The sequence below is a fragment of the Amborella trichopoda genome, chromosome 13, assembly GCF_054954075.1.
Source record: "Amborella trichopoda isolate Santa Cruz 75 chromosome 13, AtrichopodaSantaCruz75HAP2 v2.0, whole genome shotgun sequence".
Taxonomy (NCBI): Eukaryota; Viridiplantae; Streptophyta; class Magnoliopsida; order Amborellales; family Amborellaceae; genus Amborella; species Amborella trichopoda.
The window spans coordinates 11,346,919-11,419,007 of record NC_142348.1 but is presented as its reverse complement, the minus strand read 5'-3'; the positions used below and the strand labels follow the sequence as shown (position 1 = coordinate 11,419,007).

Here is a 72,089-nt window from a genome sequence, read left to right as displayed (position 1 = left end):
TCGGATTAGACGGTAATGCAGGGAGTGGGTCTCATGGTCATTATCTTTAATATGGATCACAATGTATTCTCATTTTGGAACGAGACCATGTTTTATATGTTCTACGAGGTCAAAGACTAATGTAGGAAAAATCGAACCGGGACGGTTAATCGGACATAAGGTCGGAAGCGGTGCAATCAGTTTAACCAGTAAATCGGCCAATTCAATCGGCCTAATCAGACAAATATGTGGTGGTAAAAAAAGTGCTAAAAAAAATAAAAAAAATCTAATAAAATATGTAAACTATATTTAAGACATTATTAAACAAAGCACTTCCAAATGAAGTTCAAAATTAATGGAAAAATTAGATTTAAATAATCAATTTGTGCTTTAGGGGTATTTTTACAAATTTTAAAAAATGAAAAAAAATATAAAAATAAGTACTAATAGCCAAAACAATTTCCAATCTTCTTCAAAATGATGAAAAACATTAAAAAATGCATTACAAACAAAATCTCTTATTTTTTAATATTTTATAAAAAAAAATTTATTTTTTATTTTTAAAAATACTTGACCTGTTCACCAAAACTAGTACCGGCTAGTTTTGGGCGGTTAAAATTTGCACCAGCCAATTTTTCCTATACTCTCATAGACATACATTAGGACCATATGGACCGTACTATATTTTTGCAACCATATCATATGATCCCTATGCTAATAATAATAACATGACCTTAGGTTATCATCGTTGTCAATGGTTTGATGGGTTAGATGGTGATGGAGATAGTGAGTCCCGTAGGGGTAGGGATCACTGTTTAACCTATACCATCACTGTCCAACCTACTGATCGAATAGTGGAGAGTGGTTCCCAAAAGGAAGTAGCCGATTTGCAGGTACCATCGCCGTGTATCTGTCCAAGCCACTGGTTGGGCATTGATAATCAACTTGGTCTCGCTGCTATAATTGACCAAATGGACCAAAAGCAGGATTTGAAAAGTTGCCGATCCGATTTGAAGGAAGTTGATTGCGAGACAGAATTAGAATTTGAACTCGTTTCTCTCTAATTTGCCTCACTTCGAACATTTCTTTTAATGATTTAAACTCCAAATCATCGAAGAAATATAGAAAATACGACTTTTATGCAACTTTGTTTAGTTTTTTTTTTTTTTTTTCATTCTCTCTCTTTGCTTTCTATTTTTTATCTTTTTTGCCTTGATTTCAACGATCAAGATTGCACCAATTCAGCAGATCTGGATCGGTCCAGTGGCCACTTCAATCGGCAAGCTAGTTTTTTTAAAAAGAAAATATCTCCTTACCCCTATTTTTAACTTCTCTATATCTTTAGACCCAAAGATGAAAAACATTACTTGAAAGCAAATAACCTCTATTTTTCCTATCTGGCATCGCCTGAATCTCTTTGGAGATCAATTTTTTAACCCAATAAAAATTAAAATGACATATTGTCTCTTTCAAATCACGGTCTCTCATTCATATATATATATATATATATATATATATATATATATATATCAAAAAGCATCATCTCTCTCTCTCCCAATCAAGTAGAGATCCCCAAGATTACCATTTTGCTGGCGGAGAACATAGGACGCCATAATCGAAGCAGCCAAACCTTTCTTCATGGCTTTGGCAAGTTGGGTCTTTTCTGGGTCACAATGGTCGCAATTTTGCTTCTTGGGTCTCTCTTTATCAGTGTTTGACTATGTATCAAAGAGGCAGCACCATGGCAGCAAAAACCAGATTTCTATACTTTGGGAAAGTCGGGTTTTTTTGCATGATAGAAAATATTAGTATTTACTTGTTTGGTCTTAATCCTTCGGGGCTTAATAAAAGAATTTTGTGGCTGAAACAACAAGTGCAATTGTTGAATCAGCCAAAGCTTTCTTTTGGTTCTCAAATTTCACTGTTTGGTGGATAGACTTGGTTAAGTGTAACTCAGCATTTTGGTTAGCGAAAGAGAGAAAGCGGTGGCAGAGGTTGAGAGGGGGGCAACAGAGTTGTGGGCCGACTGCTGGTGGCGGAAATGAGGGCTTGGTTGCAGGTAAGATGGAAGAAAGGGGGGGTGGTGCCTGGTTGTAGATTTTGGGCACATGATGAAGGAAAAGAGATGGACGAGGATGGATTTTGGGCACATGAAGAAGGAAAAGAGATGGACGAGGATGGGAAAAAGGGAGCAGCAGCAGGGGGGCCGCAGCAGGGGGGCCGCAACAGGGGATGGATTTGTTGCGGGTCGTGATCATGGCTTGGTTGAGAAGAGGGGTAAAACGCGGATGGTGACTGCAAAGGTGGAATGAATAGGTGGAAATGGGGGCCGGGCCACAGCTGGTTGAGAGGGATGGCGGACAGAAAGAAAGTGCAGTGGCGTGCCTGTTGGTTTTTCTTTGCTGAGTCAATGTTCTTTTTTTGTTTCAATTTGGAAATTTTTCGAATAGAAGGTGGACGGACTTGTCACCGGATTTTTCTCTTCTCTCTTCTCTCTATTCTCTCTTCCCTCACGCCTCTCAATCAGCTGCCGCTTCCCTCAACCGTCGCAACCAACGCACACAACAAGCCCACTGCTGCTGCCTTCTTCCCACGACCCTCCCATTTGCTCTCTCCTCAGCCGCCGCACGCAGCAGTACTCACCCACTCTCATCCTCTGACACTGCTCTCTCTTCCTCGTCCGCCTTCCTCTCTCCACCATCTCTCCATCTCACGCCTCTCTCTCTCTCTCACTCTCTAGCGTTCTTCACCTACTCTCTCTCTCTTTAAAAAAACCGACGGCCACCCCACTGCTGAGAGAGGATGCCATTTTAATTTTTATTGGGGTAAAAACATGCATCTCAAAAGGGATTAAGGGGGTCGCAAGATCGGAAAAGTTTTTTTTTGTTTTCTAAGTAATACTTTTCATCCTTATATCCAAAGAGGTAGAGAAGTTACAAATAAGAGATAAGAAGATATTTTTCTTTTTAAAATTTCATCATACTAGTACAATTTGCTTTTTGGAAATATAATATAATGGCCAAGGTTTTGTATGAGGTGTCCTCCTTATACTGAAGAAGTAAAGCACACCTCTAAATTTTGCCAAGGGAGTTTCAATGTCAGAAAATATTATATTGGCTTGCAAATCTATATTTATTCCTAGTTACGAAATTTGAAATTTTAAAAATAGTATAAAACAAGTAGATCTATAATCACTTGAAAATGTCCATATAACATATTACAATATGCACTATTTTTCGATCTTGAAATTCCCTTATTGTTTATATTCATACCGCTCGAGGTACAAATGATCAAATTGGAAGGTTTCCCAAGTTCGGAACACTCTCTTCTAGAGAATTTTGAAGTGTAACTTAATTCAATAGTATAAAATTGACACCGTATAAATTTGTTTCTATTATTACAATAAAAAAAACATATAAAGAGACCATTTACTTTTGGTACAAAGAGGTCAATCTTGTCCACCAATTTGACATGAGGTGGTTTTAAGAGTATTATTGATTAGATTTAAAGCTCCAACAAAATATTCTCAAACTTTGTGAGACTCGGATGCCATCCAATATAATATCTAATTACTAAAAGTAGTTGTGACCTCCTTGTAACAAGTTTAAATAATCTCATTATATACAATCCCATTATGATAAAAACAATTGTTTCATGTGGCCTGAACCGCATTTCTATTGTTTCATGTGGGTTGGACCGCATTTGTACAATATGCGATCCAGAGCTATAAAGCATCCATCTTAAAGGTGGATGCAAATAGGTCGTCCAACTAAATTCAATTGTAACTAAGGGTCAAAATGTTTTTTTAATATAATTATTATTTTTAGTTTTCAAAATTTATTTATGTATTGATCTTCATGTTAAAGAATACATATTTTCTAAAAATTAGGATAAAATAATATTTAAAAATATATTTATTGCCCAGCCCGTATTTCTACATTATGCGGGTTGGCCGTACACCAACCTGGTCCTTATAATAAACCATAAATATTTTAAAATTTAATGGGTGTGGTTTCTATAAAGTTCCAACCTTAAACAATCCAATTAAAGTGTACCTTCAAATTTTATCATAACATGTAATTTTGGAGTAAAACATTTTTATGATTGTCTCAAAATTTATTTTCATATCTAATTATAAAATTTTAAACTTCAAAAATGGTTAAAATCAAGTTGATCTATAAACCTATGAAAATATTGAAAATGGACGGTCTAGATAATGTATTGCAAGATGCACTAAGTTTTAGACTCAAAATCTTTTTTTTTTTTCATTTTCATATATCTCAATATCAAGATGTTTTTCAACATTAAAACAACATTTTTCAATAGATTTTTGAGGTACATCATTAATTCTACTTTGCAACCTAATATAAACTTTTTTCAAATTTAATTTCTTGGAACATCTTGGGCATTTTGGTCCTAACAAAGATGTTACTAGCTGCTCATCTAAAGACTTATTCAGTTTACCTCCTCGGTCCGAATCCCTCGTGAGTCCATCTGCATCAAAAAGACAAATAAACTGAGAAAAATAATAATATAATTAAACAATCAACAATAACAACTACTGCAAACAAATAGTTCATTCAACATTTGTACATAATTAAGTATAAATTACTTTGCATGGTAAAAACTTTCACCTAATTTAAATTTCATTGTAGTTTTGCTGGTTTTCAGGAGAATAACTGCTTCTTGGAAATTTCCAAGAAATGAAATTTAATACCAAAATTTTGTCAAAATTTTGCCATGTTAGATCATTTTCGGTCGCAAAAACGAAAATTTCGGCGAAAATTTCAGCAGAGTCTGAAATCTAAGACCTCAACTTCAGAACGTGTGAATTTTCGATCACAAAAACACAGAAACCTACAGACGCAGACGATGGAGACAGATCAGAGAGAGAGAGCGAACCTTGAAGAGACAGTGATCAAGACCCTGATGAATTGGAATGAAGGCCTCACGAGCCCTTCTGCGAGCCATTGCTTGGTCCATATTAACATCGGCCATGGACTTCAAGTCCTTGCTTAGCCCTACCATTCTCCCACTATTTTCTGAGATGGCCCTCTGAACTCCAAGAGCAAACCCTCCCAGAACTCTTCTTCTGCTTCTTGAGGCGGGCTGGAGGGTGGAGAGGCCTGATCCGATGGCACCCAGCTCATTTCCACTGGCAAAGGAAGAGATCCCCATTTCTCCGTACAGTGAATAAAGGTCCAGAAGCACAGTGTCTGACGTTTTAGTTGGGTTTTAAAGGGCCCAAATAACGCTTGCACTTTTTTTTGTTTTTCTTGGGAAAAGTTTATATAGAGCCGAGCCTCTAAACAATCAAATTATAGCCTATCTCAAAAATTTCACTAAAAAAAGGTTGTTTTGATGCTCAAATATCTTCAAATTCATATTCTCGACATCAATATATATGAACATGAGAAAAAATAGATTTTAAGTTCTAAAAATTGTGTATTTTGTAATGCATTTTTGGACAGTCAATTTTTAAGATTTTCAAGTTTTTATAGTTCGGTCAATCTACACTATTTTTGAAGCTTTAAACTTTATAAATAAAAATAAAAATATATTTTAAAGCTATCACAAAAATTTTCCATTTTAAAACCATATATTTTGACACTATCTAAAGGTGGGCTCTAATTTGATTGTTTAGCCCTTTTTTTTGGTAATGACCAAATTGACCCCTAACTTTAGTCTAAATAATCGTGATTTTATTTGCTTGCCCCAATATTAGATAATATCATATGACCAATTGTTTCATGCAGGCTCGACGGCATATTGTACACCGCATTTGTACAATATAAAGTCTAGAGGTATAAAACATCCTTCTTAAAGATGGAGGCCTGGTCCAAATGTTTTCTTAATATAATTGTTGTTTTTAGTTTTTAAAAAATGAAAATTTGTCATATTCATGATCTCCATATTAAAGATTATATACTCTCTCAAAATTAGGATCAAATTATATTTTAAAATATATTTATTGTAGGGCTTGCAGTTCTACAATATGCGGGCTGGCCACGCCCAAGAGATAAAGGGTGTGGTTGCATAAGGTTGCAATTTTAGACAATCCAATTAAGGCACACCTCTAAATTTTACCATAAATGTAATTTTGATAAAAAAAGGTTTTAAGATGGCTTGCGATCTATTTTCATCCTAATGATAAAATTTTAAACTCTAAAAATGATTCAAATCAAGTAGATCTATAAACAAATGAAAATCTTGAAAATGGACGGTCCAGATAATGTGTAAATACATTATTTTGCTTATTCGAAATCTTTTTTTCGTTTTATATTCATAAATCTCAATATTTTCAAATTCATACATTTTAAAGTTGCAACCTTATATAAACTTGATAAATATTTAGGATAAAGATTATACGGTTTAGTTTCTTTAGCACCCCCAAACCTAATTATGAGGTTGTGATTTCCAATCGTGCTTACACCACCCAATGACATTTTCCAACAAGCTAACTCCCTAAAGAAAAAAACAGAAAAAGAAGGTAGGGGCCTATCTTCCCCCACTGAATTATCCCAAAATAATTCATTGAATAGTGTATACCATCTATATTTATTTGCTAATTTTTTATTTTAAATTTAATTAATTATATATATATATATATATATATATATTATTGATATTTAATGCATCCAATAAATTATGTTGAACACATGCATTCAACTAGTTCAAGGTTCAAAATATCGTAGACTTAGATGAGTCAAGCAATACGCCCAGTTTCACGTTAAACAAAGCAAAAGGAAACAACTTTGTTTTTGTTGTTTTTTGAAATCACAAAAGCAAACATCTTCTTTTTTTCTTTTTTCTTTTTTTCTTTTTTGGTTCCCTGATTGATTCTTATCCATTTTAACCCCCAATTTTGATTGATTCCAACACCAATTAATCTATGTTAGCCCCAATTTAGGTCCAAAATAAAGCTATTTGGATCAATTCCAGCTTTTGGTGAGATGTTTTTCATCAAAATCTCATGATTTTTCGACCATTAAAACCTGGTGTTCCATTCTTGCATTTTCTCTCTTAATTTTCAAAATTTGAAACTTATTTCATATTATCCGTCTTGGAACCCTATTACATACCGCTATAACAAATTGCAGGATTGAAATGCAAAATAGAAGAAATTAAAAGTCCAAAATTTGAGACTTTCTTGGAACCATAATAGAAAATTTTCGATCTCTCTCATTATTTCACAAATCTGGTAAAAATTGTCAGAGGATTGTTCCATCATATTGATCTACAAAATCCCTAGTATTTTTTTTAAAAAAAATCAAAACCAAGGATCTCACAAATTGAATTTTATTTTTTTTCGTTTATTTTCTTCTTTTGATTTATACCTCCTATTATATGAAATCATATATATGACTTTGAATATTTGGTTTTTATTTTTAATTTTTTGTGGCTTATCTCCTTTTGCCTTGTTCTTTTAGAGAAAAGAATAGCCAATCGGCCAAGCAAACCTGGTGATTGAGCCAATTTAACTCAAGACTAATGTACTTGCCGAAAAAAACATTCAAGACTAGTGGATGACATGTTCAACCTGGTCTGAATTTTTAAAGATGGTTCATTAAATTACAATGGAGAGAAAAAGAGAATATTGTTAGTATTTTCGTTTTGAGGAAGTACCTTACGTTATTTTTAGAATAATATCCCTTTTGTTCAATGGTATTTTGGCATGTGCGGAGCCTTGTAATGATGCGTTGTCTTATGTGTGAAGGGAGAAGTGATAGGTTATTTATCCACATTAAAGATGTTGAAGAGCGAAACCATATTTAAATATGGAAAAGTTCATATAAGGTTGCAACCACAAAATGTAACATATGCACCTCAAAAGTCGATCTTAAAACGTTGTTTTAATGTTGAAAAACTTCTAATTGATCATCTCAACATCGAGATATATGAATATGAAAAAAAAGTATTTTAAGTCTTAGAAATAGCGCATTTTGAAATACATTATCTAGACCATCCATTTTCAAGATTTTCATATGTTTATATATCTACTTTATTTTGACTATTTTTGGAGTTTAAAATCTAATAATTAGATGTGAAAATAGATTTTGAGATAATCCTAATAATTTTTTTCACCAAAATTACATGCTATGATACAATTTGGATGTGCACATTAATTGGATTGTTTAAAGTTGTGACCTTACAAAAACCGCACACTTTAAATAGGTAGATAACCTATTCACTTATGTTCTAAGAATCAATAAGAGAAAAGATCTATGTGGAGCAAATGTAGCATGCGCACACATACGAACATACTTTGCATAAAAAGCCGTAACCTTTTGCCACTACATGTTATGCCATTAAGTACATTAATCCTGGTGGATTGGTGAGTCTTAAGTAGATTAATACCTAGTGGATTGGTGATCTAAGGGCCTTCAAGTATATTGGGCTCCAGTGGATTGGCACACCCAGTGAATAGTGCCGGACCAGACCAGTGAAGAAGCACATTTGAATTGTGTCCTCTAGTGGATTGGTGCACTCGAGTACTTTGTGTCCCTCCGATAGATGTGTGATGATTACTTTACCAGAACCCATAAGACACCGTGTGATTGTGGGTGCACACTTGAATATTGACTTTAGTATATCCTGATGCACGTCATCGTAGCAGATGAGCCATTCTGATGGTGGAGATTTTGTAAGACGCAAATCTTGACTTATGTACATTTGAATAGTTACATGTAGTAAGTTATTGGGCTTCGGTTGTTTTGTGAATCTGATGAATGGTGTCCCATTTGTGAAGATGCACATATGAAATGTGTCTTCTCCGGTAGTGTGTGCCCCTCCAGTAGATGTGTGATGGTTACTCTACTGGAAGCCATAAGACATTGTGTGATTGTGACCGCACGCTTGAACATTGCGGCGGTTAGTTTTTTGTTGCACATCATCACATTTGAGGGTGGAGATTTCCCAAATCTCGACTTAGGGGTACTTGAATAATCACGCGTAGTAGGTGAAACGCATTGTATTGCTTTATGTATAGAGACATATTTCCTCTTGTTTGAATAACAAGCTTACACACCAAGTTTTTTTACTGTCACTCTATCGCTGTATAAAAGAGGCATCTCCGACGCTCTACAACTTGTAATACTTCTACATTTGTATTGGGAAATTAGTATCTTCATTTTTCTACTCTCATGTCTTCTGATGACAAATTTACCTGATAGAAATTTAGATGCATAAACCAAGTTTCAGATAAAGTAGAAAACTCAGCAAGATTTGTTGGTTCTCTTCATAATACTTCGTCAGGAGAAGGTCACTCTTCTTGGTTCTCTTCATAATAAATTGAGCGCAGAAAAACTTTATTGGTGCTAAAGATCAAGGGAGCAGTGGTTGAGAGTAAAAGTGGATACAAAGACTAGAGCAAATTTTCAAGTTGAAAAATAAGGCAAAATGGACACCTTCAAGAAGCCACTTGCTAAAAACCAAGCTAAGTGAATAAGTTAAAATCTTTTTACATAACAACTACAACCATTTCTAACAATATAACCACTGTAAATAAAATCGAATACCAACCCCTTATGGGGCAATTACATATAAAGCAAAACTAGCTTATAAATTACAATTTCATAGCACAAATTGCATAAACTATGTCTCAAAGCTTAAATACATCATGCAAATAATCTAAACAAAATTCTAAAGTTAGAATTCCAAATTAAAATAGGGAAGCCATGTTTTGAACCCCTTGTGCCGTGCCAAGCAATCGGGCCCTATAAGGACTTTATTTTGTCCCTTCGGATTGTACAAAAGTGGTTCAATCTCACAAGAGTGTCTAATCCAAATGAGAAGAAATTACACACACTAAAATTACATCTTAAGATCTCAACACATTGGCATTATCATCCAAAACAGAATGCAAAAGGTTTGAATCGAATTGGATAAAAAAAAAAAGAAAGTTATGGCCAAACTACATACGGTGGTCCCTTGGACCACCAAAACAGTCTTGTATGGAACGATTTTGAACCCCCATAGGTAAAAATGTGATGAAAAAGTTATGAAAATAGAGTGACACTCTGTGACTAAATTATTTGATGGGTTTGAAGCAACGTAATTAATGGATACTATGCATGCTCATGGATTCTCATGTATATAGGCTATTACTCATGAAGGACCACACAATGAATAAGCATGATGAAAAAGACGATCAAATAGGGATTCTAAGATCAATGAAACTTTTCTAAATTCAAAACTATTAATGAAACTTTTCTAAATTCAAAACTTCAGTAACTATAGATGCCAAGGTTATGATCTTATGAGAAAAAAAAATTCAATGGAGTTTACCTTGATAAATGCACACTATGGACTTGAGCATAAGAAATGATGACCACCATCAATATCACTATTAATGGAACTCTAAAAGCTCGCTCTCTTCAATTTTCTCTCACAAAACCTTAGAAGGAGGGGAGCAATAATTTTCCAAAATGGTTCAAGAGTCGAGATAGTTAGGGTTTGAGATATCATGATATGCTTTTATAACATGGGTGTCACTTTGGATTCAATCAACACCCTTGATGCACTAATGCAAAGGCACATCAGAGGCTAATGTACCTAGCCACCCATCCCCATCCAACCACTAGGATAAAGGGATGAGATTTCACACCATTATCACTCACCCTAACCCTAAATTATGCCACTTTACTATTTTTTCCTTGGCCCATGTTTTTGTTTCAATTGTATCCAATATGGCTTTACAAAAATACCCTTAATTTTTTTAATAATGTATTAGACTAGTTAACCACAAAGGCTAAAGGGCAAAGAAGTAATTGGAAAAGCTTATACATGTGGAGATATTCTTCTTTATCAAAGTCAATCACTTTATAGATCTAAAATTTTAAACCAATCAATTTAAAGATAATGTCCCCTTCACATATGTGTGTGAAGATATTTTTCAACTCAAATTTGAAAATGTATTTTCTCTTTAATATTAAATAAATAAATTAATTAAACTTTACACATGCCATGCATGACCCATGTGTGAGTTAATTAAGAGATGTGATAAAAAGGGGCCTTAATTTATAACATTATATAATAAAATATAATAATATATAACAAGACACTATAATACAACCCCTTATAAAACAAGCAACCAAAGGCCAATCTAGTCCCCCGCCTAGGGATCAGTGCCCAGTTGGGCGGTGATCTTAGAGTGAGGTGTGGGGTGCCATGTGGCAGCCCTATGGCCCCTCGGACGCCACATGGCACTACCAGGTCAGGATTAAAGTGGAATTTGAGCTAAACAATATAAAAACCCTTATTTTTTTAGCAAATAAAATTTCAAAAATTTCTCTAAAATTCACAATAAATATTTAAAGTATTTTTGAGAAATTATTAGGTTTTTCTCATCATTATAAAATCGAACAAAAAGTATAGTGAGATCTCAGGCTAATAACTATAGGTATCAGAGTACTCCATTGGTCTAGTCCCGAATGATGTTCCGTCGAGTCTCATATCAACCCAATAGACCTATGTTCCACAGTCTAAAGCAGAGACACATAATTGGTCATATCAAAGCCGTTGAGCCAGAACTTTTAATCATTCGTCTCAATGGATTACAGGTGTACCCTTGTGGGGCGTGATCCAACTCAATTACAGGACTCCTCTGAAAGCACATGTGCATTGGCTCTTCCAAACTCGGATAATGCATTTGGAATAATGGATTCCTGTACGAAATGAAAATGCACATGTCATGCAATGGTTTCGTGTCAGGATACGGACTTATGTCCCATAAGTCTTGACCATTTCATACAGGGCAAATACTTAATAAGTACTCGAGTTTTATTTTTCTCATTTGGATTCTCCAAGCCCTGGCCGATTGTAGCTAAACATGAGGCTAACCCATAAAATCCTGACTAGGAGATGACCCTCACACCTCCTTGAGAAATTGCTTTCTCAACACGTGAACTCTCGATGCCTCATGTGTACTCGGGGTAAAGGAATCTGAGCTTCATTTTGTAAGACGCCAAGATTTCAATCTCTCAATCGCTCCCATTGAATGAGAGACTACTGGAATTTAGGCCTTGATAGGCCAAATACGAAATATTTCCATACAATTGCAAATTCAAGGAGGAGGCATAATGATTTATCAAGAGTATGTTTTGAGGGGGTCTTGGAAGGGGATGGAGTGGCGTGAGAAATGAAATTTGTCAACCATTTTCAGCAATTGTTTTCAAATGATATGTATTTTCTTCCTACTCTTCATGGGTTGAATTTTCAAAAGTTATTTATGGATGAGGCGTGCTCTTTGGAAGGGTGGGCATCGGAAGAGGAGGTCAAATTTACTGTATTTGCCTTGCTTTGGGATAAGGCTCCAGGTCCAGATGGATTCCCCTTAAAAAAGTTTCAAATCTTTTGAGCGGAGATGAAATTTGATCTATTGATGATGGTCATTGAGTTCTTAGATAAAGGAGTTTTGAATAAATCGATTAACTCAACTTACATGACAATTATCCCCAAGAGTGGTTCTATCTCTAGTATATCAGATATTCGCCCAATCAGCCTTTTAACGAGCATGTATAAGATAATTGTAAAGTTCTTAATTGAGAGATTGAAGAGAGTTTTGAATAAAGTTATTATGAAATCCCAATCAGCTTTTATTCAGGGACAGATAATCACAGATGGTGTTCTTATTGCGCAGGAGTACATTCATTTAAGGAACCTCTTTGATGAGCCGGAGGTTTTGCTCAAACTTAACTTGAAAAAGGCATATGACAGGGTGAATTGACATGCTACTCGAAATTATGAGGTGTATGGGCTTTGGGGAGAATTGGTATAGTTGGATAATGAGTGCTCACTTTTCAATTCTAGTTGAAGGAAGTCCTAAAGGCTTTTTTAGGGCTACAAGAGGGTTGAAACAGAGAGATCCTTTGTCTCCATCCATGATTACAATTATGGGGGAAGCCTTTAGCTAGAGTATTGGGAACGCTGTGAATAGGGGTAGATTTAAAGGATTTCAAGTTTCTCCTATTAGGGTTCAGATTTCACATATTCAATATGCTAACGATACTTTGATTTTCAGTGATGCATGTGAGGAATAAATTTTGAATATTAGACGGATGCTTCTTTGCTATGAAGTGGGCCTTGGTCTCAAGGTAAACTTTGCAAAAACGTCAATTAGTGGTGTGGCTTGTGATGATGAGTTGGTAGATCGGTTACCCAATATCTTAGGGTGTAAAGTGGAGGTGTTTCCATTGAAGTACTTGAGTTTACCTATTTCAGATAGAAGACTCCGAAGATCAGTATGGGATCATGTGGTAGAATGCATGTACTCTAAATTGGATTTATGGAAATAATAAAATCTGTCTCTTGGTGGTAGATTGACCATCATTAAATATTCTCTGTCTAATTTGTCGATCTATTAAATGTCTTTTGATGATGCTTTCCTCGATCTTAAAGACTATTGAGCATTTAGTGATGAAACTTTTGTGGGGGTCAGGAGAATTTGAGAAGAGATATCATCTGGTGAGTTGGGATAGAGTTTGCATACCTGTTTCTGAAGGTAGTTTAGGGGTTAGAAGGTTAAAGTTGGCAAACTATGCTTTATTAGCTAAGTGGTGGTGGAGATCGATGGATGGGGTAGAAGCTTTATGGAAAAATGTCATCAAGGAGAAATATGGAGAAGATATGAACAATATGTGGTTGGGAAGTGATAGGGGATCCAAGACCCACTTATGAAACTGGAAAGGAATTATGCAAAATAGATCTTTTATGATATCTTGCTCTAGATGGGAGGTGAGAGATAATTTAAAGGTTCATTTTTGGCATGAGAAATGGTTGTGGAGATGCCTCTGAAGCTTGCTTTTCCCCTAATTTTCAATACATCTTCTAACCTAATGGCTAAAGTGAGTGAGATGTTTCGTAGGGAGAAAAGAAGCTAGGATATCATATGTGTTGGGTTAGCGATGCTTTTATTTTGCAAATGTTGAAGTTGCTACGATTGTTGGATAAGGTTAAATTACATCATGACTTTCATGATGAATTGGTGTGGAAAGTGGAAAGTGATAGTCTTTTTTCTGTGAAGTCGGCATACAATTTATTGTCCCATGATAGGATTAGGTGGCATAGGAGCTCTTTGCGACAAATCTAGTCATGGAAAGTGCCACAAAAGGTAACAGTTTCTTTGTGAATTTCGTTCCAAGGTAAGTGCCTAACAATGGATAAGCTAATTCGTAGAGGGAGAACTATCACAAATATTTGTATGCTTTGCAAGAGAAAGTGATGAGAATGGTGATCATATATTTTCGCATTGCTCTTTCACCGATGATATTTGGTGTTGGTTTCTTAGTCACTTGGGCATAACTGGTATGTTATCTCAAAACCATACAAACATTATTGAATTCTTGTCTTGTGTTGGTTTGCCAAAGGTTAGAAATTTAATCTTTTTGATAGGAAGGGCAGCGGTTCTTTAGGAGGTTTGGTTGGAAAGAAATAAGAGGATTTTTGAGGGGATAGTTTTGGAAATAGTTATGGTTAAGAGGACAATATTGCATACAATTTGGAGTTGGTTGTGTGTGACAAATGACGGCTTTAGGGTCTCTAAGGTGGACATGGAGGTTAATGTGAGGAGTTTGATGTTGCAAAACGTATTGAAGGTGAGGCCTATGGGGAGGTGGAGTCCCCTGTCATTAGGTAGTATGAAGCTTAATTGTGATGGTAGCTCCTTAGGAAATCCAGGTTTGGCAGGTATTGAGGGGTGTTGAGAGATCATTTTGGTGAGTGTATGCTCTGTTTTGCTGGACCTTGTGGTGTTACAACGACTAATGAGGCTGAGCTACTTGCTGCGTTACAAGGATGAAGATCATTAGAGACCGAGGGATACATGATCGTCGCGTGATTGAATGTGATTCATTGAACGTGATTAATTGGTGCATTGCTGCGTCTAGACCACCTTAGAAGTTGAGATCTAGTTGGATGGAAATTATGGATTTTAGTCGAGGGATGATCACGTTCCAACATGTCTATAGGGAGGGAATGACATTGAAGATTTTTTGTAATTTTGATCATCTAATAAAATTTCGGATCATTGTTAAAAAAAAAAAAAAAACGATGCATATTGATTTTTATCAATGGCAAATATTGTCTTAAGAAAATGATTTATCATGCTGTGAATCAAAGTGATTGAAACTCATTTCTGCCCCTTTGGCCCACCACTTCCATCAAATACGACCCATATAACATAAAATAAGATGTGAGAGAGAGAGAGAGAGATATATATATATATATATATATATATATATATATATATCTATCATGGGCAAGCTTTCTATACTTTCACAATGAGGCCCTATCAATTAGTATATGCTTCTCCATATCCAACTGTCCATTCTGAATGGAGGGCTAAAATTGCTCCAATCACAAGGTCACGTCTCTAAACCATTTTATTTTTAATATTTTTATGTAAAATATTTTCACACCAATATTGGGCATCCAATCTTCTTTTAAACTCGCACTTGTAAAAAATATAAAAAAATATTTCCAATAAAATAAAATGACCAAAATACCCCTAAAAGATTCAAGGGGTATTTTGATTATTATATTCTTCAAAAAATTATTTTTAATATTTTTTGTAGGTGCACCCCAATGAAAAGATGACACATACCAAATCTCATATTCATATAAATTGTATTAAAAAAATTAAAAATAAAATACTTTGAGGCGTTGGATCTAAGATCAAACGTTAGTGGCTCAGTTGATCAAAATTAGAAAGCTTGATGATAGGGGAAGCATAGATCTTCCATGATGTAGGAGGAGTATAGAAACCTTTCCCAAATATCATATAGCATGAAGAACATACAAGTGTTTCCTGGAAAGAGAGAGAGAGAGAGAGAGATGTCCCTTGGTGCTCCTGAAATTGCGGTGCTCTTGAATGCCTCAGGAATCACTTTAGGGCACATTTGGTTTGTATGAAAATGATTTTTTAGAAATTATTTTATTAGAAAATAACTAATTTCTTACATTTGGTTCATCACAAGACTAATAAATCTTTTGACCTATGGAATTAATTTCCATAAAAAGTGTCCAAAATCTAAGAAATTGGAATCATGCCTATGTAGGTATGAATTCAATTTCTTTCAAAATAATTGGGGTAGGGGGTAAGTAGGGCTGCCACCGGGCCGGGCTGGCCCAAGGCTTGGCAAAGGCCGAAAATACTTTAGCCTGCTCCAGTAAGGCCCAATCCCAAAAGTGTACTAACCCCCAAATATGTACTATCAAAGCTGGCCCAACCCAACCGAACCCGGAAAAGAATATATTGGACATGTTCTCAACTCAGCCTATTAAGAAGAAGTCCCCCCTTTTTTTTCTTTTTCTTTTTTATGGACCCAGTTTTTATGCGGCCAAACCTGCATATCTAGAAATGCGGGCCTCTTAATAAATCTATTTTTGAGATAGATTTTAAGACTTAAATTTTAAAGACATGTAATCTCTAACATGGAGATCATAAATATGAATAAATAAAAAATTTTAAAAAATTAGAAAAAATAATTATAATAAGAAAAATTTTGGATGGTTAGTTTCCATTGCTTTTAGATAGAACACCTACTAGCATCCATCTTTAAGATGATGGCTTTACACTTTCTGGACCGCATATGTAGAAATGTGGCTCAGCCCGTATGAAACATTTTTCCTTTCTTTATTTCACTTTTCAAACTGTTATTTGTTTGTAGTAAGTCATAAATACTTTTTAGAAAATTTTAAAAATTATTGGGTTTCTAAAGAAAGAAAGAGAGATTGGGTTTTTAGAGAGAGAAAGAAATTGGGAGTTTAGAAAGAAAAAGATATATTGGTTTCTAGAGAGAGATAATGAGTTTTTAGAGAGAGGAGATATTGGATTTTTAGAGAGAGAGATTGATTTTAGAGAGAGAAAGAGATATTGGATTTTCTAGAGAGAATGGATTGTTAGAGAGAGAAATAGATGTTGGGTTTCTAGAGAAAGAGAATGTGTTTTTAGAGAGTAAGATTGGGTTTTTAAAGAGAATGAATTTTTAGAGAGCGAAAAAGATAATGGGATTTAAAATAGAGAAAGGAAGATTAAGTTTCTAGAGAGATGACGGTTTTTGGAGAGAGAGAGAGATTATATTTTGAGAGAGAGAAAAAGAGATTGAGTTTTTAGAGAAAGTGGGTTTTTAGAGAGAGAGATTGAGTTTCTAGAGAAAGTGGGTTTTTAGAGAGAGATATTGGTTTCCTAGAGAGAAAATAGGTTTTTAGAGAGAGAAAAAAAATAGATTTTAAGAGAGAGAAAGAGATGATGGTTTTTAGAAAGAGAACGGAGATTGGGTTTTTAAAGAGAATCAATTTTTAGAGAGAGAAAGAGAAGAAATGAGTTTTTAGAGAAAGAAAGAGAGAATGGAATTTTAGAGAGAGGAAGAGAGATTGGATTTCTAGAGAGATAATAAGTTTTTAAAGAGAGATTGATTTCTAGAGAGAGAATGGCTTTTTAGAGAGAAAGATAGATTGGGTTTTTAGAGAGAGAAAGCAATGAATGAGTTTTTAGAAAGAAAAAGAGAGATCAAAAGAGAGAGAATGAGTTTTTAGAGAGTCAAAGATAATGGATTTTTTATAAAGGGCAAGAAAGATTGGATTTCTAGAGTGCGAGAATAGGTTTTTAGATAGATAAAAAAAGATTGAATTTCTAGATAAAGGATGGGTTTTGGTGTAAACGATTGGATTTTTAGAGAGAAAAAGAGAGATTGAATTTCTAGAGAGAAAATAACTAACATTCGAAAGTCCATACGGGCAGATTCCCAAATAGTTTATCAAACAAAAAGAAGCAATTCCATAAGAAATCTAGATCGTATTACCAAACATTAGAAAAAAAAAAAAAAAAAAAAGAAATCTAAATCTAAAAAATCTTAAAAATTAATTTCTTTCCAAAAAAACTATTTCACGCGAACCGAACGTGTCTTTCAAGAAAGAATCCATCCTTCTTTTTGGTTAGATAAGGGTGGGAATCTGGTTAGATGAGGGTGGGAATCCATGCTGGAATAAAGGCAAAGCCTCCAATTTATCCTATTTTGGGTTTTATACTTTTCTCTTTATATTTGGAAAAGGCATTCATGAGTTAGTCGTTGCAAGGACCCTGACTCACTAAGGTGGATGTGGTAAAAAGCTCATAGGGTTAAAATGAATTTAGACGGTGTAAAAAATTTGTCAAAAATTCACATTTTAAATAATATATATTTTTTTATATTCATGATCATCTTAATTTAGATCATGAATCCCTAAAATTTTAGATTAAAAAATCTATTTGTAAGATAATTTTAGGTGGGGGCCTGCATATGTACAGTATGTGTCGGCTAAACGTACCTCGGGTTTTATGCTTTTTTTTCCAAAACGACTAAAATAAATATTTTACATGTGTAAATTGCCAAAATGACAAAAGTAAATATTTTTAAATACAGCCTGCGATTTTTTTATGCATGTAAAGTGACGTATACCAAGACAATTACATATTTGATGGATGAGAAAATCTTGTCACTACCAATGGATCTTGAATTCTTGATGTGCACCAAAGCGGCAGTTATCTTATTCCCCTCCCAGAAACAAGGAGTTAATTAATATATTATTTTTTGATTTGCTTTAGGTTGATGGACCCATTAATTAGTAGATTATTTTTGGAAGTAAGATGTCTTATTTCATCCAAAAATAAATGTGTAAATTGGTGTACATAAAATCCACTTGGTCAAGTTACTTGGCTCTTGGCCGAGCCGGTCGAGTTAGGTATACCCTAGAAAAGTGAAAAAAGAACTAAAAAAGGGTAAAAATCTCCAAAAAAAAATTTAAAAAACAGAAAAGTTGAAATGATTAATAGAAACATTAGGAGATTAATAAGGTGAAATTTTTTTTTATAAAAGATGGATTATCAAAAAAGTATATTTATAGCATGAATATCTCATAAATTTTTTTAAATATATATATATAAAAGTTCCCAATGTTACAAACTAACAAAATTTCTATGAAGTATTTCTAACCAATATTTTTATTTTTTGTTTTTTTATATTTTTATATTTTTATATTTTTATATTTTTTAAGCATTTATTTGGGTCCAGCAAGATGGGTTCCACTCAAGTGCCAATAGATCCGGACCCAAATCGAGACCCGTTGGGTATACGTGACAGGGTCCCGGTATGGGTCCAATATTTGGACTTGACAGGTCGGATCCAGTTTCAAAACCTGGAACTGAACACCATTTGGGTCCGGGGCCAAGTTCGATTAGACCCAACCCGTACCCATAAACTGTTGGAGATACAATACTTTATGCCCTAATCAGTTGGGTATATTAAGGATCGTATACAATAAGAACTCATAATCATCTTTAGCTATTAAACGACAAATTAGCTTGCAATAGAATGGCTGGTGGTTGTGATGTTGCTAATAATAGAGGTATATGATGGTATAAAAATGACACAAAAAGAAAAAGCTCACAGTGAGGGGGACAATGGACCTGACCAGACTCGAGACCCGATGGGATAGACTCAGGACCAGACGGGTACAAGTATGAGTCCAACTTTTGGACCCAACGGGTCAGGTCCAAATCCAAAACTTGGACCTAAATCTCTCTGGATCTGCGTCCAGGTTCACCTACACTGGACCCGTTGCCTCCTCGAGGCTCCACCAAGTTGGACTCACACTCACTTTCTCTCTCCTCTCTGTTTCTCTCTTAAAAGATGAATTGGTCAGAAAATTCACAGGAAGCACCCAACTTTCTCTCCAATAAATGGGACAAACCAATGATTTAAAAATCGGCGAGTCGAACTAAACTCGCCTGGTTCGACTCGGGAATCGGCACAGCCCGTGCCGGTTCCAGCACAAAATCGGGAACCGCCCAATTCTAAAACAGAACCGTCGGTTCCCACCCGGTTCTATCCGGTTCCCTGTCGATTCTAGCAGTTCCCACCCGATTCTAGCGGTTCCCACTCGGTTCTGTCCGGTCCCCTCTCGGTTCTATCCTCAAAAGCACCTTCACACGTGTGTACGCGTCACACGTGCGACACACACCACTCCTACACGAGCGGTACACACTCCCACATGTGCTACACACACTCCCACACGTGCCACACACACTCCCACACGTGCCATACGGACATGCACGTCCCACACTTGCCACACTTGCCACACACACTCCCATATACATGCATGCACGTGCCCCACACGTGCCACACACACTCCCACACGTGCCATACGCACATGCCCGTGTGCACGCTACACACTCCCATATGCATGCGTGCACGTGTGGCACGTGTGTACCGGTTCTAGTTGAGTTCAGGCCTCAAAAACAGTCACACGTGTGTACGCGTTACATGTGCAACACACACCACTCCCACATGTGCCACACGTGCAACACGCACATGCACGCGTGCGTACACACGTGTGACATGCACATGCACGCGTGCACACTTGCGACACGCACATGCACGCATGCACACTTGCGACATGCACATGCACGCGTGTACGGATGCCCTAGTGTTTTCACACTTGTCTTTATTTTTCAATTACATAGTTATTTATATAGCATATTTGAATACTCATCCTTCGATGTAGGATAATTCCTAAACATCATTAAATGAAAACAGAATGTAAATATATACTATTAATAAGCAATTTTAAACACATATGTTAAGGAGGCATGATAGTTATCATTAATGTTATTTGCTTTGACTTTTCAAGTTCGAATCCCCCCCTTGGGCCGTATGTTTATCCCCTCTTGAGCTAATTTTTGCTCCCCCTTGGGCATATAATAAATTAAAGTGTTATTTCCAAAATTTGTACCATATGTTTATCCCCTATTGAGCTAATTTTTTTCCCCCTTGAGCATATAATAAATTAAAGTGTTATTTCCAAAATTTATACGTATTTTATTAATTTTTACATTGATAACCAAATTTTTTATTTTATTTATTAATTTTACATTATAAATCATGTAATGTACTATTTTTCTTACAGTTGTCAATAATACATTTTAAATTAGATAATATTATAAAATATTTTTAATTTGTTATTATTTATCTTATAAAATAATTATAAAATGTAAGCTCATAATTATAATTTCAGTAAATAATATTATAATTAGTTAGGTTGTAATAATTTTGGATTATAGTTAGTTAGGCTGTAATAATTTGGGTTTTTTTAACGGATTAGGGTTTTTCGTCAAAACGATATTTTAATGGCCATTCTTTCATTGATTTAGTCTACTCTTTATTATAGTCCATTTATAATTATATATTTTATCCATGATAATTCCATGATTTTTTTTTTATGTGATGCAAATTTAATACTTAAGTTTATATAGGGAAAGAGCATATCAATATTCACAAATTGATGAAAAAAATAAAAGTTAATAATGTAGTACTTTCATTTCTTATTGGATTCCTAAAAAACAACATTTATAATGAATTTTAATAATTTTTACATATTTTTTTGAAACTTTAAGCTGATCGATTCAGCCGATTCCTAATCTGAATCTCTAATTCATCGATCCGGATCTTTTTTTGTGATACCCAATCCGGATCACCGATCCGCTTTTTAAACCATTGGGACAAACCAAACCCGAGGAAAAATATCGAGACGTGACTTTTTCGTTTGGAAGCCTTCGTTTTGATTTCCTTTTTTCTAAATCATTATTTGGATTCACACATTTGTAATTGGGGACTCAACCAACGTCCACTCCTCTCTTCAGATGTTATGCACCAATTAAAGAGAGCCTAATCATCACTCATTCTGTCATTCACTGTTCATAATTTTTATCTTTTTTTCTGGTGAACTCCATTGAAGTCCAACCACTCATTTTCTCTCTCTAGGCCCACTGAAAGTTCTACGTGCTAGGAAATTTCCATCCTGATATTTTCTCTCTCTAAAACCACTGGGCCCAGGGGCCACGGTAAGTTGCGCTGATGAGTGACAAAGATTGTCTTTTTGTCTTCTCCAGAAGTTCAACGAACGCACTCGGATAAACCCATGTTTGAATTCTCTCTCTAGAGTCTCTGTGAGAGTTTGGGTTTTTGAGAGATAGAGAGATAGAGGGAATGGCCTTGCTACTGAGGCGCGCCTCGTTCATGAGAGATAGAGCAGAGATTGCAAAAAGAATCAGAGACATATGCGCTGGTGAAGCGCTTGAGATATGGAGCCATGTTGTTACAGAGAGGCCCCTTTTACCATTACTGATTCCTCTGGTTCTCTTGGCTTGGGCACTGGAGCGATGGCTTGTGCCATTCTCGAATTGGGCTCCTCTTCTGGTCACTGTTTGGGCAACAATTCAGGTTTGCTTTCACAATTCTGCAGACTTTAAAATTTAACGTACCTTTTAACTTAACAATTCAGGTTAGATTTAAAAAAACAAAATAAGAGATTAACATACCGTTTCCTTGTTATTTTGAATTTTTTGACAGATTATTGTTCCTTGTTTATTAATTACAGAGATTTTGAATTTGGTTTGGTTAACCAAAACCCATAATTGCAAACTGATTTTTGAGCCCCATTGGTAAATGGCTGAAAATTGTGATCAGCCCATGAAAAGTGTGGCTAACATTTTCCATTTGAGTTCTTATGTGGACTTAATTTTTGATATGTTGTACTAGATCAGCTGAAATTCGATCTGATAAGACAGTTAAACTCAGAAAAAATTGATGTAGAAATCGTCCCAATTTGAACTCAGTTTGAAATTGTATTATTCGTATTGTTGGTGTGATGAGCCGAGAAAATAAGATGTATGTTTTTGCTTAAGTATTTAGGAAGGGAAACAGCAAAAGATAATGTTCTCCTTAGTGGTGACAGTTTTATTGACATAGACCAATAAGATGACACTCTCACTAAAAAATGCTTAACAAAGAACTATTGATTTTCTCCAATCCCATCTCTAGAGAAACTCTATCATCCCCTGGATTTCTGAAACCAATATGCAGGAGAGAGTCGTGGACCTTTTAAAGTCATCGAATGGTGCTTTGTATAGATTGAAACAAGGTAGCATATAGATATTTGAGCCATGTAGATCTGCTCATGACCATCCTTCTAATGGATGTTCATCTTCACAAATATATCTTTTATGACTGGCGGTATCAAGGGCCTTGATAGTAATCATCTTTGGGACCGTTTATCTTTCTCCTCATAACCAAATCCAATGTTCATGTGGCTTCTCCTTGTCAAGGAGTCAAGTCTTGTACCCTCTCATTTCTCCCATATATTCATTTTTAATGGTGTTCACTCGTATACAACAAACAATATTTTCAAAACAAATCAAGAGTTGGTGACTCTTGGGTTTTAGTGGATGTCACCAATTATGTCACTTATGCTAATCTATCAAGTTAGATCAGTATGTTTATGTGATCGCCGCATACCAATGAAATTGAATGGCATGTTCTATAGTACAGCTATAACACAAGCTTTTCTTTATGGGGCGAAATGTTGGGAGCTCAAGAAACAACATACCCATAGGATGAGTCTAATTGAGATGTGTATGTTGAGATGAATGAGTGGCAAGACAAAAAATGATAGAATTCGAAATGAATACATTCAAGAGAACTTATGTGTGGCTCCAATAGGCGATAAGATGAGAGAAAGTAGACTTAAGTGGGTCAGTCATGTATAATGTAGACCCAGTACAACACCTGTTAAGATGCATAAGTTAGCTCAAGTGGAAGGCTCAAAAAGGCAAGCGGTAGGCCCAAAAGGACATGGTTGAAAATAGTGAGCAAAGATATGGGGACTTATATGACTCTTGAAAGAGCAAAATGGCAAACCAGGATTCGTATAGCTGACCCCAAACAGTTACGAAAAGGCTCTGATGATGATGATAATCATGAGATTTTATTGACAAATGACATGGTTAAGTGTGCTTCTTCAAATTATAATTCAATTAGAGGATCATATTTGCTAAAATGATTCGATAAACCGCTCTCACATGTTTAATTGCTTTTTAATTTTGTCAAATTCATCCTTGCAGCAAATAAGAACCCAGTTCAATGATTTGTGATACTACAACTTTCCTAGGGGCTGGATATAGCCCGACATGGTTTTGGTGTTCATTTATAGCAGTTTGCAAGGGGCCGTCACTTGGTGTGACGATAAAAGGCTCGGGTAGCCAGCGCAAGAGCGTGGGTTCAAGTCATGAGAGCTGCCACTTTGTGCATAAGCCAAAAGTTAGGACCATTTCCAGTCCACCCCTCCCAAGACCGTGCTTAGACGGGACCAGCACCAGGTTATGGCCCTTTCTTATAGCAGTTTGCCCATGAGTTGCAAGGAAAAGACCTCAATAGACACCTACAAATGTTAATTGTGTTAGATTGTTTAAGATAAGATTACTGATTTGATTGGATGGATATGCCGATGAGAAATTTGTTCAACTTTGGAGCATTTCCTTTCTTTGAATTTTTGAAATAGTAGTTAGCATGGGAACGATCTATAAGAGTTCAAAATTAAACTTGATTCCCTTGTCTTCACTCATGCAGTATGGAAGATATCAGCGCGAGCGACTTGTAGATGACCTGAACAAGAAGTGGAAGCGTCACATATTAAACACATTGGTTGGTTCTGTTCTTGTTATAATTTTTTTGAATGTTTTGTGATGTTTATGTCATGATTCGTGCTATCTAGAAGTTCTGTAATTTTACCCACCATGAGAAGTATGTGCAGGTGATTTGACTTGATAGTCTTATTGATATTGCAGCCTTTTACACCATTAGAGCCATGTGAGTGGTTGAACAAGCTTTTGATGGAGGTCTGGCCTAACTTTCTTGATCCAAAACTCTCGAAAAGGTTCTCATCTATTGTGGAGGTGTGCTTCTAGTTCTTTACTTTCCAACTATGCTTGTTATGCTATTCTAGACATGCACGAATGTTAGTTAATTTTCATGTATAATGTTCCCGACCAACAGAACATCGTCATTACATGTAATATCCTTAACTTGAAATGAAATCTGTAATTTGTAGGGACCCTGTGTTTGCATTTCTTACTTTTTACTTGTGTCATAGCATTTCTTTCTATGTTATTATTATTATGGAAAAAGATTCTATAACCCAACGATTATGCTACAGTATAAGCCCATTGGCTAAAATATAGCTAGAGAGATTCTTTTGGGCTGCAATTTTGTACATCTTTGATTTGAGAATAATCAACTTCATAACAAGGAAAGAATCAATTGTGAGTTCCTAAAGGCCTAGATCCACTCACTGTCTACTAAATGGACGGCTTGCATTCACCAGACATGGTAGAATCATTTTCCTCAATTTTCTGCTCTCTCTCTCTCTCTCTCTCTCTCTCTCTCTCTCTCTCTCTTACACACATGCACATTTTTTTTTCTTTATGCATATGTGAGGTTTCTTACTTTTTTCTTTATGCCTACGCAAGGTTTAGATGAATGCAAAAACAAACTCTTCTAGCTTGAAGTGGCTTACAATTTTAAGCCTGTGTGCTTATATAATCTTTTAACTCCTATGTTTGCTGCTCTTGTTGTTGCTGCTGCTGTTGTTGTTGCCGTTGAAATTTATCAGTCTTGAATCAAGGTCATATGTCCTAAACATGTTAACACTGCGAAAAAGTGATATTTTCATTTTTTTGACATATTATGATAAGACTGTAAAAATAAGAAAGAAGATTGTGTGCACAACATGCATAAATTGTTTAAGAAAACCAGCCGCCAAATGCCTAGGTGCCCAAAGGGCCCTAGATCGCATGCCTAGACCTGCGTTTCCATTCCTGGCGCCAGTACCTGGGCACCCACCCAGGGCTTGTGCCTGTGTTTGTGGAAACAAAGTAGCCCCTAAAGGCAATTTGGGCATTTTGACCCATTAAATATACTAAAAAGGGTGTTTGGGGTATTCTAAACCCCCAAAGTTGAAAAAATCAAATCTTAACCCTACAAAAACCCCAAATCGATTGATTTAGCATATTTCTTTGAATCGGAAAAAAAAAGAAAAAAAAGAAAAAAAAGAAACGCTTGATGTTTGAAGAAGCATCCAAAAGCTTACCCTTTATTAGTGGAATTGTTTAAGGGTGTTAGTAATTACGAAGATTCTAACTACTGACGATTGAAGAATCAAAGATCTCCTCTCTATTCTACTGTATTTCATCTTGTCTTTTATGTTGCATCATCTTGTATTGGACATTTGGATGATTGATTTCCTACTCTTATTGGAGACTTGTAGTCCACGTGACTGTCTATGTTCGTGTAATTGTGTGTCATTGTATGGTATGAATTGGAGAGTTGGTGACTGATACATTATGGACTTGTTATGTTTTTTCACTAAATTTTCAATAATGAAGTTTTAAACGTGTTTCAATATTCATGCATAAATATTTGCATGAAAAAGTTAATTGGAATATAGATATATATGCAAAAAATACAAAATTAATAGAAATATCTGCCTATATGTGCATTTGGACAGCATGTATATGCATATTCCTGAACTTTTTTACCTCAGAGCGCCTGAGGTTCTGGGTGCCTGCCTAGGTGCTGGGCACTGGGTGCTTGGCTGGCCGCCTAGCATTTTCTGAAAAATTGCATGCATGCACACATAGTTTGTTTTTTTTTTTGTTTTGTTTTGTTTTTTTGTTTTGTTTGTTTTTTTTGTTTTTTTTGTTTTGTTTGTTTGTTTTTTTTTTTTTTGCTTTTGCAATAGCCTATATAAGCACGCCACCCACATATCCACATGGTTGTGGTTTTGTTAGAATTGTCTCTATATCAAAATTTGTTTAATGTGTTTATATCTTGACACATAACATATTGATGTGTTTGATGAGAAGGACTTTATATCATTTCTCAAAGGCCGGTTATAAATTTCTTGCAAAGGACAAGGGTAATTTACAACTACAGGGTGGCCTTTAACAATGATCTTCTTTGGAACTATTGGGAAAATACTTAGAACTTGCAGGTTAATCCCAATTGTCAATTCTTTGTGGATTCGTCTCTCCTTCCTCTGCATTTTTTGATCAGCTAAGGGTCGAATTCTCTCTTGAATTTGATCTTCCAGATTACACACCTCTTTACTTGGCTCATGGTTCTAATGAAGGCTGGTAGGAACTTCACCCTATGATTTTTGCTTGATAATGATTCAGCAAACTGGGGTGCCTAAAGAAGACAAAACTCACTATTTTTCTTAGTTTTACATTACCTTATCAATTGTTTATTAGTTTCAAAGCTTTTTAGAATGGAGACTAATTCTAACTACTCGGTTGTGCTAGTCAATCTGGGAAGTATGTCCTGTTCAACTCTGTTAATGGAACAGCTTGGATGATTTAATTAGTTATTGTTTTAGAATTATGCTTCAAAGGTTATACATGAAAGAAATGCATGTCATACTTCAGAATGTATAGCTGTCATACTTCAAAATGCATAATTGTGAGGCCTTATGACTTCTAAGTTATTTTGTGCCATATATTTGCTCATTATTTCTATCTAACTGGATGAAATCTTTGCTCTTGCAGAAACGTCTGAAATTGCGGAAACCAAAGCTAATTGTCAGTAATATTTATGTTCATCCTTTGTTTTGATAATATTTACTTCATCTTGTCTTATGATGAATGCAGTTTTATTATGAGGTTCCATTGTCCAGTATATAATAAGGATTTTTTCTTTTCAGCAAAAACTTGATTTACAGGAGTTCTCACTAGGGTCGTGCCCACCCATCATAGGGTCACAAGGTACATACTGGTCAACTACTGGCGACCAGGTTAGGTTTCTGGCATTTGAATCGTCTTGTAATTCATGTTGTAAGAAATCCCTTCATTGTGTTTGCTACTATTTTACTATTTCATATTGGGCTCTTGCCAGTTGGATAAAGCATTTCTTTGGTTGTTATATGCTGCTCTTTTAATTTTTAAAAGGTGTTTACTTTGGTTAAAAATGATTGCTACCTAGCAGAACGTATAAATGAGTACAAAATATTCTATGCATTTAAAGATATTTTTGCAATTTAATACTTTTGGCTGTGTACCCATTTCTATATTGCTCTTTAAGTTCTTTTTCTATCTAGCTTTTAATAGATCATGCTTACTTTCTTTCAAGTGTATATTGATGCCTTATACCCATCTACTCGTGTATATGACAGTGCATGAAAACAATGACATTTTGAATAAGAGTAATGATCCTATGAGACCCTCCCGCACCGATGCGTGTAGGACCCCAAAGGATCACAATTAAATTTGGCACAGATCTCTAGAAAAGTTATCACATGGTTGTAGGACTTGACTTTTCTAGAGATCTATGCCAAATTTAATGGTGATCCTTTGGGGTCCTACACACATGGGTGTGGGAGGGTCTTACAAGGTCATTTCCCTTTGAATAATATGCAAAAACATTTTTTTTGTTTTGGGGGGGGGGGGGGGAGGGTGCAGGGTTTTCCAACTTGCATCTTTCAAATTGAATCATTCTACAAGGCCTATATAATTTATCCTCCTTGAGAGAGTTTAAGTGTTGTTGTCTCACTATTTATATTGTTCGTTTGAATTTTTTTGCATAAACTGATTCCTAGCAGACTTATTAGTCTTTGAACCTTATTGCTGTACCATTTATATCAATCTTAGTGGATCTTCGTGTGCATTATGGTCCTAGAATGTCCATTATAGTCCTAAAATGATACTAGTTGTACCCCTGCTATAACAAGAGAAAGGCCTATATGATTCACTAGAATACAACCTGAACTGAAGACTCAGTTGCAAGGTTTTGGGGAATAATGAACTCTTTATGTTTCATTTCACCACTTTAGGATACATTAGCCAGCCCCATTGGGGGTAATGTACAATAGTACTCTCAAACAATTAATACAATAACACCAAGTGTATGTTAAAGATATTCTATCACACTCCTTCAAGCTGACATGGTAACATGGAAAGCTTGTCTCTATCACGAAATAACTTTTCCCTAGTGAGAGTCTTGATCATAATATCTGTAACTTGATTTGATGTACTTATATGCTTTACAATAATTTTATTATCACAAACCATTTCTCTTATGTAGTGATGGTCAACAACAAGATGTTTGGCCTTCCAATACTGTTCTAGATTATTTGATATCTTGATAGCAATTTGGTTATCACAGTGCACTTATCTTGGATTCTCTAGGTGACTACCCATTTCTGAGTATAGATTGGACAACCATTTTGTTTTTGAAGTTGCAAGAGACATAGATTTATATGCTGCTTCAAGTTTGGTTTTCTGCTTTTTGCTACTACATGGTACGAAATTTCTGCCTAAGAATATGCAAAAGCTAGGAACTGACCTTCTATCATTAGGACAGTTTGCTTAGTCAGCATTAGAGAAAGTTGTTAGTTTAAGTCCCCCTTGTGAGATATATAGACGATCAGAATTTAGTATTCCTTTGACATACCTCAATTTTCCCGTTATATAGTCTTAGTTAATATGCGGTTTTTGTATTTTGCATATGTTGGCAAATTGTATTGACTGCGTGACAATGCTTGACCATGTGAAGGTCAAGTATTAAAGCCCTCCAATTAAACTTCTATATTGAATAGGATTCTGAAGTAACTCCCCTTCATTGGCTTATTTGAGTTGGGATTCCTATTGGTTTAAACTCCAACGTGCCAAATTTTTCAAGCAATTCCATTGCATATTTTTGTTAGGATAAACTAACCCACTTGAGAATCTATGTATTTCTATACCAAGAAAATATTTAATCTTCCAAGGTCGTTCATTTCAAAGGATGCACGCAACTTTGTTTTTAGTTTCTCAATATCCAACTTGTTGTTTTACGTAATAATCGTATTATCTATTTACAAGAGTATTGCTGAGCTGCCTTTATTAATAATCATGTCAACAAACCTAGAAAGTTATGCCTTATTCCTTCGATGTTCCATGGAGAAATGCATTTTTCACATCTATTTAGTTGAGCTCTCATCCTTTTATGACCACTAGAGCAACACTAGCCCTTATGGTTACAGCTTTGACCACGGGACTAAAAGTTTCTTCATAGTCCAATCCCTACTCTTGATTGTATCCTTTGACTACTAGGCGAGCTTTGAACCTTTCTACACTTCCACCTTATTTAAGTTTTGCTTTGTAACCCCATTTGGAATTCACCTCTTTTTTTTGTTTTCTTTTGAGGTGGTGGAACAAGCTCTCAAGTTTCATTTTGGTATAAGGTTCTAATTGTTTCCTCCATAGCTTTTCTCTGTCATTGATCTTGGATTGCTTCTTCCTATGACATCAGCTCTTTTACTTTCAATGCAAATAACATAAACACCCCATGCTCATTAGAGCAGCTAGCAAAAGAGACATATTGTTCCATTGGATAACATGAGCTTTGTGTTCAGTATAAATTAACCTCATGGAATGGATAGGTGAAGAAGGGACTAGTGTTTTGAGATGCGTCGAGATGATACAATGTTGTCTGAGATAGGTTCTTCTCTACCTTCTTGACTCCCATGTATGGATTTCACTAGTGTGGAGATGCACTGAGATTTTACAGGAGCAAGACTAGGAAGTTTTGGCACAAGGATTTCACTGGGAGAGACTGTTGAGGCATCACAATAAGACCTCTTCAATGTGGACTTACTTACCTCATTGGGTAATGGTTGCGATGCATAAGTCTTCGTAATCAGAAGAGGTCCAAGAGGTGGTGGTGCACTCATCTTTACATGTTCTTCCCCTTTCATAGACACCTTTATACTTTCAAATACTTTCAAAATAAATACTGTAAAAGAAAGGGGTGCAAGTTAGTATCTGAGGAAGAATAGTATGGATTAGCCTCATCAAAGGTAATATGGCAAGAAGAATTGGCTCTCTGTATTGAGGGAATACAGCATCTGTAAACCTTATGGTCTAGACTGTAGGCAATGAATACCTGTTGATCTGCTTTAGGCTAAAGTCTATTGTGAAGTGAAGAATTGATAGCCAGATAGACACAATCGTGAGTAATCAGCAATGATTTCTTAAAATTTGTAATATGGAGTGGTTCCTTAAAGTGCTGATGTAGGAAAGTGAGTAATTATCAGATTGCTACTAGGAAAGCCTTTTCCCTCAAGGAACGAATATGTAATCAAGCATCATCATTAGTGCAAACCCCACAAGTTGTAGTTTATTTTATTCAGCAATTCCATTTTACTACTGTACATAGAAACTAACGTTGTAAATGTATATTATCCCTCATGATTGGATATCAATACTTTAATGTGTTTCCCAAATAATTTCTAACCTTGGTTTGAAATAAGTCTAAAACAATCCAAAAATTTATATTTATGTCTAATAAGAAAAAATAAAGTATAACTAATGTAGTGATCAATAAAAGAGACAATAACAACGTCCATGCATAGAATCCACAATTGAAGGCCCCAAACATCAGAATTTAGAGTCAAAAGGTCTAAAGATAATATTTTCATCATGTTCATCACAAAAGAAGGGCAGTTGTGCATGCTCACCCAACTGAGAACTAGTAACATAATGAAGCAAGCTGATTAGTACAAATGGAAATCAAGCCATCATCTACCAGTCTTTCCAAGGCCTTCTTCAAACTAGGATGTCCAATTCACCGATGCCAAAATTCTATAGAAGAGTTTTTGCTAGGTCACCTTGGGTGGCTACTGTAAGATAAAAAACATTATCATCCTCTAAAACATAATGCCCATTTTTCTTGACTGACATATTGCAACCAGCATCCCTGTCTCTTGGTCCTCCTGCCGAGGACTAGTGGTAGGTGGTCCCCCGGAGCTTTAGGAGAAGGGTAGCCTTGTGTGTGCTTAAAAACAAAAAATTTGGAAAGAATACAAATTTGTATTTAAATTCAGATGTAAGTTGACATGCTGATATTAGATTCTTCTTGACTTGGGGAACCACAAGAACAATAGGTATTTGAAATTTTTGCAAAGCAATTGATATTAGGGCTGTGTTAGTATGAGATAATGGTAAAGATGATTAATCACCAGTTATGACAGAACGCATACCTTTGTAGGGAACTGGGTTTGGCGACAAGATATGTACTTAGCAATCTAACTAGTAGCACCAGAGTCAAGGTCCAGAAAGTTTCACCTGGGGAGCTTTTGGTGGAGTCAAGAGTGAGGGAATTTACATGATCAACTAGATTGCGCTGCAGTTGATGGGAGCTGCGGTAGCAAATCTTTGGTAACAATCACAAGCTGAATGGATTCTTTTACCAGTGATTTCTTTTACCATAGATTTGAAATGTCACTATGGAATTAGGCTTTGGTTTGGAAACCCTCTACCTCTGCCTTGCCTAAAACATCCACTTCCATGCCAATCATGTGTGCTTTGTCATCCACTCCATAGGAAAGGTGCTATTGGAGTTCCCATTGTGAAGGTTGATGGAAGATGTTGTGGATTGTTTTCTGACTTCGAGGTGTTGATACACATACTCTCACAAATAAGCAAGATGAGGTGTAGATCATCAAAGGAAGGGTAAGGAGGTTTGGGCCAATTCAGGAGTCGGTACTGGACTGCACAAGTGATATAATAGTACAAAACTTTTGAACATGACCAACATGACCCAGGCAGGTATTCTTGCACAAGGATTTTTTATTTCTAGCTTATATAGTCCTATGGCACCTGTAGACACTCTGTTAATTACATTCACCCTCGAATAAGGATGTGTGAAACACATCTATTTTAATCGATTGCAATTGTTGGTAGAGGATGACCATTTAAGAGAAGAGGAGCAATTGGCAGCTTGTAGACAACGCCTTGATGGTGAGCAATGTGCAATACTACCCTTGAACAAGTTCATAGAATGCCAAAATAATATATACATATTTACATCAAATTTTTTTTAAGTATATCCAACTCTCAGAAGCTGTTTCGGTTAATTTATTTTTTTACTGTGTCACTGTCAAGTTCGACAATGAGTTTTTCCTTCATATTTAATGGATGCTGGTATTTTTTTTTGATAACATATAAACAATTATGTTATATATTGCTGCAAGATGGCCATTGTATCAACTTTTAAAATGGCTACCTGTGAAAAAATGCAGTTCTTGCCAGGAAAGTTCTTATGAAAGTAAGATAGACATTACACTTTCAGAATCTGCTCATGTTGCTTCTGATGTCTTCCCAAACATTATAACAACAAAAATGCATGTCCTGTCAACATTGCTGACATGTCTTGTCAACATTCACTGTTTATTTGTATTACAATTCAAGGCACCATATGCAATGTGCAAAGAAGTAGACTTTAACTATTTGTCACTATCTTAACATTTTTGGTTAGTGATTCCTCTGATCTATTGTTGCAGCGTATAATGCACACGGGTTTTGATTGGGACACAGATGACGTGAACATAATGTTCTCTGCAAAATTGGCGAAACCATTGCTTGGAACTGCTCGGATTGTCATCAACAGTTTGCATATAAAGGGTGATGTATGTCGAATTGCATTGTACTTGCCTTTCTTTAAGTTTCAAAAGATCTTCTTCATTTAGTTAATCAAGAAATAGATTTGGCAATGGGCGCTATCTGATCTTCTATTCTTGAAATTTATATGATTAGTGAGGAATCAGAAGCACATTTCAAAGTTGGATATGTTTGTATACTTTGATAATCACGCTATTTGTTGAGTAAATTACTTTGGAATACAAATTGAGAAAGCTCTCAACGAGAACATGATTGGAGATTAGTGAGAATTTGTCTACTACCAAGATTAATTAATAGTTCTTATATTATATTTGTTTAAAGTACACATTTCTCGTATTTGTAAATGCAAGGTGACATCAAGATCTTTGTCCGCCCACCTGATTATTTCTCTTAATATGCACTTTACATTTGGGAAGCAAAAGGTTATCCAAACTATTGAAGTGCTGCGAACATGGGATTATCTTCAGTTTTCTCTATCGGTTCTTACGTACAGTTTGGTATTTTGATATAGCTTATTTATTATTAACTAGCTAATAACGTAACAATTAGAATTAGTATTTTACTTCCTAAAGAAACCTCGGCTGCTATTGTTTCTTGTAGCATGTTATGCTGCTCTTTGAAAAATGTAAATCATGTGACTTAATCAGATTGTAGTTTGAGTGACAGGATCCTCATTTTCTAGAGATCCAGAATACCAGTTTCCATGAAATCAACTACTTCTAAAAAACTTAATCTCGTGCTTACCTCTCCAATTTAGTATTTATAAAAGTTTATTTTTGAGAAACCAAAATAAGGAATTGTCATGGGGAAGATTTTTTGTTTATTTTAGATACTTAACTCTAAATAATTCTTCCCTTGGAACCTGGGTCTTCAGCCAGGTGATGGACTGTGCTGACTTATCTAATTCCTGATGAAGATTGTACAATAACCTAACTAACCCTTTTTAAGAAAAGTAGAATACCCTTTACCTGTCATCTTTGTTGTAATGTGAATAACGTGCTGAAATAACTTCCATGCCATGCACTACTAAAGGAACAGTGACTGATATATTGACATCTGTTAAGGATAGAACTGCCACTTCTAAATTGTATTGAAGCACATTTTTTTAAAAACAATTTCTAAGTTGCCTAAGGCACTGGAAACTAAGAATCCCATAGTGTCATTTACGATTATATCTTAATATTATTATTGTACACAGCTACGCCTTGCACCAATTCTCGATGGACAAGCTGTGTTGTATTCATTTGCTACAACACCTGATGTGAGGATTGGTGTTGTCTTTGGAAGTGGTGGGAGCCAATCTCTTCCCGCAACAGAATTTCCTGGCGTGTCGTCATGGCTGGTGGGTGTGGCAATTGTCCCTTAAACCCATAAATTTGGCTTGTAAATTTATTTTATGTGGGGAATGTATTTATAATCTGATGGACTATGAAAAACCATTGTCCATTGGTTCCTAACTTTCCAATGAAATGATGTGGTGATGTAGAGATATTGGGGCTTTGGGTCTCTCTCTCTCTCTCACACACACGCACACACACCCCATAGATCATTTAATTAGATGTTGATGATCTCAATGGGCTACTTTTACATAGTCCATTCGATTAAAATATGTTTCCCTTTGATATACTGTCCTTGTGGAAGGGCATGCCATTTTCTAGGTATCAGAGCAAGAAAAGATTGAAGTTCCTGATAAAATGTAGATTTCTTTCTGTTCCAAACAGGTCAAGGTTTTCACAGACACCTTAGTTAAAACAATGGTTGAGCCTCGTAGGAGATGTTTTTCATTACCATCGGTTGATCTAAGGAAAAAGGCCGTTGCAGGTCTCCTTTCTGTTACAGTTGTTAAGGCTAGTAGACTGGTCAGAGGGGGCGTAAAAAGTGGTCTCTGTGAAAAACGGCCGAACTCCCTAGGAAACCATCAATCATCAGGAAATGGAGTTGATAAAATTCTGCAAACTTTTGTAGAAGTAGAGCTTGGAGGTCTTACTCGGAGGACAAATGTGAGGCAGGGTTCAAGCCCTGAATGGAATGCTACTTTTAACATGGTCTTACATGATGAAGCTGGAGCTGTGGTGTTCCATCTCTATGAATGGAGTGCCGGCAATGTGAAGTATGACTACTTATCCAGCTGTGAAATAAAGGTGATGCTTTCTTCTTTCTTTCTTTCTTTTTGTTTTGTTTTTTTGGGGTTGGGGGTGGGGGGGGGGGGAATATACCACAGTCCAATGGACTATTGAAAGCAATAGTCAGTTGGGGCCATCAGTGTCAGCTATAGTGATGGATGGATATACATATAGAGACAATGGGAACCACCATCTGGCTCAGGTCTGTTTTGGTGTGTCCCACATTCATCATAGTCCATCATTTTATTGGGACAGTGATTACCCAAATGCACTATGGTTTTCCAAGGACTAACTATAAGTTTCACAATGGGATGTGGTTTTCCACAGTCCATTGAACTGCAGTAAAGTTTCACTTCTTTTCTTTCTCTTTCATCATCTATGCTTTAACTCTGATGATTATACATGAGAAATGAGATAAGTTTATGAATTTCCAGTTTACATGTTTTTTCCTGCTTCCAACCAATGGTTATGTCTGAGATGTTTATGAGGTATACATGTTTTCTGTGAACAGATGAAATATGTTGCAGATGATTCTACAACATTTTGGGCAATTGGACCTGGATCTAGTGTAGTGGCGAAGCATGCTGAATATTGTGGGAAAGAGGTTGAAATGGTTGTTCCCTTTGAGGGAACTGATTCAGGGGAGGTGGTTCATCCTGTTTCTTTCTTCAAGTTCTATTTTTAGTACTTACAAAGTTCTATTTTAGTGGACGATATTCTAAGTAATTATTACCCATGATCCTTCTAATCGGTTAATGTATCGTAGATGCAATTCAAATACTCAAAGTGAGGTTATGAACTCAATCTATACATGCCATGTGATAGAGTTGTCCTGTTTTAAATGGGTTGTTTTACATGAAGGTATTGTTCATTGATTATTGATTTCAAATTACTGTGATATAGTTATTTGTTCCTATCTAAGGGGCCACCATGTCTTTAAAGTGATTATATTATGTGAAACAGATTCAATTTCTCTAATTGATTTGTTTCATAAATGAATACTTGAGCATGATTAATGGGATTTAGCTCTATGTAGGCCCTAACAAGTGTTATAATTCTTGGGAGAATTTGTAATCTTAATACCTCAGATGAAAAAGGAGCTCTTGTGAGACACTGATATTCGACAAACCTAGAAAACCTAGTATACCATCTTTCCAAAAGATTTTGAAATTGCTTTGTCTATTTGTGTATGATGTATGAAATTTTCAGAACCAGAATATCAGAATATATATCTTGAATAGAAGATATGTAATGATTTCAATGAATCACAATGTTTCGATGTAATAAGTTCTATCCATTATAGTCCAAAATCAACTTCCTGGTTTTGTTAGATGAATTTTAAATTTCTTTTTAGAAACCCTTGAGAATTGGATCTTTTGATTTTCTTTTTCAGATAACTGTAAGGTTCGTATTGAACGAATGGCAATTCGCTGATGCCATGAAGAGCCTGAATGGTTCCTCCAATTTTAGTTCTCAATCTACATATGGTTCACAATATTTTCAACCGACAGGAAGGAATCTCATTGTTACTGTTGTCGAAGGCAGGGATCTAACAGGAAAAGACAAGTCGGGAAAGAGTGAACCTTATGTGAAATTGCAGTATGGGAAGGTTGGTGATCTTGATAACATCTAAATTTCCTTTTCCATCATTCCTGAAAGTTTCATTATTGAAACACTAGAAGTTTAGTTGGACTGGTGAATGGGAAAACCTCTCTTATTCTACTTGAAGCTTCCACTGATACAACCATTTTCTATATCTCTATATAACATCAAGTTAATTTTATTTTCATCTCAGGTTTTGTCAAAAACGAGGACAGTCTCACATGGTTCATATCCAGTGTGGAACCAGAAATTTGAATTTGATGAAATAGGTGATGGTGAATATCTCAAAGTAAAGTGCTACAATTCCGATATTTTTGGAGATGTTGGCATAGGAAGTGCGAGAGTGAACCTAGAAGGACTGGTTGAAGGTTCCGTTAGGGATATTTGGGTTCCTCTTGAGAAAGCGAATACGGGAGAGTTGAGACTGCAAATTGAAGCATCTGTTTTTGAATACAATGATAGTCAGAAGGTCTACTTTAAATTGCATATACCCATCAAATTGATTAGAATCCATGAGCTACGTTTCATGGAAAATTATTGGAGTTCGTTGCTTGAAAACTTTAAATTGCTAAGATTACCTTGATTATCAAAACTACCATAATTTTTGTTTTTATTTGAATGGTTCCCATCAAATTTGCATACTTTATTTGTGTCATCTAGTAGGAACTGATTGAAAGCTTTATGAATATGCAAGCAGGGTACTACTGGATCAGTGAGTGGTTGGATTGAGCTTGTTCTCATTGAAGCAAGAGACATGATTGCCGCTGATTGGAGGGGAACCAGTGATCCTTATGTGAGGGTGCAGTATGGAAACATCAAGAAAAGAACAAAGGTTAGTTTTAGACCTCAATATACCCACTGTTGTTCTGTGCTTGCATTCATATTTCGTTGCTTTACCATGGAATGTTAGTTAAGAAGGCAGCTCCGACGAGGTGGAAGCAGAGGCGTGGGTAAGGTGTCCTAAGTGTCTTAAATAAGCACATATTCCTTTGGTCTCTTTTCGATCAATAAGCAATTTAAATAGATGAAATCTCTTCTTTTCACCAAGCATAAGTACAGATGGTGGATTTTGCCTATCAAGACCCAATTGGAGTGGGCGCTCATGCCACAAAGAAAGAGTGAGAAACTAACACTCCTCATCTTGCCATTCTGCATGAAGGATCATGAATGGCTCAAAAGATGAATCATTGTGTGTGTGAGAGATAGAGGAATCGTTTGTTTGTCGACACAGGAGAGGACTTGGGATTTGGTAAAGACTGAATGAAAAACCTGAATTGCAGAAAGAGAGAGAGTTCTGGGAAAGTGAGAGAATAAGAGATAGAGAAGTGATAAATCCATGAAACATCGTCATTTATAGGGATTATGATCATGGTTGTAAGGAGGTATTCATCCTTATTTGGCATGTTCTGCACATGCCACAGGCCATTGAGTTTATAACTTAAGGATATTCAGTTTGGAAAAGCACAGTATGAATCCATAGGGTAATCATGACAGCATGGCGATGAGTTATCGTAAATAAGCACCTGTTCCTTCTGTGCTCATTCACTCAATATCCACTTTAAGATGGATGACGCCTCATTTTTTACATTGATTATGGTCACAATGAGGTCCTCAACGTTATGCACCATATTGTGTGGATGCTAGGTCCACTAAAGTTGTCTAACACAATTACTCAAGTGTGGTCGAGTATGTCATGATCCAAGTGGTCATCATGCCAACTTGGTCATCAGGGCTAATTATAGTGATAGAGGGAGATAGGGTAGTAACAAACATGCCATTAATTCTGTATTATGCCCCATACTATGAGGATTATATGGATCATAGACGAGGTTCTAAAACTGGGCTCAGCTTGGGAGTCAGGGGCTGCCCGAGATGAGTTAACTTGGGCGAATCTGAGTTGACTCATTGGAGTATTATATAGGAATAGAACCAAAAAAGCCCCAAAAAGTTCAAAACAAATTGTTAAAAACAAAATAATAATAATTAAATTCAAAATAAACCAAAAAAAATATAGAAATTCCAAATATGCTGGAAAAAGTATATAAAACATGAATTTGGAAGAAGTTGATTTACTATTGGAGAACTATTCAAAAAGATCCAAAAAAAGTGGAAAACAAATTGTCTTCAAAAACATCCAAATTACATGTAAAATATTGATACACTGATCCCCAATTTAATATAATTTTTATGATTTATTGTATTTTCTTTAAGTATCCCAAGTTTTACTCAAGTACTTAGCCTGAGAAACCCCACCAAGTCCGAGTTGACTCGGCCAAGTCCTAGAACATTGCATCATACCATAGTTTCCATACTAAATATTTGGGGCATTTTAGTAAATATAATGCATATTGAAGTATATTCTTTTAATCAATTTTTCGTTTCTTGGAATCATTTATTGAAGAGTTGGAGTACGTAATTGTATGATCATGCATGCATGCAACTTTGTATTCTGTTTTATAGATGTTCATTTCATTAGTGTGTTCCCTAGGAAAAACAGTCTCTTGATCATTCAACCGTACTTCTACTAATTTCTTTTGAGGTGGGCTTGCATTATGCCCTTGTAATTAATCATTTTTCTCAATGCTTATTGCCATTGCTAAGTTTGACTGCTCTCACTGTTTCAGACAAGGGTTTAGATTTCCATAAGTGCTATTCTCCTCTTTCGGAAGAGTATCTTGATAGAACAACCGAATTAGTTTAGTAGCTTCAGGTGCGACGAATATGTTTGTTTAATCGGAGTAAATGGCAAGAATGTGATTATGATACAAGAAATAAAGGACAAAACAAAATATAAATAAAAAATAATTCATATTTATATGTTATTCCTTGTACACCATGCAGGTTGTACAAAAGACACTCAATCCTCAATGGAACCAAATATTAGAGTTCCCAGACAACGGCAGCCCCTTAATTTTGCATGTCAAGGACCACAATGCCGTGTTACCCACTTCAAGCATTGGAGAGTGTGTGGTGGAGTATGAGAGGTTGCCCCCCAACCAAACGTCAGACAAATGGATACCCCTCCAAGGAGTGAAGCATGGGGAGATTCACGTCCAAATAACACGCAAGGTGCCTGAGATCCTGAAGAGCAACAGTTTAAACCCCGAAATGTCAGTGCTCAGTAAAGCGCGCCTAGTGTGTCGACAGGTTTGAGAGATTTCCGTATTTTTTGTCATATTTTTTGAGTTGATTAGGTTAAAAAAATGATCAAAATACCCATATATTTTTAGGATTACCAATGTACCAGTACTGTCGTGTTCTTGGGTCTTGTGGACACTGGAGATTCAACAATATTTGTATGATCAGCATTAGTGCTTTTTAACTTCTATGAAGTAGGAGACTACCCCAAAGCTTCAAGGTTCAAACCGAAGGAACAAGGATCCCATGGAACCAACTATTGATCATAGTTGCCATGATGTGAGACTTTAAATAAACATTTAGAGTTTCAAAGAGTAGCTAAAGTAATCAAAGGTAAAATGGAAAATGTAAAAAATGGAATCACACGCTGGGTGACTGAGTATGGGTAAGGCTGGGATGTTTTTGGTTTTCTCATTGGGCCGTATAGTTCATGCACAACCATGAGACTAATCATCTCTTGGATCCTTAAAATTATCATTGTACTTGTGGAGCCCAATACAAACAATGCAAATGACTCAAATCGCCTGGCTGATAATATACGCCCCAATTTCCTAGCTTTTTAATGTGACCAGTTATCCCTTTATTTTTTTTGGAGAAATCCTCAAAATATTGCAGGACAATGAAGTACCTGCGATGGGTTTGGCAATTTTCTTGATAAATGTCTAGCATTCCCTTATTAATGTTGTTTTTGGATGTGCAGATGCGACATATGTTAGGGAAGTGTGAGGGCTTGGCAGATGACGGTGATCTTGAAGGCCTGTCAATAGCCTTGAATGAGATGGCAAGTGCCCATGAAGAGCAAGAGGCCTACATCTCTCAGCTTGAGAGAGAGAAAACCATGCTGCTCTCTAAGATAAATGAGTTTGATCAAGCCTTTAATAGGCTGCGATGACTCCCTCTCTTGCAACAGCTAAAATGTATACTATGTAACAATAGCATTGACTCACATATATATTAATTTGTAACTCCATTGATTGTATTGAAAGAATCTGTAACATAAAATGAGTTTGTTCAAACTCAAAAGAAAGATATGAATTCAAATGGAAATATTTTTTTATTATTGAACAACATGAGCTCTGGTGTTTTATGGTCTTCATGTCTATTGAATTATTTGAGTTCGTTACATGATTGGGATTATTCACTTCGATATCTACTAACCCAAAAGAGCTCTACATTAGTCAGAGCCAGGAAGTCTTGAGCAGATGGTCAAGATATAGTCTCATGCAGTGTGTTAGGGGTTGTAGTTTATTGCACCTAATTGCATGATGTCTTCTGATAAGTGTTGTAGTATGGATTCAGTGATTTTGAGGCTGGACTTGTCAACACCTTCAGACATGAGCTAGAATAAGGGGATTGTCCACTACAAGACGATTTATCCATTGTACAAGAAGGTCATTGTTACTCTCAACATCTTGAAATTAGGTGGTTAAGAGTGTATCATAAAGTTCAAAAAATCCTTATATAGTTTGGAAAAATCTTATATGGAATTTGAGTGTAGTAGATGACACGTCTTTAACCATCTGATTTCACTTCTAACAGCTATGAGAGATGTGACTTTTTGGTACAAAGAATAAACAGTCTTGTTATGAAGTTTTCCCAAAATAAAAAAAAAAGAATGCTTATTGCAGAGATTTCATGTTGTAGAGAAACAGTCACATGCTCTAATAAAACACAAGACAAAAATGCTTGTAGCTGAATTTTTAAATTCAGTTCATGCGGTAAAGATAGGAAGGGCATATGCTCCACCACTAAGGCAAGAGGTCATATGTGCAAAGGAGATACTAGTACTTTATTTAAAATAATAATTTGATGCTGTCCTGTTGATGTCATTGCTTGTATTTAATTTCTATTTTATTTTATTTTTTTACTGCAGGTTACTATTCATAGATTACTACGAGGCAATGTGTATCTAAATTTCTACGAAGCAAATCTGTTATTAGGATATGTAGGAGCAGATAATTGAAGATACTAACTTGCCAATACAAATGTACAAGTATTGTTAGTTCTAGATTATTGAAGATACTAACTTGCCAATGCAAATGTACAAGTATTGCTAGTTCTAGACGATCTAGACCATCGGAGTTGCCTCTCTTCTATAGAAAGAGTGCTAGTAACAAAATTTGGTGTGTAAGTTTATTGTTCAAACAAGAGGAAACATGTCTCTATACATAGAGCAACTACACATGACTATTGAAGTACCCATAAGTCAAGACTTGCGTCTCACGAAATCTCCACCGTGAGAAGGGTGCATCTGTTGCGATGACCTGCAATAGGAAACTAACCGCCGCAATGTTCAAGCTTGTGCTCACAATCACATGATATCTTATGGCTTCTGGTAGAAGAACCGTCACACATCTACCGAAGGGCACAAACTAGTAGAGTGCACCAATCTATAGGAGGATACACTTCATATGTGCGTCTTCACTGGTGGGACAACCAGAGCCCAATGACTTACTACGTGTAACTATTCAAGTATCCATAAGTCAAGATTTGCTTCTTACAAAATCTCCACCATCAGAATGACATGTCTACCACGATGACATGCAACAAGATATCCTACAGTCACGCGGTGACCCTTTGGGTTCTAAGAAACTAATTGCCACAATCAGCCGGTGTCTTATGGGTTCCAGTAAAATAATCATCACACGTCTATCAGAGGGACACAAACTACTGGAGTGCACCAATCCACTAGAAGACACACTTCCTATGTGCTTCTTCATCGGTTGGGTACTATTTACCGGATGTGTCAATCCACTGGAGCCCAATATATTGGAAGGCCCTTACATCGCCAATCCACCGGGTATTATTAATCTACCTAAGGCTCACCAAATACACCAAGGATTAATGTACGCCAGGCATAACATGTGGCAGCAAAAGGTTGAGACTTTTTGTGCAAAATGTGCTATCAAGAGACTAATGTACCTAAGGCATGCAACAAAAGGTCAAGGTCTTTTTGTGCAAAGTGTGGTATCAAGGGATTAATGTACCTACCTAAGGCATGCAACAAAAGGTTAAGACTTTTTGTGCAAAGTGTAATAGCAAGGGATTAATGTACCCAAGGCATGCAGCAAAAGGTTAAAGACTTTTTGTGCAAAGTGTGCTATCAAGGGATTAATGTACCTAAGGCATACAGCAAAAGGTTAAAGGCTTTTTGTGCAAAGTGTGGTATCAAGGGATTAATGTACCTATCATGTGGCAGCAAACGGTTAAGACTTTTTGTGCAAAGTGTGCTATCAAGGGATTAATGTACCTAAGGCATGCAGCAAAAGGTTAAAAACTTTTTGCGCAAAGTGTGCTATCAAGGGATTAATGTACCTAAGGCATACAGCAAAAGGTTAAAGACTTTTTGTGCAAAGTGTGCTATCAAGGGATTAATGTACCTATCATGTGGCAGCAAACGGTTAAGACTTTTTGGCAAAGTGTGCTATCACACTCATACACATGCATATGTGCACATGCCACATGTATTTTATTTAAGTTTCTCTCCTATTGATTTTTAGACCACAAGCGAAGAGAATTTTCACATATTTAAACAAGATTTTGCTCTTTCACATGTTCAATATAGAATAAATAACCCATCACTTTTCCCTCTATACATAAGACAAAGCATTATTTCAAGGTTTTGCACTTGCCAAAGTACCATAGAACAAAAAGGGATATTATTCTAAAAATAACATAAGGTGTTTTTTCAAAATGAAAATACAATAATGTTCTCTTTTTCTGTCCATTGTAATTTGATGAACAAGTGTTTAAATTTCTGACCACTAGGTTGAACATGTCATCCACCAGTCTTGAGTTCTTTTGGATAAGTACGCTTAAGTTGAATTGGCTAAATCACTGAGTATGCTTGGCCGATCGGCTAATCTTTTTTCTCAAAGAATGACAAAACGAGAAAAGCCAGAAAAAAGGACAAAAAATAACAAAAGAGTAAAATATAAAATCAAATATATGATTTCATATAATAGGAGCTATAAATCAAAATAAAAAATTGTGGGAAGAGAATAAAAGAAAAAAATTAAAATTCAATCTATGAGATTCTTGGTGTTGATTTTTTTTAAAAAAAAAAAATTACTTAGGGTTTTGTAGATCAATACGATAGAATAATCCTCTGGCAATTTTTAGCGAATATGTGAAACAATGAGAGATTGAAAATTTTCTATTATGGTTCCAAGAAAGTCTCAAAATTTGGACTTTTAATTTCTTCTATTATGCATTTCAATCTAATAATTTGTTATAGCAGTTATGCAATTAGGTTCCACGGCAGATAGTATGAAAAAAATTTCAAATTATTTTATTGAGAGTTAAGAGAGAAAATACAAGAATGAATCACTAGGTTTTAATGGCTGAAAAATCATGAGATTTTGATGAAAAACATATCACCAAAAGCTAGAATTGATCCAAATAGCTTTATTTTGGATCTAAATTGGGGCTAAGATAGATTAATTGGTGTGAGAATCTATCAAAATTAGGGGTTAAAATGGATAAGAATCAATTAATGAACCAAAAAAGGAAAAAAAAAAGTCATTTTCTTTTTGCTTTTTCTTTTTTTTTTATAAGTGAAACTCGGGGTACTGGGTGTCATCTGAGTCAACTCAACGATATTTTGAACCTTGAGCTAGTTGAATGCATGTGTTCAACATATTTTAGTGGATGCATTAAACATAAATAGAAAATATACAAATAATTAAATTTCAAATTAAAATTAGCAAATAAATATAGATGATACATACTGTTTAATGAAAAAAATTTATATAAAGTTGCAGCTTTAAAATGTAGAATTACGAACGCACATCAAATCCATCAAAAAAAATTGTTTTAATGGTGAAAACGCAAAAAGCTTAATAACACTTTGGTTCGATGCCAAGTGTCCTAGGCATATTTGAGAAGCATTAAGGGCAGGGACATTGGGGGGTCTTGAAGTTAATAGGGGTGTTAACTTTCCGATAAAGAACAGTATGTTACACAAAATAAATGGATATATTTAACTTTTGCAGCACTATATTACATATAAATTTCTCTCAAATTAATGGATGAGGAAATAAATTATTAGCTATAAAATGCTAATTAATAGAGGTGGGCGGAGACTGAAAAAAGAAATCAAAATTAAGCAATACATCAAAGTTCTCACATGTTCAAAATTATGAATTGACAAAATATAAGAAATCTGATCACCTTTCAATTTTAGATCAATTACTATGAGAATTAGTAATGTATACTAAACTATGTATAATGAAGATAAGTTTGAACATTATGCATAATAAAGATAAGTTTTGAAATTATTGTCAAAAAAAAGAAAGAAAAAAAGATAAGTTTGAAATTTACTAACAATCATGCATAATGAAGATACGTACGAAACTTACTATGTAAGACCAGTGAACATTTATAAGCGACTGACTCGTAAGTTACCATTTTTACTCCATGTGGGTTGTAGGTATCTCTAATTAGCCTCTACACATATATATTAGAGGGTAAGTAAGATACTTCTTGTTTTATGAAATATAACAATTTTTTTTTTGTAAAATGACGTTTTTTTTTTCTTTTCTTTTTATAGAGTAGGGTACTTATTGAAAATGGAAAAGTATAAGGAAAATTGTTTCATGTGGAAAATTGTTCCATGTGGGCTGAACCACATTTCTATAACTAGCCATATGCACGTGATATTTAAATTTAATATTAATCACTGAAATATATTTATCATTAAAAAATATTTTGAATAAAATATGGTTTTAGATATTATTGAATTTATCGACATAATTGAATAATTTTATAACATAATTATATGATTTTTTAAACCATGACATAAATAAATAAGTCAGATACTATTTGTAATAAAATAAAATTACAGTGAGATTAAAAAATTTTAAAAATGAAGGAATTTATCTTTAAAATTGAATACTGTATCAAATAATTATAAATTTGATATATTATTTTGAAAATATTTCATCCAGACATTATCCATTTGGCACAAAATTAAAAAAAATTATTCAATTTGAATAAATAAAAGTGACAGAGAATTTAAGTTATATAAATAAAAAATGAGAGAAAAATTAATATAGCGTCTTTCTAATGCCAATATAAAAAATAATAGTTCTTTAAGATATAAGGGCTTGCTACTACCTGTACCCAACGTAATAGGCTATTCAGACATACTTTAAAAGCATTGGCCAATACCGAATTTCAAAAAGAAAATTATTTATTCCTTATACTTATGGTATTAATAATCTTTAACTAATTATGTTGCGAAATATAATTCTTATTAAATATTAAATAGAATAATTTTTTTGTTAATTATTCTATATGTAGTATTATATTACCTATTAAATAATTATTGTTAAATATTATATTTCTTACTGATAAATTCTATTTATGTTATCAAATATATTGAAAAATTTAAAGATGAAATAATACGACAAATAAAAATAGTATTGTGGTGTCTGTAACTTTTTTTTTTTTTTTTTTCAATTTCTTTGTGGATGTCAAAAGTTGTAAAAGAAATACAAAATACAAGAAAATGAAAAATAAAATTATTATATTATTTTTAAAAAATATATTTTCAAAAAGAAGACATTTACAATTATGTAATATATAATTACCACTAGAGAAAAAAATATGTAATATTATAGACATTACTCAAAAATCAGTTTTCACATTAGATCCATGAATCATGTTAATGGAATTAATATTCAAAAGTAAAAATTCTAATCTCAAAGTCAAACATCAAATGTTATATGAAATAATGCAAATATTTAATATATAGTACTAACTCATGAAAACCATAGCTTATTCGAATAGTTTGAAAAATCCTTAATCAAGGCAAAATGCATATGACGAAATTTGCAAAAGCATCTTTATTATCCGAATTAAAACAAATATTATCCGAGTTAATGTAAATATTTAATATATATTACTAACTCAAGAATATAATTTTTTTTAATTACCTAATAAATAGTACTACTATAATTTTCTTTATTTAATTCATTTACTTCCTAAAAAAGGGGTCTTCACATCCAATGAAATAAGAACCAAAATGATATTTTATAGAGCTCTTATCAAGAAATATAGTAATGGTTTTATGACATATAAGATTTATCTACTAAATGAGATACATCAAAATAAATGATTGAGAATTGATAAAAAAATTCAGCAATATTACAAATATTACCCAAAAATATATTTTCATAGTAGATCTGTTGAGAACATCTCGAAAAACCTAATCTACAAAGCCTCAATCAACAAATCGTGTTAGGGCTTCTGTATATCACTCAAAGATCTACAAAAACAAACCAAAATAACTCAATTTCACATAATATTGTAAAAACTAAAAATCAATTTCGCATAAAAACTCAGGAAAACATGATGGAAAATACCAAAATATTGGAAAAAACAATGAATAAATGTATAGAAAATGGAAGGTTATTTACCTTGTAGATTGCTGAAAGATCTATAAAAACAAAAAAAATAAACCTCAGTTCCGCATAATAATAATAATAATAATAATAATAATAATAATAATAATAATAATAATAATAATAATAATAATAATAATAATAATAATAATAATAATAATAATAATAATAATAATAATAATAATAATAATAATAATAATAATAATAATAATAATAATAATAATAATAATAATAATAATAATAATAATAATAATAATAATAATAATAATAATAATAATAATAATAATAATAATAATAATAATAATAATAATAATAATAATAATAATAATAATAATAATAATAATAATAATAATAATAATAATAATAATAATAATAATAATAATAATAATAATAATAATAATAATAATAATAATAATAATAATAATAATAATAATAATAATAATAATAATAATAATAATAATAATAATAATAATAATAATAATAATAAGAAAAAATTATGTATATATCCGTTATAACCAAATACCAAATAGTTTACTTTATTACTGGAATGTTCGTTTTTTTCACTTCATAACAAAAATTTTTAAAAAAGATTTTTTTTGACCTTTTTTCGGTTTTTGAACAACCAACAATAGGCAGAAGCTTGGAATTTGCTGTTTTATTTTTGGCTGTCGAATAACCAAAAATATATTGTTTTCAATTATTGAACAACCGAAAATATGACTACATATTCCAAAAACTTGCTGGAATATGCAGTCTTATTTTTGGTTGTTCAACATCCGAAAATAAGATATTTTTTGATGTTAAACAACTGCAAATATTATATTTTCGGATGTTGAACAACAAAAAATAGGACAATTTTAGATGTTGAACAACCGAAAATAGAACTGCACATTCCAGAAGCTTAAACGAGCCACACTATTTTCGGTTGTTCAAGAACCGAAATTAGCTTATTTTTCAGTTTTTGAACAATCGAAAATCCAGCCATTTTCAGTTGTTCAAAAACCGAAAAAAGGTAAAAAAATATTGTTTAAAAATTTTCGTTATGAAGTAAAGAAAACGGACATTCCAGTAATAACAGAAACGATTTGGTATTTTGGTAATAATGGAAACTGTAAGGGATATATATGTAACTTTTCCTAATAATAATAATAATAATGGGAATAATAATAGGAACAATAGTAGTAGTAGTAATAATAATAATAATAATAGTAATAATAGTAGTAATAATAATAGTAATAATAATAATAATAATAATAATAGTAACAATAGTAATAATAGTAATAATAGTAATAATAATAATAAGAATAATAATAAGAATAACAACAATAATAATAACAAGAATAACAATAACAATAACAATAACAATAACAATAACAATAACAATAACAATAACAATAACAATAACAATAACAATAACAATAACAATAACAATAACAATAACAATAACAATAACAATAACAATAACAATAACAATAACAATAGCAATACTAATACTAATACTAATAGTCAGCGTTTTAAAAAACTCCGAGTCGAACCGGACTCGCCCGGTTCGACTCGAAAATCGCGAAAAGGGACCGGATCGGTTTAAAAATCGGAAATCGTCCGGTTCTAGAGAGAACCGGACGATTCCGCACAGTGACTCGCCGATTCACTGTGCGGAATCGGCGAGTCCGTGAAGAACACGGGTTGCACAGTGTTCTTCACGAATTTTTTGAAATTTGTCATTTTTTGATCATTTTTCTTGTTTTTTTGACATGTGATCTGATTTGCAGGCTGTAAACAGCTTTATTCAGCTTTTTCTAAGATTAAACGGTGGAAAAATTGGTTGTTTTTGGATCACGAAAAATTCGGTGTTTAGGGTTTCCGCCTTTTATGAAATTTCATGCCAAATAGGGCATGAATCTTTCAAAATTTGTAGGTATTTTGATCTTAAAGCTGTGAATCAAAACCTTTTGTTACTAATTTATGATAATCGTTGAGAAAAACAGAGTTTTTTGGAGATTGAAGGCTTCGGTTCACAAAAACAGGTAAGAACTTTGGGTTTTTTTTTTTTTCCGCCATTTTGAACATAATGAGTTCAATAATTAGGGTTTTTAATCTTTATTGTGTCTAGTATGATTTAAAATTTTCAATTTTACGTAATCTGGTCAATTACAGCAAGAAATTTGATATGAACAGTGAGATGTCTGCGGAACCAAATTCCGCTGTTTTTGTTTTTTTTTTTCCGCCTTTTGATTTTGTTTTCATGATATATTAAAAATAATGTGTTAAAAGTTTAGGGTTTTGATTCCTTATATTGTTGTTTATCAGAAAATATACTCAATTGGATGTAATTTATTCACTTAGAGGTGAATTTTTGAGTTAAAATCCCTTATGTAAAACGACTCTGTGAAGAACAAATTTTTTTTTTTTTTTTTTTTTTGTAGCCCATGATAGAATTTTTTGTAATCCATGATCGAATTTTTTGTAATCCATGATCGAAATGTTTGTTTTTTTTTCTTGTAATCCATGATCGAATTTTATTTTTTATTTTTTATTTTTGTAACCCATGATAGAATTTTTTGTAATCCATGATCGAATGTTTTGTAATCCATGATCGAAATGTTTGTTTTTTTTTGTAATTCCATGATCGAAATGTTTGTTTTTTTTACTTGTAATCCATGATCGAATTTTTTGTTTTTTTTTTTTTTTTGTAATCCATGATCGAATTTTTTGTAATCCATGATCGAATTTTTTGTAATCCATGATCGAATTTTTAGAAAATTTGTGATTTTTTTTTTTAATCCATGATCGAACTTTTTGAAAATTTGTTAATTTTTTTTTTTAATCCATGATCGAATTTTTTGAAAATTTGCTGTACTTTTTTTTTTTTATTTCTTTTTATCCATGATCGAATTTTTTGAAAAATGATGATTTTTGGAAAAGATGTGAAAATCGTGATAAAGTTTTGATTATCATGATGTATTAAACCCAATTTTTAATTTTTATTGTTTGAGTTTGCTGTAACATATCAATATTTGCATATTCATTCAAAAAACATGAAAATTCTTAATGGAGTACCCTCATTTCTTATTGAATTCCTAAAAAACAATATTTATAATGAATTTTAATAATTTTTTCGGATTTTTTTGAAGCTTTATTCTGACCGATTCACCCGATTCCCGTTACGGATCGCCGATTCGCCGATCCGGATCGGTTTTTTGAAAGCCCGATCCGGGTCACCGATCCGTTTTTTAAACCATTGCTAATAGTAATAACAATAGCAATAGCAATAGCAATAACAATAACAATAACAATAACAATAACAATAATAATAAAACACCTCAACTCCACTTTGAAACTAAGGAGAGCATGATGGAAATGATCGAAAATGTAGGCAAAAGTAATGAAGAAAGAACCGAAAATATAGGCAAAAGCAATGAAGAAATGTATAGAAATACAAAGAAAATAGAAGGTTATTTATCTTGTAGATCACTCAAAGATCTACAAAAACAAATAAAAAGAACTCAATTCCACAAATTGTTAAAAAAAGAAAAAAAATCAACTCCAAATTGAAACTAAGAAGAACATGATGGAAATGACCGAACATATAGGTAAAAGTAATGAAGAAATGGACAAAAATGTAAAGAAAACTGAATATTACTTGTCTTGAAAACCCAAAATTTTGTTTTCACAGTAGATTCGTTACGAACATCTCGAAACAACTTGATCTACAGAACCTCAATCAACAAATCATTTTAGGGCTTTTACAGATCACTCAAAGATCTACAAAAAAAAAAAAAAACTCGATTTCACATAATATTCTAAAAAAATAAAAATCATTTATACATAGAAATTAAGGAGAACGTGATGGAAATGATCGAAATGTAGGCAAAAGTAATGAAAAAATGCATAGAATGGAGAGAAAACGAAAGGTTATTTACCTTGTAGATCACTAAAAGATCTAAAAAAACAAAAAAAAAAAACTCAATTCTGCATAATATAAAAAAAAAAACTCAACTCCACATAAAAACTAAAAAGAACGTGATGGAAAAGACTGAAAACGAAAGAGAAAAAAATGAAGAAATGTATAAAAAAAGAAAAAAAATACTTACTTTGAAAATACCATTACAATGAATATCTAGGGTTATGAACAAGAGAAAGGCGGAGAGAGAGTGTATTTTGTGATAGAGGGGGTGACGTGAGTAATAGAGGAATAAAAGAGAGGAGAAGAGGAAAAGAAGAAGAGAGAGAAACGTAACGTTATCAAAAGAGAAGAAGAGATAGAAATGTAGCGCACAGAGAGAGAATGGACCCCATTTTGAAAAGAGAGGTCGAGAAAAATATGACATAATAGAAAGTGAGGAAGAGATAGAAATATGGGATAGAGAGGGGCAGAGTATGGAGAGAGGGATAAATAGGGGGAGAGATTTAAAGAAGTTATTAAGAAAGAGAGATAGTGGATGTGTATTAAAATATTAGTGAGGTCAGAAAAGAGAGTTAAAATCGTCAAGGAGAGGAGAAATTTATTAGGGGAGAGAAAATATGAAACAAATTTTAAAATATTGATTTATTAAGAGAGAGAGAGGAAGGGAGAAAATGAGATGAGAGAGAAAATAGATGGGTAAGTGATGACATGCATTGCATAAGAGAGATGTATGGCATGAGAGAGATATGGGGAGAGAGAGCAAGGAGAGTTATTAATATGGTGGGACACGTCCCAAAAGAATAAAGAGGATGATGATCTCGCTTAATGTATAATAGATAGATATATGGTCCAAGGTATAAAGCATCCATTTTAAGGAAGGGATGCAAATAGGTGGTCCATCTAAAAACAATCAAAATTAAAGATCCACAATTTTTTTATTGAATTATTATTTTTAATTTTTAAAATTTATTTATTTTTCATATTCATTATCTCTATGATTGAAATTACATGTCCTTAAAAATTAAGTCTAAAAATCTATCTCAAATTTTTTTTAAGAGGTGACTCATTTCTACATGGACTTGTAGAAACCGTGTCCTATAAATATAGGATCATATACCGGAAGACAGGGCTTGTTTGATAACAGGAAATACGTTCCCAATTATTGATTTTGATAAAAAAAAAAAAAAAAGGCAAGATAAACAAATAACTTCCTTTTATTGATAATTTTCCCTCTTTTACGCTTGGAAAAAATTCCATTGTAAACTATGGAACTTGAAAATGAAAGTTCTTATTTCTTCTTCCTCCTAATAAAACATTCACCCCTCTTCGCCACAGCCAGCCGCTCGCCTGCAACGGCCAGCCTCTCTTCTTCCTTCCTCGCCTACAACCCTCTTCGCACCTCTGCCCTAAGATTTCCTGGCCCCTCTCTTCGCAACAGCTAGCCGCGCGCCTGCAACAGTCAGCCTCTCTTCTTCCTTCCTCGCCTGCAACAACGAGTCTTTCTTCTTCCTTCTTGCAACAGCAAGCCAGCCACTTACCTGCAACGTTTTGATGGTGGAAGGTTTGCTAGTACATTGATGAGCTTTGGTTTCATGTGAGATTACATTTCATTTGGAGAGAGAGAGAGAGGAGAGAGAGAGAGAGAGAGAGAGAGAGAGAGAGAGAGAGAGAGAGAGAGAGAGAGAGAGTAATCACATCGTACATTGAAACTTGGAGCTTTCTATTCCATTTTTTGGGCGAAATCATCGGAAAGCTTCAAGCTTTTCGAGGTAGTGATTCACAGGTACTTGCTTTATCTGACTTATCTCTAGCCCTAATTTAGATGCATTATTTTATGGCATTCTTCTTTTAATTGAATTATTGGCCTTCATAAAATATCTAACCTCTGTTTCTTACTTGTCATGCTTTACTACCATTTTGTTTTGTCTACTCTGGCGAATACTTTTCACTAAGAAATTTCTCAACTGCAATTGTGCATGAATTGTTAGATTGTTTCTTTTTTTCCTTGCTGATAACTTCTACGCTTCGACAAACCCTAGTTTGACAGTTGAGGGTGTTGATTCAATGTAGTGGGAGTTGATAGGGTATAGTAGTAGAGATAGGAAATTTTATGTAATAAAATCGAATTTTTATGGCTCATGGACATTATTGGAGCTACTGCTACTTATATGAATAATAAAGAACTTGAAGCTTGGTCGTGACCGTGAAGGGGGATTGGGACTTTTGTTTGTTTATTGATTCATCATTGATTATGTATTTACTGCAAAAGGTGATTTATTAATTGATTTTGATATCTATATTAGCATTATTTTACGCAAATTGGAAGGGGAGAAATTATTTAGTTATATGAATTGGGGCAAATTATTTGGTTATAATTTAAAGCCATAATAATGAGGATAAGGGGTTTTAATTTTTTTTTGGCGGCAATGTGGCAAGGTTATCGATCATTGTAATTCTTATTTTGAGCGAGAATTGACAAAAAAAATTTGTATTTTTGCATCCATTAACTAAATTTTCCATACAATTTCAAGGGGCTTTCTTTCATACCTGACAGCCTATGTGTTCTAGTCATTTAAAGTGGAAATATTTTTTTATGAATGCCTTCTCTTATAGGTTTGTCTTTAAATAATGCAATTATAGGTTATTGTTGAATGGGATGGATTCTTACTGTTTCTATATGAATGCATGAGTGGTGAATGTATTTCACATAGTTGTGTTTATTCTATTGTATTTTCAATTATGTATGTTTAAGCTATTACAAGTTATTGTTGAATGGGATGGTTTTTTACATGGTTATATATGGATGCATGAATTGTGAATGTTGCTTGACATGCATCACAAATGTGTTTTAAGAGATAGCACACAAATGTTGTGTGCCATTATAATCTTTGATATGGCATGACTTTTAAAGCTATGCCTCATAATGACATGGCTGTATTATGTTTTTGGGTAAGAGTGCGAGCTTCATGTAACTTTTTTTTTTTTAAAAAAATGTGCCATGGAAATCCCAATGAGAGTAGTTTTATTTAGTTGACTTGCTCGTCTGGATTGTCTTATTACTATCGATCAATATGAAGCAGAGGCATGCAGATACCTAGCATGTGTACTATGTTTAGGGAGGAGGCTGAATCTGTTGATCACCTCTTCAGACCTGCCCTTTCGTGTGGAATATGTTGTCTTTCATCTTGGACCTCTTTAGGCTACCTGGGTGACGCCATGTAAGGAGAGTAGTTGCATTCAGTTTGCCAGCTTGCATAGATTGTCTTCTTATATTGATTATCACAGAGCAGGGGCATGCAGATACTCAGCATATGTGTTGGTGTGGGGAGGAGGCTGAGTTTGTTTATCAGCACTTCATTCATTGCCCCTTTGCAAGGAATATGTGGTCTTTCATGTTGGACCTCTTTAGGCTAGCATGGGTAACACTGTCTACAGTGGCTGGCCTGTTTTCTGGAACGTTTATGTTGTGGAAAACATAAAAACAAAGGAAAATATATTGGGAATAATGTACAAGCTGACTTTGGCACGGATGCTTCGGATTGAAGCCATGTGAAAGGGGAAAAAATAGGTGTTGATGTCTTCCTCAAGGCATCTCGGCATCTCAAGACTGTCTTCCTAAGCATCTAGTCTTTGCTTTCATTAAAGTTCTAATTATTGTCTAAATCTTTTTTTTTTAATGTTGGGAACATTGTGAGACAAACAACAATGTTGTTTTATTATTAAATAAGATATATTTTTGAGGTTGGGATATGGATGCATGAGCGGTGAATGTATATCTAAGCTGTGTTCAAGCTATTATATGTTATTGTTGAATGGACTGGTTTCTTACTACTTGCATATGGATGCATTAATTGTGCATGTATATTTGTATGTTGTGCTTAAGCTATTAAAACACAGTCCAATATAATACACGAAACCAAATCCATAATTGCCATGACCGCTGATAGATATGAGTGTGCATGTGTGTGTATGTGAGAAATAGCGGGAAAGTGAGAGTTTGTATTCGGTTTAAAAAGAAAGTCATCGACTACGTACTTATGAGATTTAAACACATATTCTACTTCATAATTGTAAAAAGACTCAATAAATTGTATACCCACAATAGACAAGAAAATAAATTGATTTCTATTTTAAGACAGTGGAGTAGGAAACTAGTGATTTGGTGCACAATATTGAATTGAATGTCTCTTGACATTGTCTAGAGATTCCTTCAATTTTGAGGTAAAATGAAGTTTATCATGCAACATTTGCTTCAATTTTATCAAACAGGGTATTTGAAACTTACTTAACATTCCAGGAGGTTATCAAACACAGAAACCCATAACTTCTTTAGCATTCCAACATATTATCAAACGCAAAAACCCAAACTTCTTCTTATAGGAACTACTTTCTTCTTATCAAAGAGGAACACAAAAACCCAAAACTTCTTCTTATAGTAACTACTTTCTTCTTAACAAAGAGGAACTTTCAATTTATCGTTCATGATTTAACTTTTAGTTATCAATCACGCCCTTAGTATAAGGAGGGTACAAATTATTGGCGGCTATTGGACGTGGTGATTGGAGGCACACTGATTGAGCTTAAAGTCCCGGCAATTTTTTTTTGAACTTTGTAATATCAAAGTTATCAGATTTCACATTTGAACGCTGCGGGTACATGTTGTTTGCTTGTAACATAGATTGCCATCCCAATAATAATAAAACCCGATAAAATACACAAGCAAATAATTTTTTTTTTAATATTTACATATGGACCTTAAAATTTTAGGTAAAATACGAAATACTCCACTTATAGGAGGAAATTAGAAAGGTCGGTCAACCAATTTTTTCCAAAATTGCCTCTCGGTCAACTCCAATTTTGATTTTTTTTCTACTTCTTTTTAGTTATTTCATTAGTAGGGCACCACATTAAATCTTGGCAGCACTGCCCTACTAATAAAAAACAGAAAAAACAAACTAAAAAAAAGCTAAAACAAATTTTTTTAAAAAAATTCAAAATTCTGATTGACCAAAGGGCAATTTTGAAAAAAAAAAAACAGCCAGGTTGACTCAGTGGTTTAAAAAACAGATCGGTGCTCCGAATCGGACACCCCAAAATATCCATCCAGATCGGTGAAGCAACTATTTGGATTGGGAATCAGCCCAAGCGGTCGGATTCAGCCATAGAAAAAATCCAAAAAAATTATCAAAAATCATTATAAATGTTGTTTTTTAGGAATCCAATATGAAATGGGGTTACTACTGATAGTGGATACAAAGACTAGAGCAAATTTTTAAGCTGAAAAACAAGGCAAAATGGATACCTTTAATAAGCCATTTGCTAAAAATCAAGCTAAGTGAATAAATTACAATCCTTTACATAAAAATTATAACCATTTTTAGCCTTCTATAACCACTGTAAATAAACTCAAATACCAACTATTTATGGGGCAATTACATATAAAGCAAGACTAGTTTATGAATTACACTTTCATAACATAAATTACATAAACTATGTCCCAAAGCTTAAATACATCATGCTACTAATCTAAACAAAATTTTAAGGAATAAAATCAACTAAACAGGGAATTAGAATGCCAAATAAAAATAAGGAAGTCATGTTTCGAATCCCTTGTGTCGGGGCCACGCAATCGGCCCCTATAAGGATTTAATTTTGTCCCTTCGGATTGTATAAAAGTGGTTCGCTCTCACAAGAGTGTCTAATCCAAATGGGAAGCAATTACACACCTTAAAATCACTTCTTAAGATCTCAACACATTGGCATTATCATCTAAAACAGAATGCAAAAAGTTTGAACCGAATCGGATAAAAACAAGAGAGTTATAGCCAAACTACACACTGTGGTCCCTCTGATCACCAAAACAGTATTGTATGGAAAAATTATGAACCCCCATTAGTAAAAACATGATGAAAAAGTTCTGAAAATTGAGTGACACTCTAAGATTAAATTATTTGATAGATTTGAAGCAAAGTAATCAATGGATACTATGCATGATCATGGATTCTTATGCATATAAGCTATAACTCATGAAGGACCATACTATGAATAAACATGATGAAAAAGATGATCAAATGGGCATTCTAAAATCAATGAAACTTTTATAAATTCAAAATTTCAGTACCTATGTATGCCAAGAATATGGTCTTATGAGAAAAGAAAATTCAATGGAGTTTACCTTGATAAATACATACTATGGACTAAAGCATAAAAAAGGAGGACCACCATCAAGATCACTATTAATGGAATTCTAAAAGCTCTCTCTCTCTATTCAAATTTCTCTCAAAAAACCTTAGAAAAAGGAGGGAAGCAACAATTTTCCAAAATGGTTCAAGAGTTGAGATAGTTAGGGTTTGAGATCTCATTATGTGCTTTTATAATTTCATGATGTTTTTATAACATAGGTGTAACCTTAGACTTAATCAACACCCATGATGTACTAATCCAAAGGCACATAAGAGGCTAATGTACCTAACTACCTATCCCTATCCAACCACTAGGATGAAGTGATGAGATTTCACACCATTATCACTCACCTTAACCCTAAGTTATGTCACTTTATCATTTCGTCCTTGGCCTATGTTTTTATTCCAATTGTTTCTAAATGACAAAGGCTAAATGACAAAGGCCCAGTTAGAGTAGATAACCACAAAGGCTAAATGACAAGGAATTAATTGGCAAAGCTCACACATGTGGAGGTATTCTACTTTATCAAAGGCAATAACTTTGTAGATCTAAAATTTCAAACCAATCAATTTAAAGATAATGTTCATTTAACACGTGTGTGAAGATATTTTTCAATTCAAATTTGAAAATGCATTTTCTCTTTAATAACAAATAAATAAATTAATTAAACTTCATACATGCCATGTATGACCCTTGTATGAGTTAATTACGATATATGATAAAAAAGAGACCTTAATTTATAACATTATATAACAAAATATAACAAGACACCATAACACAACCCTTTATAAAACAAGCAACCAAATGCCAATCTAGTCCGCCGCTTAGGATTCAACGCCCAGCTAGGCGGTGATCCTAGAGTGAGGCATGGGGTGCAACGTGGCAATCCTATGGCCACTCAAATGCCACATGGCACTACCAGGTCAGGACTAAAGTAGAATTTGAGTCACACAATTTGAAAACCCTCATTTGTTTTTAGCAAATAAAATTTTGAAAAATTCTCTAAAATTCACAATAAATGTTTAAAGTATTTTTGAGTAATTATTAGGTTTCTATCATCATTATAAAATAAGACAAAAGGTATAATGAGATCTCAGGCTAATAACTATAGGTATCAGAGTACTCCATTGGGCTCATCCAGAATGCTGTTCCGCCGAGTATCAGATCGACCCAATAGACCTATGTTCCACAGTCTAAAGCAGAGACACATAATTAGCTATATCAACGCCGCTGAGCTAGAACTTCAGATCATTCGGCTCTCAATGGATTACATGTGTACCCCTGTGGGACATGATCTAACTCAATTATAGGGGTCCTCTTAAACCACATGCGCAATAGCTCTTCCAACTTGGATAATACATTTGGAAGAGTGACTTCCCGTACGAAATAAAAATGCACATACCATGCAATGGTCTCGTATAAAGATACGGACTTATGTCCCATAAGTTTTGACCATTCAATACATGGTGAATACTCAATAAGTACTCGGGTTATATTTTTCTCATTTGGATTCTCCAAGCCTGGCTGATTGCTGCTAAATATGATGCTAACATATAAAATCCTGACTAGGAGGTGACCCTCATACCTCATTGAGAGATTGTTTTATCAACATGTGAACTCTCGATGCCTCATGCGTACTCGGGGTAAAAGAATCTGGGCTCCATTTTACAAGATGCCAAGATTTCAATCTCTTATTCGCTCCCACTGAATGGGAGACTATTGGAATTTAGGCCTTGATATGTCATATTTCCAACATTCTCCCACTTGGATTTTTGCCGCTTGAATTCGTATCTATCTCTTTCTCATTATCGTTCACAATAAATCAAAGCATGCATACTCATCCATAGATTTATCATTCACAAGCAATAGACAAAGTAATAACAACTATGATGACCTCTTTAAACCCATCCCATGCAAATGCCTCACAAAATCATTGACCTTCAAGCCTTTGATTAATGGATCTGCATGCATAGCCTCAAATGGAATGTAACCAACTTCTACTTCACCAGCTGCTATCTCTTTTCTTACTCTATGATATTGAGCTTTAATGTCCCTTGACTTGTTGTGGAACTTTAGTTAACTGCCACTGCTATTGCAACTTGATTGTCACTCATGATTCTAATAGTTCCATGTTTTAGGGGGTTGAAGTTAAGATGATTCAGGAACTTCTTAATCCAAATGGCTTCTAAAGCTGTAGAACTTAAAGCCATATACTCGGCTTCCATGGTAGATAGGGCTATAATATATTGCTTTTTGTACACCAAAAAATGGCACCACCCTTATAAAGAAATAGATAACCTGAAGTGGATCTCGAGTCATCTGGATCTCATTAATAATCAGAGTTTGTATCTTAAAGTTTCATGAAAGGAACATTTGTATCTTAAAGTTTCATGAAAGTTTCTGAAAGGAACATTTGATTAATAATCAGAGTTTCATGAGGTTCCAATGTTCTAATCCAAGATCACTTTGGAATCGACAATCAAGCTTTGAGCAAAAGCTAGATCGGGTCTAGCTATCATGGTTAAATACATTAGTGATCCTATGACACTCCGATATGGGATCCTTTACATCTCATTTCTCTCAAGATTATTGTTTGGTTTCATATTGACATTTAATTTTCCTCTCCTTTCCACAGGTGTATTCTGTCCACAGGTGTATCTATAGGCTTGGATTCACTTATACCAAATCTCTCAAGAACTTTCTTGCAATATGTAGATTGAGATAATTGAACAGTGTGGGTTGCTCTATCTCTTAGAATATGAATCCCTAACACATACGAAGCCTCTCCCATATCTTTCATATCAAAATTACTTGATAGCATTTCCTTTGTGTCCCTTATATGGTCTAGGTTGCTACTAGCTATTAGAATGTCATCCACATATAAAGTCATGAAAGTAATGTCAGTCCCACTGGGCTTATAGTATACACAATGGTCATTCTCATTTGGTTTGAATCACACATCTGCCACCTCATTGGCAATCTCTCATGGACCACGCAAACTCTCTCTTTCTTTGGTCCTCCACCGGTATTAGCTTGAGGCTTATCGGTATTGGGCTTAGGAGCAAAATGAGGGTTTTGTGGAGGAGGAGGATACCTACAAAACTTTTGAGTATGCCCATATTTCTTGCATCTAAAGCATTGCACCTTCTAATAATTTTGGCTTGAGGGCCAAACCGACCTCCCACCTACTATCATGGGTGTGGGTGGTGGTTTAGGCCTAAAAGGCATGGGGCTAGCAAGGTTTGGTAGGTAGGCATGGATTTTAGGAGGGTAATGGCTAAATGGATTAGGGGAGTAGGATTTCCCCTTTTGCTTCTCCTTCCCTTTCCATTTGCCTTTTCCATTTCTTTTTTTGTTCTTAGCATTAGCACGCCCACTCACTCCCACATTACATGTATTCACCATAGAAGAGTTAAGAAGAGAAGAAAATATATGAGCAATGAGTAAGGGAGTAGTAGAAGATGAAGGTTGGTGAGATTTTACCATATGGACCATGTAAGATGGTCTATCCATTGCCATCCTTCTTTGCACTTTCCCTTCCATGAAAAATGCAATCTCCTCCACTGTTGTAGACGCATTTGATGTTACAAAGGTTTCCCATGAGGGTGAGATCGAAAGCACAAACATAATCTTTTGTGTCACCTCATCATATGAGTGGCCGACTCTCTCACTCTTTTAGATGATCACCCACTTTGGTGTGATCATCCATTTTGCAACATAGGAGATTCCTCATTCTAATGATCATTTGAGCTTCATTCGGTGTGTCGTATTTCTTTTTCATGCTCTTTATAATATCTTTGACACATATGGAATTCTCATACGCCTTAACAAGGGAATCACTCATGGTTGTAAAAATAATATTCATGGCACTTTGGTTTTTGTTACGCCATGTCTCATATGCATCCTTACTTTTCATTGATTGTGGGCGAATTAGGTGGTCTAGAAGTCAATAATAGCAATAGACCATCTTCATGAAAGACATAACCAATTTTCCTTCTTCCTTTGGAGAAGTTGGTTCTATTGAACCTCTCATCCTTAAAAAATTCGGTGGGTATCAAACGGGCTACCATAGGTAGTTGATACCAATTGATAGTGGATACAAAGACTAGAGCAAATTTCCAAGCCAAAAGACAAGGCAAAATGAACACCTTCAATAAGCCACTTACTAAACACCAAGCTAAGTAAATAAGTTACAATCTTTTAAATAACAATTACAACCATTTATAGCCTTGTATAACCACTATAAATAAACTCAAATACCAGCCTCTTATGGGGCAATTACATATAAGGCAAGACTAGCATATTAAATGCACTTTCATAACACAAATTACATAAACTATGTCCCAAAGTTTAAATACATCATGCAACTAATCTAAACAAAATTATAAGGAATACAATCAACTAAACAAGGAATTAGAATACCAAATAAAAATAGGGAAGCTATGTTTCGAACCTCTTGTGTAGAGGCCACGGAATCAGGCCATATTACGACTTAATTTTGTCCATTTGGATTGTACAAAAGTGGTTTAATGTGAGAAGAGTGTCTAATCCAAATGGGAAGCAATTAGACACTTTAAAATCACTTCTTAAGATCTCAACACACTGACATTATCATCTAAAACAAAATGCAAAAGGTTTGAATCGAATGAGATAAAGACCAAGAGAGTTATAACCAAACTATACACGGTAGTACCTCGGACCACCAAAACAGTCTTGAATGGAAAGATTATAAACCCCCATAGGTAAAAACGTGATGAAAAAGTTATGGAAATTGAGTGACACTCTGAGACTAAATTATTTGATGGATTTGAAGCAAAGTAAGCAATGGATAGTACGCATGATCATGGATTCTCATGCATATAGGTTATAACTCATGAAAAATATGATCAAACGGGGATTCTAAGATCAATGAAACTTTTATAAATTCAAAACTTCAGATACTATAGATACCGAGAATATGAAGTTATGATAAAAGAAAATTCAATGGAGTTTACCTTGATAAATGTACAGTATGAACTTAAGCATAAGAAATGAGGACTACCATCAAGATCACCATTAGTGGAACTCTAAAAAGCTCTATCACTTCAATTTTCTCTCACAAAACCTTAGAAGAAGGAGGGAAGCAACAATTTTTCAAAATGGTTCAAGTGTTGAAATAGTTAGGGTTTGAGATCTCATGATGTATTTTTATAACATGGGTGTAACCTTGGACTCAATCAATACCCTTTATGCACTAATCCAAAGGCACATGAGAGGCTAATGTACCTAGCCACCCATCTCCATCCAACTACTAGGATGAAGGGTTGTGATTTCACACCATTATCACTCACCTTAACCCTAAGTTATGCCACTTTACCATTTTTTCCTTGGACCATGTTTTTGTTCTAATTGTATCCAATATGGCCTCACAAAAATACTTTTTAGTTTTTTTAATAATGTATTAGACTAGATAACCACAAAGGCTAAAGGGAAACGAAGTAATTGACAAAGCTCACTCATATGGAGATATTCTACTTTATCAAAGCCAATCATTTTGTAGATCTAAAATTTCAAACCAATCAATTTAAAGATAATGTCTCCTTAACACATGTATGTGAAGATAATTTTCAACTCAAAATTGAAAATACATTTTCTCTTTAATATCAAATAAATAAATTAATTAAACTTCACACATTCCATGCATGACCCATGTATGAGTTAATTAAGACGTGATAAAAAGATGACCTTAATTTATAACATTATATAAAAAAATATAACAATATATAACAAGACACTATAACACAACCCCTTATAAAACAAGCAACCAAATGCCAATCTAGTTCCCTACCTAAGGATCAATGCCCAGATGGACGGTGATCCTAGAGTGAGGCGTGGGATGCCACGTGGTAGCCCTATGGCCATTCGGAAGCCACATGACACTACCAGGTTAGGACTAAAATGGAATTTGAGTCAAACAATTTGAAAACCCTCATTTATTTAGCAAATAAAATTTTGAAAAATTCTCTAAAATTCACAATAAATATTTAAATTATTTTTGAGAAATTATTAGCTTTTTTTCATCATTATAAAATTGGAAAAAATGTATATTGAGATCTTAGGCTAATAACTATAAGTATTAGAGTACTCTATTGGGCTAATCCCAAATGATGTTCTGTCAAGTTTCAGATCGACTCGATAGACCTATATTCCACAGTCTAAAACATAGATAGATAATTGGCCATATCAAAGACGCTGAGCCAGAACTTTCGATCATTCTGCTCTCAATGGATTACAGGTGTACTCATCTAGGGCATGATCTAACTCAATTATATGGTCTTCTCAAAGCACATGTGCACTGGCTCTTCCAAACTCGAATAATGCATTTGGAAGAGTGGCTTTTTGCACGAAATGAAAATGCACATGCCTTACAATGGTCTTGTGTCAGGATACAGATTTATGTCCCATAAGTATTGACTATTCCATATAGGGCGAATACTCAATAAGTACTCCGGTTCTATTTTTCTTGTTTGGATTCTCCAAGCCCTGCCCAATTGCAGCTAAACATGAGGCTAACCTATAAAATCCTATTTAGGAGGTGACCCTCATACCTCCTAGAGAAATTGTTTTCTCAACACGTGAACTCTCGATGCTTCATGCGTACTCGAGGTAAATAAATTTGGGCTCCTTTTCGCAAGATGCCAAAGTTTCAATCTCTCAATCGCTCCCACTGAATGAGAGACTACTGAAATTTAGGTCCTTATAGGCCATATTTCCGACAACTACATTAATTAGTTTCATTTTTTTGCATCAATATACGAATATTGAGATGTTCGTTCTCTGTATGTACTAATGTTAATTATTAAATTTACACCACACAAAAGTAGAAGCATAGAATTATCATGGATGAAGTATATAATCATGCATGGATAATTCGTAAAATATGACCTAATACCAAAATGAAAGACGAGGCTATCAAAGTTAATTGTCGATAAATTAATGACATAAGCATAATGACATCAATAGCAAAAATTCACCTGTCCAAGCAAGAGTTAAGCCAAAACACAACCAGTTCCCCTCTAAGATCGTTCAGTTCCACGTTTTATGCTAGAATCGGCACGGGATCATCGATTCTCAGGTCGAATTGGCCGATTCCGTGATGACTCGTCAAGTTTTCAATCCTTGCATAATTTATAAGAAAAAAAATGATAAAAAATAAATGTGTAATTTATAATGCAAACAAGTTAGTAAATAAAATACAAAATTTTATTATCAATGTATAATTATATATTATAATATTATAATAAATATGATAAAAATTTATTAAAATACTATTGAATGCATAATTTATATAATGCAAACAAGTTAGTAAATAAAATGCAAAATTGGTTATCAATATATAATTATTAATTATAATATTATAATAAATATGATAAAAAATTATTGAAATACTATTGAAATTCTATTGAATATGCACAATAATAAGGTTTACATATAAGGAAGGTTTTAAAATTCTATTGAATATGCACCAATAATAAAGTTTAAAAATACGTATAGATACATGGTGCCTTAAATAGTATTTCAAAGCCTCTAATAAATGCGTACAATGTAAATGGTCATGTGTTTAAGCTCTTGGAATAAATGGTCACGTGTTAACAATGTGTAAATACGGTAGTGGAATAAATGGTCACGCGTTAACAATGTCTAAATATGGTCTAAATATGGTCATGTGTTAACGTTCTAGACTCTAAATGCATGGTGCCCAACAACAGTGTTTCACATTGAACAATTGCGGGACTACAAACCACTATAAAAGTAATTCAACCATCGTGAGGTACTTGCGTGCCACGTAAAGCATGCGGTGGTTATTTGACTTATGGTGGGGTGGGGCCACATGCATTCAGTATACCATTTTTAAAATAAGGGCAAGCTTTGTATGTTCTCCCTACAGCATAGAACTTTTATCCTCCGCTTACCATCCAACCTTCCAATTTTGATCAAGAGAGCCACCCATCGTTTGAAGTTAGATCCGACGTTTCAAACTACTTTACTTTTAGTTTTTTTTATACAAATTATATAAATATAAAATTTGGTACGTGCTATCTTTTCATTGGGGAGCACCTATAAAAAATATTAAAAATAATTTTTTGATAAAATAAAAACCAAAATACCTCTTGAAACTTTCAAGGATATTTTCATCATTTTATTTTATTGAAAATATTTTTTTTATATTTTTTGCTAGTGCGAGTTTAATAGAGGAATGGACCTCCAAAATTTGGTGTCAAAACAATTTATAGAAAAAAAATTTAAAATAAAATAATATAGAGAAGTGATATTGTGATTGAAACAATCTTAGCCGCCTATTCAAAATGAACGGTTGTATAAAGTGGAAGATAGAACTTTTATGCTATAGAAAAAACGTAAAAACCTTTCTCATAAAATATTATGCAGAGCTATCTGATTTTCACCCCAATGTGTCCTTTATAACATTAGTATACCATTTTTAAAATAAACGGTACCGTTTGATTTTCACCCGGACTCATGGATGTGTCGTTTATGACGTCAGTTCCGCCGATAAACGGACCATTATGTACTTTACCTAAAATTTTAGAGTCCTCATGTAAATCACTTTTTAATTTATCAAATAACACTTCGTTTAATTTATCAGAAGGAATCACACTGCTGGCATGAACGCATGAAAATACTCTGCACACCGAAACCGTGATTAAGGCCACGATACAAGTTGTGTCACCTAACCCATTTTCATATTCCCATAAACTCAAAAAAAATTTAAAAAGCCAAAATTAAAAAAATAAAATAAAAGTAGAGGGCCTTCAGATAATAGAATTGACCCTGAACATTCATCGTTGGTTCACTCTTTTTCAATTCTCCATTTTCTCATATTATTCAGGCTTATAGAGCTTCCCCATCAAGAAATTTCTTTCTTTTTTATATGGGTCCAAGCTTGATCAAATATCAAATTTCCAAAAATTTCTTCACGATTTTCACAGTGGGCTGGACCACCATCTCCTCCCATATATCTGCGACCACCCTGCTGGAAACCGGCGACGACAGGGCTGAATCCTGGGAGGACACACCGGAATGTGCCAAACACCCGCTAAAGAACACCTCGGTCGCGTCGATCCTATGCAGCTTCCATCCGCTTTCTTCGAGCCCTACTATCCTCTCTCTCTGTTTCTTTGCGAGCTCGCATGTGTTCGACTTGATGGCACTCACCGCCTTGTCGAACAACCTCTTTCTCTCCTCAGCCATGCTCAATTCCTGGCCAGAACCAGGTGGAAAGCACTGAAGGAACATGTCGAATTCAGGCACTCCAATGGCCTTCCGTACACCCTGACTGTAATTTGCTCCTGGCTCGTAGAATTTTGCAACCTCCTCAAAGAGGCCAGCATCCAGCATCTCATCAACTCTCCGAGAAACCCACTCATAAAGCACTGGCATTTTAACATCAACCCAAATAAAGCAACAGTCGTACCGGAAAGCAAGCCGGTTTAAGTCGTTCTCAGTCTTCTGCCGTAACAGCTCAATGCATGCAGACTCATCCGATGCCGGCAGTGGCACCTCTTCCACAAGGGCCTGGATGTAGGAGTTAGAGCCCCCAACAAGTATCGGGATCCGCCCGCGCTCCGTCACAGAGGCAATGACCTCTGAGGCGAGGCTTCGGAAGTTGTCGGCCGAGACCTCGCCGTCTCGGTCGTCAAACTCCCCAAGCAGATGGTGCCGAACACCCCGTCTGTCCTCGACAGAGACCTTGTTCGTGGCGATGTCGAGGCCCTTGTAGAATTGCATTTTGTCACAATTTATAATCTCGGCAGAGAAGCGGGTGGCAAGGTCCAAGGACAACTTGGTTTTGCCAGTGCCAGTAGGACCCATGATCACCACCAGAGGTTCTTTCTGAGAGCGGGCTGAGAAGGCTTCCATGGGTGAAACGCGACAGAGGAGGTTTCGAGAGTGGAGGGAGGGTGGAGAAGAGAGGGAGGGGGTGGTCCCCCTCCTAATACCCGAGAGCGGATAGACACGAATAAGGGCCATAAATGGGCCGAGTTATTACAGGCATAAACTTATTAGCAAAGCGTGGCAAGGTGGCGCACATGGCCGTGAAATTTTTACATAGATATTTAGACGCTCTCCCCACCCCTTTTTTAGAGGGTAATAACTCTATTGAAATAACTTATTTAAAACTCGGACCGAACCGGGCCACATAAATAACAGACCGCGCTTCATATTGAAATAAGGAAATGATGATGTGTAATTTTTAAGGAAGGAGGATATTTGACAGCTGCAGAAAGTGTATTTATGGCATTGAAAAACCTTCTAATTCATCCCCTAGGTTTTGATTGTTGCAAATTTCAAGTCTTAAAAATATTGTATATTGCAATACATTATTTGAACGGTCTATTTCGCCATGAAAATAGATGTTAATGGATCTACAAGATCTATACCTTTTTTTTATCTTGTAATTATATAACTAGTGTAGGAAATTGATTTTAGAGTTATCATGGAGATTTTGGATATCCAAAGTGCTTTCTAGAGGCTTTACTTTATTTTATAAAGCGTAAGCAAAAACTACATCCTTTAAGGGTGTGGTTTCTATAAAGTTGCAACCTTAAACAATTCAATTAAGGCGCACCTCCAAATTTTATCATAACATGTAATTTTCATGTAAAATATTGATTATCTCAAAATCTATTTTCATATCTAATTATAAAATTTTAAACTAAAAAAATGGTCAAAATCAATTAGATCTATAAACATACGAAAATCTTAAAAATTTGGACGATCTAGATAATGTATTGTAAAATGTACTATTTTTGAAACTCAAAATGTTTTTTTTTTTTTTTTTTCATATTCATACATCTCGATGTCAAGATGATCAATTAGAGGTTTTTTCAACATTCCAACAGCCTTTTCCGATGGATTTTTGAGGTGCATATGTAATTCTACATTTTAAGGTTGCAACCTTATATAAACTTCTTCCTAAATATATTTAGTTTTGGATTATATTTAGATTTAGATCATATAAACTTTAGATTTAGATTATAGATGTAGATAAACTTTATATTTAGATAAAGAAAATTATTTCATGCGGGCTCGACCACATTTCTACATTTGCATATAAGATTTAGATTATATATTTAGATAAGATTTAGATTTAGATAAGATTTAGATTATTGAATTAGATACACTTTAGATTTGGATATATAAATTTAGATTTAGATTTATACTTGCATCATATAAGGTTGCAACCTTATTTAGATGTAGATTTATATTTAGATTTAGATTATATTTAGATTTAGATTATATGAAAGGGAAAATTACAAGTAACCTTCAAGACTAGACTTTCTCTTATCCCCAACAAAACTTCTTTTCTCACTTTTTACCCAAAAATGGACTTTCTTAACAAATACCCCCCAACTCAAAAAAATAAATGAAAACGATTAAACTACCCTCCCTTACTTTTACCCACACCTCTCTCTGCTCTTTCCCACGAAAAGGTGGTCCAGCATATTCTTAGGCTGGTCAGGCAGTATAATGTCGATCCAGTAAATAATATTGGCGATCTGACAGTACAAGTGGCGGTCCGGCAATGATAAAGAGTGGTTCGACAATAGGCTCATGTGGTCCAGCACTGCCAAAGAGCGGTCTGACAATATGCCCATGTGGTCTGGCATCGGGCCCATGTGGTATGGCAACAGGCCCAAAGTACGGTCCAGTAATGTCAAAGAGGGGTTCATCACTTCAAGTATTTCAAAGATCGGTTCAACAGCCCATGTAAGCTCACGTGAATGTCCAGTCAAAATTAAAATTTTGTGTACGAAAAGGGTATTTTAGACAAAAAATGTACGTTTTTTTACTTGGGGGTATTTGCTAACAAAGTGTCTTTTGGGGGAAAAAGTGAGAAACAACTTTGGTTGGAAGGTAATTTGCATAGAAAGTTTAGTGTTGGGGGTTATTTGTAATTTTTCCAATATTATATGTGACCCCATTCTCAACCATCATATCTAAGTTGATGGCTAAGATGGCTTGAATCACATTGTCATAAATTGGCTTTTCACCATCACATCTTGATAAGATAGCTTAAAGTTTTTTAATTTTTAATTTTTATTCTATAAATTATTTTAAAGCAAAATTTGGGGTATACATAGATTTGATAGGGGAACACATGATAAAAATAATTAAAAAATATTTTCAATGATGAAAAATTACCAGAATACCCCTAAAAATTTCAGGGGAATTTTAATAATTTTTTTTACAAAAAATATTTATTTTGTATATTTTCCCAGGTTCGCCCTAATTTTATTATGGGATATCTAAAATTTCATCCAAAAATAGTTTGTAGAAAATAATGAAAAATAAAATAGCTTTTAGTGTGACATTGGGGTTTGAATAATCGTAGCCATTCGATTCAGATTGAAGAGCTAAGAAGTGAGGTCACATATAACTTAAATATTATTGGGGCCATATAGAAGCATTTCCATATATATATATATATATATATATATATATATGGGAGTGAATTTTGTCAGCCCACGGGCTAACAGCTATAGTATTAGCCAATGGCCCAGATTCAATCTGGGCTGATCGAACGGTTACAATCTCATTTCATATTTGAATTTTAATATTTTTTTTACAAATCCAAATCACTTGAAATTTTAGAGATCCATTCTTCTTATCAAGGCGCACCTAATAAAAGTATAAAAATAATATTTTGTAAAATATAAATAGACCAAAATACCCTCAAAATGTTTCAGAGGTATTTTGGTCAATTTATATTTTACGAATTATTGTTTTTATATTTTTATTAGATTCTTCTATTTTTGAAGAATAGATACTTCAAATTTCAAATGATTTGGATTTGTAGAAAAAAAATAAAAATTTTAACATAAAATAAGGTCATGATCGTCAGATCGATCCATATATATATATATATATATATATATAGTGGGCACTGCTGCATCTTGGAGAAGAAGTATGCAATAATCACATAGTTTAATGCATCTCTTTCTCTCAAACACACATACCTCCAACTGCATTTCTCTCTTCCAACATTGGCTACTCTTCCCCTCATTCTGTCTCTCATAATACATAAATTCACATAGAGAGATTGCACTCTCACAAGGTGATGGAATAATATCAACTTTAGGACTGAGGTTCAATTTAAACGAATTCGACTACTATTGATGCAGAATGTGCAAGAAACCGTGGTCGGGCACGGTACCTGGCCTTGGGCCAGTCCGAGTAACCTAGACTCTGTCTGAGTGACTCGGCCTGCATCGAGCAAGTACCAACCATGCTAAAAAGTGTTAAAAAATTTTAAAAAATCCAAAACAACAATGGAAATATGCTTAAAGTAAAAAAAAAACAAAACTAAACAAAACACGAGGTTAAAAAAATTGTGAAAAAATAAATTTTGAAACTTCAATTAAGAAAGGGGCATGCCCCACCTAGAGGTTTATCTCTATCTCATATCTCTAAGGTTAAGCCAATGATGTTTAAGGTACGCTAAGGCATTGATGCCTTAATAATTTAGTTTTAGATTGAGATCTATATGTGTTTGAGAGGGTTTTGCCGTATTTAGTAGAATCAAAAGACCGCTCATTGATCCCGAGCACTATTGGAAGGAGTAGGCTCATTTGGTGAATCAAAGATTTTTCTGAATCTACAATGTTTAGCCAAGTTTTATATAGAAAAAAAATCATGGTTAGGTGAAAAATCCTTGTGGGTGTTTTTTCACGTATTGGACTGGGGTAGTCTTCATAAAACCGGCATGTTAGAATCGGAACCAGCCGGTTAGATCGCTACCAGCAAGGTGGCGACTCTGGTTAGGGCTGGTTTTGGTGGTCTACTCAATAGCTGGGGGAGCTCCAAAAATTTTGCGTACAAAAATAGGCCGGTTAGCCCCTGAACCGACGGTTTTTTTGCAAAACCGGCAAGTTTCTGCTAACCGAACCGGTTAACCTATATAACGCCTGATATAACATAAATAACGATAGAGTAGTAACAATTGTTATTTCCAAATTGAGGCCGGTATTTGTAGCAGGCATTCTTGAATCCAAATTTTCAAAATTTTTGATCCGTTTTCGTGCCTTTTTTTTGTGTGTCCTTTTTCGTGTTTATTGCTGTAAATCACTATATATAATCTATAAAAAAAGAAATTTGGATTGAAACATCGAAAAAAAAAAGAGTTTGTTGATCGAAATGATGGATTTTTTAGGTTTTTGAAAATTTCCACCATTCTTTCAATAATTTGTTCAATCCCTAATGGTTATTGAAGAAATTTGGTGGTTTTGATAGATAATTGAATTATTCATCAGATTTATGTTTCAATTTGTACAGAAAACTAAATATTATGGGTTGATTTCGGCCCGAAATGCTGTTGCTCAAAGAACCTGTATTCGATCAAAAAACACATATTTTTGATCTATTTATTGGTCGTTTTTTATTAAATT

The 72,089-nt window shown here is 34.4% G+C and overlaps 3 protein-coding genes and 1 long non-coding RNA gene across 13 annotated transcripts in view; 2 read left to right on the top strand and 2 right to left on the bottom strand.

Annotated features, from left to right (window-relative positions):
* The window catches only part of LOC18432126 (caffeoylshikimate esterase), a 10,622-nt gene extending 5,376 nt beyond the window's left edge, over positions 1-5,246 (bottom strand). For 2 of the 5 annotated variants that reach the window (XR_016047701.1, XR_016047702.1), the window contains exons 1-2: positions 4,882-5,243; positions 4,444-4,473 (exon numbers count right to left, since the gene is read on the bottom strand). Coding sequence is in view for 2 of the 5 variants with exons in the window: in XM_006842238.4 (XP_006842301.1) it covers positions 4,444-4,473; positions 4,882-5,157 (306 nt within the window). In the remaining 3 variants the exon portion in view is untranslated. Of the gene's footprint in view, positions 1-1,561; positions 1,766-4,443; positions 4,474-4,881 lie in introns of those variants that run through there. The other 3 variants (XR_016047700.1, XM_006842238.4, XM_088855995.1) reach the window with 3 other exon arrangements.
* A 16,705-nt stretch (positions 5,247-21,951) lies between these two features.
* Positions 21,952-41,214, top strand: ATSYTF (C2 domain-containing protein). 6 transcript variants are annotated; one of them, XM_088855993.1, is made up of 14 exons: positions 21,952-22,235; positions 24,420-24,494; positions 24,638-24,745; positions 27,395-27,427; positions 27,550-27,610; positions 33,166-33,291; positions 34,482-34,625; positions 35,005-35,424; positions 35,918-36,052; positions 36,800-37,015; positions 37,202-37,477; positions 37,706-37,840; positions 39,850-40,155; positions 40,847-41,214. In XM_088855993.1, exons 6-14 carry the CDS (start codon positions 33,172-33,174, stop codon positions 41,036-41,038), a joined length of 1,944 nt encoding a protein of 647 aa, XP_088712119.1. In that variant the 5' UTR covers positions 21,952-22,235; positions 24,420-24,494; positions 24,638-24,745; positions 27,395-27,427; positions 27,550-27,610; positions 33,166-33,171; the 3' UTR covers positions 41,039-41,214. The 6 variants fall into 6 exon arrangements, with proteins under 6 accessions (XP_088712119.1, XP_006842302.1, XP_088712117.1 ...); XM_006842239.4 differs by having other exon boundaries at positions 27,550-27,639; XM_088855991.1 differs by lacking the exon at positions 27,395-27,427 and having other exon boundaries at positions 27,550-27,639.
* An 11,582-nt stretch (positions 41,215-52,796) lies between these two features.
* LOC148779033 (uncharacterized) lies at positions 52,797-55,207 on the top strand. Its single transcript, XR_016048286.1, has 2 exons — positions 52,797-53,242; positions 54,745-55,207. It is a non-coding gene; the product is annotated as an uncharacterized LOC148779033 (long non-coding RNA).
* An 11,159-nt stretch (positions 55,208-66,366) lies between these two features.
* Positions 66,367-68,084, bottom strand: LOC18432129 (adenylate isopentenyltransferase). Its single transcript, XM_006842241.3, has one exon. The coding sequence runs from the start codon at positions 67,669-67,671 to the stop codon at positions 66,595-66,597; it is 1,077 nt and encodes a 358-aa protein (XP_006842304.3). The 5' UTR covers positions 67,672-68,084; the 3' UTR covers positions 66,367-66,594.
* Between the last annotated feature and the right edge of the window lie 4,005 nt (positions 68,085-72,089).

Bases quoted from the DNA above. Each gene is read 5' to 3' on its own strand.
- LOC18432129 (XM_006842241.3), bottom strand. From the start codon at position 67,671: ATGGCCCTTATTCGTGTCTATCCGCTCTCGGGTATTAGGAGGGGGACC.
- ATSYTF (XM_006842239.4), top strand. From the start codon at position 22,002: ATGGCCTTGCTACTGAGGCGCGCCTCGTTCATGAGAGATAGAGCAGAG. The intron at 27,640-33,165 runs GTTAGGTTTCTG...CTATTGTTGCAG, and splicing joins GGTCAACTACTGGCGACCAG to CGTATAATGCACACGGGTTT. The intron at 40,156-40,846 runs GTTTGAGAGATT...TTGGATGTGCAG, and splicing joins CGCGCCTAGTGTGTCGACAG to ATGCGACATATGTTAGGGAA.